Raw genomic sequence first — 63762 nt, 5'->3', positions numbered from 1 at the left:
AGCTTTTCTTCTAAGGTGGCTGAGGGGATGATATGTGCTACTGAGCTTCCTGGGTTCATCAGTAATCTCTCTGGAGTCCAGGGAGATTACTGATGAACCCAGGAAGCTGAATAGCACATACCGCCTCCTCAGCTACCCCTGATCCTGCATGGGGCATAATTAGGGCCTGACCAAATTCACAGTCCATTTTAGTCAATTTCACAGTCGTAGGATTTTAAAAATAGTAAGTTTCATGATTCCAGCTATTTAAATTACACATTGTTGTAATTGTAGGGGTCCTGACCCAAAAAGGAGTTGTGGGGGGTTGCAAGGTTATTGTAGGGGGTGGTTGTGGTACTGCTATCCTTACTTCTACACTGCTGCTGGCAGCGGCGCTGCCTTCAGAGCTGGGTGGCCAGAGAGCAGCGGCTGCTGGCCAGGAGCCCCGCTCTAAAGGCAGAGCTACCACCATCAGCAGCGCAGAAGAAAGGATGGCATGGTATGGTATTGTCACCCTTACTTTTGCACTGCTGCCTTCAGAGCTGGGCTCTCAGTCAGCAGCTGCCACTCTCTGGCTGCCCAGCTCTGAAGGCAGCAGCGCAGAAGTAAGGGTGGCATGGTATGGTATTGCCACCTTTACTACTGTGCTGCTGCTAGTGGGGTGCTGCCTTCAGAGCTGGGCGCCCAGCCAACAGCCACCACTGTCCGCCCACCCAGTTCTGAAGGCAGCACAGAAGTAAGGGTGATAATACCACGAATCAACCTAAAAGAACCTTGCGACCCCCCTGCAGCTCCCTTTTGGGTCATGACCCCCAATTTGAGAAACTCTGGTCTCCCCTGTGAAATTTGTATAGTGTAGGGTAAAAGCACACATAAGACTAGATTTCACAGGGAGAGATCAGATTTCACGGTCCATGATGCATTTTTCATGGCCGTCAATTTGGTAGGGCCCTAGACATAATAAAGCAAAAACTTGCCCCCCAAACCCCACAACCGGGGGTCTGGTGGCAGCACCAGGGGAGGCTGAGCTGCCCCTGATCTGTTATACCCGCCACCCATGGCAAATTGTATAAAAGTCCCTCCGCTGTGGGTTCATTTCAGCAAAGTCTGGCAGCAAAGTGCTTTCTCCTTTAATTTAAAGAGATTTCCTATCTCCTGTGTGTTTGTAGAATTGTTTGGTTGGACAATATGCCTCTTGAAATCTACGTTAAATAACCATATGTAAGGCTAGGAGACAAATCCTCAGCTACACCAAGCTTACGCCACTTAAGCCAACTTTCTATTTCCCAATCCTGGGGTTGCTCGGGGCCACAGGAAATGCTCTACTGTCCAAGGATCAGCCAGAGTTCTCTGCCCTCTGTCTGGCTCCATCCTCTTCCACCTCTAACATGCCTCCTCCCCGCCTCCTAGCCCAGAGAATCCACAGCAGCCCATTTGGGATTGGTTTATGGTTCCTTTGCACTACTCGGGTGGTGCACAAGGGCCGAGGATCTACCACTAGATGTTTGCAGTAGTTAGTCTGGAGAACAGAAGGATTTCAGGGCAGCCAGATGTATTGTGAGTCTAATGAAATAATTGGCCTGTTTGAATAGCAAATACATTGGCAGCTCTAAAATGTTTTTTCTGGAATTTCTCTACAAGTTCCCTGAAATCTTGGCCCCGGCTTTCCGAATTGCTCCAATCACTCCAGACTTTGCTTGTCATTTGCAGACACTGGCCTGTTGATTTTTAAGACTTATTTCATAGATCCAAATCCTGGTCCCATGTAAGTAAGCACCATGTTTACAGGAGGCTGCCCAGCAACAGCCATCCGGTTCCCTTTGTTTGACCCTTTGACTTCACTCCTGTCCCTGTTATCTCATTAGTTGTCCCCTGGAATTATTTGGTTTCCAGGCCCTGTGGATCCTCCCCTTAGGCTGGGGGAGTGGGGGGAGTCCTTTAGCAGTGGGCGGGCCAATAGGAACAGCTGGGGGCAGCCACAGGATAGGGGACAAGACTCCATGACATCCCCATGGACCCGGACTCCAGTGGGAGAACCACACACACACACCTCAGAGGCATAAGACCTCAGCAGACTCCTCCCTAGAGCCATGGGGCAGAGGGAGGAAGTGCAGCATTCCTGAAGGTAGAGTCAGCCCCCAGAGCATAGGACTGCCCAACATAGCTGGGAGCAGTAGTAGTTTTTTTTCCTATGGCATGTGCTATGGGGTAAGTACATACTATTTTTGACTGTACCTATTGAGGGGTACTTGGGACTTATGTATAGCTAGCACAATTGTTCCCAGGCAGTGTTGCCTGGAGGCTTGCAAGGAGTAGGCAATCGAGTCTTGGAAGAACACCAACAAGAAACCAGATTAGATGCTTTTAAAGTAGCTCTGCAACAAGTAATATCCACCTCATCCTTCCCTAGCATCCCCCTGGACCAGGGGTGGGCAAACCTTTTGGCCTGAGGGCCACATCTGGGTATAGAAATTGTATGGCGGGCCATGAATGCTCACAAAATTGGGGTTGGGGTGCCGGCTCTGGGGTGGGGCCAAAAATGAGGAGTTCAGGGTGTGGGAGGGGGCTCCAGGCTGGGGCAGAGTACCGGGGGGGGGGGGGGAAATCAGGGCTCTGGCTTGGGGTCCAGGCTCTGGGGTGGGGCTGGGCCTGAGGGGTTTGGGGTGTAGGAAGGTGCTACGGGCTGGGACCGAGGGATTTGGAGGGCAGGAGGGGGATTAGGGCTGGGGCAGGGGATTGTGGCATGGGGGGGGTGAGGGCTCTGTATGGGGGTGCAGATTCTGGGGTGGGGCTGTGGATGAGGGGCTCAGAGGGCAGGAGGGGGCTCTAGGCTAGGACCGAGAGGTTCGGAGGGCAGGAGGGGAGCAGGGGGTTGGGGCGTGGGGGGGAGGTGGCTCAGGGGTGCAGGCTCCGGGTGGCGCTTACCTCATGGGGCAGGAGAGGTTCGGAGGGCAGTTCAGAGGGCAGGGGGTTGGGGTGTGGGGGGGAGGTGGCTCAGGAGTGCAGGCTCCAGGTGGCACTTACCTCAAGCAGCTCCTGGATGCAGTGGCATGTCCCCCCTCTGGCTCCTACATGGAGGAGGCTCTGCTGTGTGCTGCCCCGTCTGTAGGCGCCGCCCCTGCAGCTCCCATTGGCCATGGTTCCCAGCCAATGGGAGCTGCGAGGGTGGCACTTGGGCCGGGGGTAGCGTGTGGCGCTCCCTGGCTACCCTTAGGCGTGGGAGCTGGAGGGGAGACATGCCGCTGCATCTGGTTGCTGTGCGGACGGCCCCCGACCCTGGTCCCCGGCTGGAGCCCTGGAGCAGGGCAAGCCCAAGACCCCACTCCCCAGTGGGAGCTTGAGAGCTGAATTAAAATGGCTGGTGGGCCAGATGCAGCCCGTGGGCCATAGTTTGCCCACCCCTGCCTTAGATAGTAAAATGCCATTCTCAGTACAGTAAAGTACAGTGGTGACATTTACATATCTGACTGACTATTTGGGTCAAAATATCACAGCCCCACTAAAAATCCAAATTCTTATTATTATCTATTATTTGTATTAACATAGCACCAAGGAGCTCCAGTCAAAGATCAGGGTCCCGCTGTGCTAGGCACAGTACAGACAGAACAAAAACAAACAAACAAACAAACAAACAAAAGTCCCTGCTCTAAAGGGCTTACAAGCTAAGTAAGAGTCATCAGACCACTGGTGGATACAACAGGCAGATAGGGGGAGCACAAGAAAGCAATGAGACAATACAGGTCTAGCTATTAGCTAGGTTTTTTTGTAAACATCATGTTAAAGAGAGTTTTTAAGGAGGGATTTGAACAAGGTGGCCTTGCAGATGTTTATGGGGAGTGTCTCCCATGCTGGAGGGGCAGAATGGGAGAAAGCACAAAGGTGTATGGTTGAAAATGTAACAAGTAAGTGATGAAGGCTGGCACTATTGGCAGAACAGAGATGGGCATGAACAACTCAATAGTGCATGAGATGATAGCTAGGGTGGGGACAGCCATGAAAGGCCTTGCAAGTGAGAACAAGTTAACCTGTACAAAATACTAGTTTTACACATAGCCCTGCTCAATAGAATTGTATTCCAAGGGTTCTGATGATATAACAATAATCTATGGCACCATGACACTCTCTACACTTTCCCTATTCTCCCCCTGTCCTCCCTCCCCACATATTTAATTTTACTGAAGCCTGGTCTACACTTAGGTCAACATAAGCCACATTAAGTTGATCTAATAATGTATGTGCCTACACTACGCCCTGGTCTACACTACGAATTTAGCTGCGTTAGATTGATTTAACCCTGCACCCGTTCACACGACGAAGCCATTTTTGTCGACTTAAAGGACTCTTAAATCGATTTCTGTACTCCTCCCCGACGAGGGGATTAGCGCTGAAATCCACCTTGCTGGGTCGAATTTGGGGTAGTGTGGACACAATTCAAAAGTATTGGCCTCCGGGAGTTATCCCAGAGTGCTCCATTGTGACCGCTCTGGACAGCACTCTCAACTCCGATGCAGGGGCCAGGTAGACAGGAAAAGCCCCGCAAACTTTTGAATTTCATTTCCTGTTTGGACAGTGTAGTGAGCTGATCAGCACAGGTGACCATGCAGTCCTTGAATCGCAAAAGAGCTCCAGCATGGACCAAACGGGAGTTACTGGATCTGATCGCTGTTTGGGGAGACGAATCCGTGCTATCAGAACTCCGTTCCAAAAGATGAAATGCCCAAATATTCGAAAAAATCTCCAAGGGCGTGAAGAACAGAGGCTATAACAGGGACCCACAGCAGTGCCACGTGAAACTTAAGGAGCTCAGGCAAGCCTACTAAAGAACCAGAGAGGTAAATGGCCACTCCGGGTCAGAGCCCTGACCCCCAGACATGCCGCTTCTATGATGAGCTGCATGCCATTCTAGGGGGTGCCCCTAAAACCATGTAATGTTAACAGCTTGGTTCACCATGAAAGACTCTACCCATTGGTCTCTAAAATGTGTCTTTTTAAATACTACACTCCCTTTTTTCCTCCCGCAGCTGCAAATGTTTCAACGTTCCCCATATCATCTGCATCCCAGAGGCTAGCGAAGATTAGAAGGCAAAAAAAATGCACTCGCAATGAAATGTTCTCTGAGCTCATGCAGTCCTCCCACACTGAAAGAGCCCAGCAGAATGCATGGAGGCAGACACTGTCAGAGTGCAGGAAAGCACTAAATGAATGAGAGGACATGTGGCGTGATCAAGATGATAGGTGGCATCAGCATGATGAGAGGAGGCAGGATGCAATGCTGAGGCGACTAGAAGATCAAACTGATATTCTCCGGCGTATTGTTGAGGTGCAGGAAAGGCAGCAGGAGCACAGACTGTCGCTGCAGCCCCTGTGTAACGAACCGCTCTCCTCCCCAAGTTCCATAGCTTCCTCACCCAGACGCCTAAGAACGCGGTGTGGGAGCCTCCAGGCACCCAACCAGTCTACCCCAAAGGACTGCCCAAGCAACAAAAGTCTGGCATTCAGTAAGTTTTGAAGTGCAGTGTGGCCTTGTCCTTCCTTCCTCTACCACCCCACCTGGTTCTTCCCTTCTCCCCCACCCCTCCTGGTTCTTCCCTTCTCCCCCACCCCTACTGGGCTACCTTGGCAGTTATCCCCCACATTTGTGTGATGAAGTAATAAAGAATGCATGAATTTGAAACAACAATGACTTTATTGCCTCTGCAAGCGGTGATCAAAGAGGGGGGGGAGGGCGTTTGGCTTACAGGGAAGTAGAGTGCACCAAGGGGGCGGGTTTTCATCAAGGATAAACAAACAGAACTTTCACACCGTAGCCTGGCCAGTCATAAAACTGGTTTTCAAAGCTTCTCTGATGTGCAGCGCGCCCTGCTGCGCTATTCTAACCGCCCTGGTGTCTCGCTGTGCATAATCAGCGGCCAGGCGATTTGCCTCGACCTCCCACCCCGCCATAAACATCTCCCCCTTACTCTCACAGAGATTGTGGAGCACACAGCAAGCAGTAATAACAATGGGCACATTGGTTTTGCTGAGGTTTAACCAAGTCAGTAAACTGCACCAGCGTGCTTTTAAACGTCCAAAGGCACATTCTACCAACATTCTGCACTTGCTCAGCCTATAATTGAACAGCTCCTGACTACTGTCCAGGGTGCCTGTGTATGGCTTCATGAGCCATGGCATTAAGGGGTAGACTGGGTCCCCAAGGATAACTATTGGCATTTCAACATCCCCAACGGTTATTTTCTGGTCTGGAAAGTAAGTCCCTTGCTGCAGCCGTTCACACAGACCAGAGTTCCTAAAGATGCGAGCGTCATGTACCTTTCCCGGCCATCCCACATTGATGTTGGTGAAACGTCCCTTGTGATCCACCAATGCTTGCAGCACCATTGAAAAGTATCCCTTGTGGTTTATGTACTGGCTGCCTTGGTGGTCCAGTCCCAAGATAGGGATATGCGTTCCGTCTATCGCCCCACCACAGTTAGGGAATCCCATTGCAGCAAAGTCATCCACTATGACCTGCACATTTCCCAGAGTCACTACCCTTGATAGCAGCAGCTCAGTGATCGCGTTGGCTACTTGGATCACAGCAGCCCCCACAGTAAATTTGCCCACTCCAAATTGATTCCCGACTGACCGGTAGCTGTCAGGGATTGCAAGCTTCCAGAGGACTATCGCCACTCGCTTGTGAACTGTGAGGGCTGCTCTCATCTTGGTATTCTTGTGCTTCAAGGCAGGGGAAAGCAAGTCAAAGTTCCATGAAAGTGCCCTTACGCATGCGAAAGTTTCTCAGCCACTGGGAATCATCCCAGACCTGCAACACTATGCAGTCCCACCAGTATGTGCTTGTTTCCTGGGCCCAGAATTGGCGTTCCACGGCATGAACCTGCCCCATTACCACCAGGATGTCCAAATTGCCAGGGCCTGTGCTTTGAGAGAAGTCTGTGTCCATATCCTCATCACTCTCATCACCGCGCTGCCGTCGCCTCCTCGCCTGCTTTTGCAGGTTCTGGTGCTGCATACACTGCAGGATAATGCGCGTGGTGTTTACAGTGCTCATAACTGCCACGGCGATCTGAGCGGGCTCCATGCTTACCGTGGCATGGCATCTGCGCAGAAAAAAGACGCAAAACGATTCTGAGCCGTTGCTCTCACTGAGGAGGGAGGCCTGACGACATGTACCCAGAACCACCCACAACAATGTTTTTGCCCCATCAGGCATTGGGAGCTCAACCCAGAATTCCAATGGGCGGCAGAGACTGCGGGAACTGTGGGATAGCTACCCACAGTGCACCGCTCCGTAATTCAACGCTAGCCTCGGTAGTGTGGATGCACTCCACCGACTTAATGCGCTTAGTGGGGACACACACAATCGACTGTATCAAATGGATTTCTAAAAAAATTGACTTCTATTAAATCAACCTAATTTCGTAGTGTAGACATACCCTACTACCATGTCCCTTCTGGCAACCTAAGTGGCCTGTAAATTTGACTTCTGTACTCCACCTCTGCAAGAGGCATAGTGCTTGATTCGACAACCAGGGGTTGACATGGGGATCGTGTAGACACTGAGTTGTTTAATTCGAATGAATTGGCCTCCTAAAGGTGTCCCACAGTGCTCTGCTGTAACCGCTCTGGAGAGCACTTTCAACTCCACTGCACGTCAGCCAGGTACACAGGAAACAGCTACTTCCTTGTTAAAGCTCTGGGAACTTTTGAATTTTCATTTCCTGTTTGAACAGTGTGGAGAGTTCGCCAGCCCACCTGATCATAGAAACTCAAGGTGGCAAATGCACTCCAGCATGGAGTACACAGGAGGTGGTGGATCTTATTGCTGTGTGGGGAGAAGAGTCTGTGCAGGCAAAGCTCCGATCCAACAGAAGAAACACTGACATCTATGCCAAGATCACACAGGGCATGGGGGAGAAGGGCTACACCATGACACACAGCAGTGCTGCATGAAAATAAAGGAGTTTCCACAAGTGTACCAGAAGACAAGGGAGGCGAACAATCTTTCTGGTTCTGCCCCACAGACAAGCTGCATGCGATTCTCAGCGGCAAACCCACGACTACCCCAAAACACTCTGTGGATACCTCCCAGTAGCCCCGGGCTACCTCGAGCAACAATGAGGAGGAGGAGAAGAATATGAGGCAGGCAAGTGGAGATCCATTCTCCCCAACAGCCAAGAACTGCTTTTAACCCTGGAGCCCATCCCTTCACAGGACCAGCTGTCAGCGGAGCATGATGACGAGGAAGACCCCTCTGGTAAGTGCACATTTCCAATCAAACTGTAGGGGTTACATGCTATTATTTTTTATGTTTAATCTGAACAAAAGAGTAGGTGGCCAATTCAGCTAAGCAGAGATGCTCTCCAAAAAAGACTGTTTATGTGCACGGGGATGGCCTGGGAATCCTCCATGGAGATCTCTAGGAAGCTTTCATGGAGGTACTCTGCAATCCTTTGCAGAAGGTTTCTGGCAAGGGATGACTTATTTCATCCACCAGGGTAGGACACTTTCCCATGCCCTCCAGTGTTAACTCTGCTGGCATCATTGCAGCACACAGCATTGCAGCATAAGGACCAGGTCTGTACCCAGACACTTGCAGCATCTGCTCCCTTGCCGCCTCTGTTACCCTCAGGAGAGTGATTTGCATAGGGTCACCAATGGAAAATGAGGGAAGTTTTCAATGCTAGCCCTTAAACCACAAACAATTCAACAAGTAATCCACCCCTGTTTGGTGAAATCTGGGTCACACAACCACACTTTCCCAAACATGCTGTGGTTGTGGTTGGAAGGGATCACTGTGTATTGCAAGCAGCATTGAAAAAAAAAGGTGGAGGGTGGCTGCTTCTTGTTTGACTCCCTTCCCTCCCCCCAACCCGGTGCCACTTTTGTAAAAAACAAACCATTGCGGGGCTTTACACTGGTGCCTGTCCTCACAGGCTGCTAGGGGAAAGAGGGCTTTACTCAAGTTCCTACCTGTGATCCCAAGGATGTCTTCATAAAAGCAGCAGCACAAGACCTCTCTCCCATGCCTTGTGGCCTTACTCACCATGGTTGGAGCAGCAAACCAACTCTTGCAATAGCTAATGGATGTGATTACGTTGTGACTTGCAGTGAAGTGTATTGAGGGGGTGTTTTTTTAAATGAAAAAAGTTAATCTTGCACCAGAAACAATGTATGCACTGTCAATACTACCCTTGTGATTTGCATTCCTTGCAGCTGAAACCTTGTCTGTCAGCGCATCCTCCACACCGGGACAGAGACTTTCCCAGATTAGAAGATGGAAAAAGAAGCCTCAGAAGGACATGTTCAATGAGTTAATGCACACCTCCAAGAGTGACAAAATGGAGCTCAGAGCATGGAGAATTACACTGTCCGAGAACTTGGACATGGACAGGGAGGACAGGAGAGCATGCAGGGAACAAGAGCATGCTATGCAGGAAGAGATACTGCAGATTATGAAGGAGCAATCAGACATGTTGAGGCATCTGGTTGAGGTTGGAAAAGGCTGCTAAACGTTAGAGTCCCTCTGCAGCCTATGCTGAGCCTTCTGCCATCATCGCCCAGTTCTATATCCTCTTCCCCCAAACGTCCTATGAGGTGGTGGGGGGAGAGGAGAAGGGGAGAGGGAAAGTTCGGTATCCCTTGCACTCAAAACCAGGGGAGGGTACAAGGACCAGAAGGCACTCATTCCCACACCTTTGATTGTTATTGCAGTGCATCTATAAGCAAGCTTTCCTTGTTTCTCCCCCCAAAGTGTTATCAGCCCTTTTGTCTCAAGTTATCTTACTTTTCTTTGCTGTTTCTGTGGGTTTGTGTGCATAATAAAACTTAGCGGATTGAGGGGGAAACGTTCTTTATTTATTCAACACACGGTGGTTGGTGGGGGTGGAGTTTACAGGGAAGAAAATACAATGGAGGGGACAGTTTGATAAGGAACACCACAGATACGTGTCACATTACTCTGGCTTATTGCTGAAACTGGTTTTCAAAACCTCATGGAGACGCAGAGCCCCTCAATGTTCTCTTCTTATTGCCCTGGGGTCTGGCTGCTCAAAATTGGCTGCCAGGCAATCTACCTCAACCCCTCACTCCAGCAGAAACTTTTCTCCCTTTGTTTCACAGATATTATGGAGCACCCAGCAGGCAGCAATAGCAGTCGGGATATTGCTTTTACTGAAGTCTAACCTAGTAAGCAAACTACACCAGCGACCTTTTAAAACGTCCAAAGGCACATTTAATCACCATTTTGCACTTGCTCAGCCTATGGGTGAACTGCTCCTTACTGCTGTCCAGGCTGCCAGTGTACAGCTCCATGAGCTATGCGAGCAAGGGGTAGGCTGGATCTCCCAGGATCACGATTGGCATTTCAACATCAACAATGGTTATTTTGCAGTCTGCAAAGGAAGTCCCTGCTTGCAGCTTTCTGAACAGACCTGTGCTCCTAAAGGTGCATACGTCATGCACCTTTCACTGACATCAATGTGGGATGGTAGGGAAACGGCCCCTGTGATTCACCAGTGCTTGCAACACCATTGAGAAGTATCCCTTTCAGTTTATGTGCTCTTTGGCAAGGTGGTCTGGTGCCAAGATAGATAGAACTCATATCCCTATCACCCACTGCAGTTAGGGACCCTTGTCATGGCAAAACCATTCACTACGTCCTGCACATTGCTCAGAGTCACTACCCTTCTTAGCAGAAGTCTGTTAATGGCCCTGTGTCACATTCTGTACCTTGTGGGAACAGTCTACACCCCCGTGTTCATCTTTATAAAATGATTGTGTGGTATCCAATGCAAAGTTTGTCATGTTGGATGTCTTCAGAAGGCTCATGATGCCCTGAGCATGGTTGTAGGTTGTATAGTAATGTTATAGGTTATAATTTCATGTATATAGTTCTGAGGCTGAAAATGTGTCTTCATGGCTTAAAATAAGTCCAGGCAAAAACTCTCCAAGAGCAGAGGGGCAGTTCACACCTCATCAGGGCATGTATGGGACAAACCCAGCCCAGCCTCACAGGAACAAAGGACACTGGCCTAGGCAGCAACAAAAGGATCTGTTGGACACTCCCGTGAGTCACCCCCCTTTCTTTGGTCAGTTTGGGACTGCAATGAGGTAATGCTCACCTGACTCTGAAGGGGGAGTGGGGAAAGCCAAGAGGGAAGAAAGAACATGATAAAAGGGAGAGATGTTTGCCATGCTCTTCCTATTCTTCCACCTTCATCTACAAACATCACCACCAAGCGACTAAAGCGCTGATCGAAGGGGAGAGCCTGGCTGAAGGGCAACCAGCCAGCCTGTGGCGAGAAGCATCTAAGTTTGTAAGGGCACTGAAAGTGTTAAGATCAGCTTAGAATGTGTTTTGCTTTTATTTCATTTGACCAAATCTGACTTAGGTTTTGACTTATAATCACTTAAAACCCATCTGTTTGTTTATTCTACCTGAAGCAGTGCATTTGGTTTGAAGCATGTCAGAGACTCCATTTAGGATAATAAGCCTGTTACATATCAATTTCTTTGTTAAACTGATGAACTCGTATAAGCTTGCAGCATCCAGTGGGTGTAACAGGACACTGCAAGATAGATATCCCTAGGGTTGTCTCTGGGACCAGAGATATTGGCTAGTGTCATTCGGTTGCACAATCCAAGCAACTTACATGCCAGAGGCTGTGTGTGAACAGCCCAAGAGTGGGAGTTCTCACAGCAGAGCAGGGTAAGCCTGGCTCCCAGAGTCAAGGATTGGAGTGACCTAGCCGATCACCAGTCCAGATAACACCAGAGGGGAACGTCACACCCTGCAAACTTGGATCACAACAGATCCCATGGTAGATTTACCCACTCCACATTGATGCCCCACTGACCGGTAGCAGTCTGGCATTGCAAGCTTCCACAGAACTGTCGTCACTTGCTTCTCCACAGTCAGAGCAGCTCTCATTTTAATATTGCTGCACTTCAGGGCTGGGGAAAGCTCTTCACACAGTTCCTGGAAAGTGGCCTTATGCATTTGAAAGTTCTGCAGCCACTGCTTGTCATTCCATAGCTGCATAACGATGCGGTCCCACCAATCAGTGCTTGTGTCACGGACCCAGAAATGGTGCTCAACTGTGTCAAGTTGATGCATGACTGTCGCCAGTGATATAGAATTATTCTACTTAACGGCCAGGGGGCAAATTTGTCACGTTCACATGGGAAACATGTAGTGTCAGCTATAGGTTGTCTTAACTCAGGAAGTTCCTTCGAGAGGAAATGTAGCCAAACTCCAAACCTATAGACAATGGAACTCCCTGTGCCTGTATCCTATAGATAACTAACTACTTAGTTTGCAAAATAACAAGGGTGGGGGGCAAGTAAATGAACAATAAGAGGTCATAAGAGGGGCAGATACATGTAGCTTGCTAATTATGTATGGTAATGATGGCAAATTTTGGCCAATCATAGAGCGATAGATTATCATAAGCAACTGCATATAATGCTTTGGTGTAAGTGTTTTCTTGGTTCTTGCTGACTTATGAGCTCGAACCCAATTGCAATTGAAATAAACAGATCGCCTCTCCCGGGGCTCCTTGCTTGGCTAGCTGTGTCCGTCTCTCCTTATTCCTCAGCTGGAACGGACAGAAATTTCTATGACACCAGCAACTGTGAATTGCTCCGCTCCATGGCTTCCAGTAGGGCTTCTTGCATGGCATCACATTGTTCTGCATGGAAGCTCCTGTAATGGCTGTGTAAATACTGCAGGATAAGGTGTGAGGTGTTTGTAATGCTCACAACGGTGTATAGCTGAGCGGGGTCCAGGCTTATTGTGCTATGGCATCTGTGCGGGTAACCCAGGCTTACAAAAAAAGGCGTGAGAAAGGCTTGGTTTGTTTGTTATTTATTTCAGGAGGGAGGTAAGTGCATCATGGGAGGCTAATGTCATGTTTCCATAACCACCCGTGCCAATGTTTTGGTCCCATAAGGCATTGCAAGCCCAACCCAAAATTCCACTTGACTACGTGCACAGTGGGATAGCTACCCACATTGCAGTGCTCCGTGTGTTGCTGCTAGTGAGGATGCACTCTGCCGACGCAATAAGCGTAGTGTGGACACGCAAGATTGACTTGCTTAAATCAGAGGCTTGATGTCTATTTACATAAAGGTGACTTAACTTTGTAGTGTAGATACGGCCTTAGTCTGTGCAAACAGAGGCCTCAGGAGCACTTTTGCAAACAGCCCTGCCTGGGGGTTTCACCAGAACCTGACAAGACTGAGATTCTACAGGGAAGAGGAAACCTGGAGCCTTTTCTCTTAATCCATTTAGCTCTATAGTCCACAGCCTTTGCATTCAAGAGAAGCACTTTACAGAGAGAACATTAAATAGATAATGACATGCAGGAGACTACATTCTGACAGGTTTGACTGCAGGCTAGTACCATGGAAATGAAAACAGCCTCCTGGCCTTGGTCTGAGCATTTTCTGCTTTGTGGCATAAATCTACCAAGGTAGTGGGGATAGTTTAATATTTTCCCTTGCAATTGAACTAAGAGCAGAGAGCTGCAGATTAGTATCATTCATAATGGTAGCGCAGTTAGTAGAATACTCTGTTTCAGTATTTCACTTCAATTATAAGAGCTCATGTTGCCTTGGGAGAAAATTGTAAAAAAAAAAAAAAAATCACATAATAACAGGTTATTGTGCAATGTACTGTAAAGCCATCAGACAAGGGCGTTCCCTTCTCAGTAAAAACCAACTCAGTAATATGCCTGGAGTCAAAAACCTATTACTCCACTGCAGGTATGTGGACTGTAATTGAATGCTTCACATTTTCTAAAACATAGAGTTTAACTGTGATTATAAGTCCACTTAAAGACTGTTTTGTTATGTACACTGTATCTATGCCACAGTCTTACAGTTTCAGTGTATCAAAAGATAAATTAAATATATTCAAATCAATTCTGAAGAAAAGAAACTTCAGATATAAGTTATAATTTCTTGAATATTGATGACAAATATGTGAAAAGGAACTGTTAATTTAATCCTCCTTTCCCCACATTGTTTTGCAAATAACAAGATTGTCAACCTAGAATTAATAGCAACATTTTCATTATTATTCTTTACTGCAATGGAAACAGATTTTGTTTAAACGTATAGTGCGGGATAGTCTGAAAAGTAGCCATGTAAAAATGACACCTTCTTACCCAGCCAGCCTGCTCTCTGTGTGTATCCAGAATATTTGCTGATTTCCTTGCTGACAACCAGTTCTGCATACTTAATAGTCATGTGTGTACTGCAGAGACAATACAGCTCTGGGAGAGTTAGCTGGATTCCATTCTAGCATGTGCATCTTCAACAGAAATTATTAGAGACAGTCAACTTCAAAATCAGAGATCTGGCTGGGATTTTTGAATCTACTGTAGTTACAATTACTGTAATGGAAAAGTTAGGGGGGAAATATTTTCCCCATTTTTAAATTTTCTTTGACAATGCTTTAGCCCAGATCCTCCAAGATTCAATGCTTAAGTACCTCTGAGGATCTGGGCCTCTGTGTAATATCTGTTTTACTGTGGCCCTTGTGTAGTTAGGCAGACTGCAATCCTGCACACTTATACACATGCTTATCTTTACAGAGGGCTTGTCTTCCCACAACAATTGTATTATTTTAATATACCAGTATATTTAAAGTGGTACCACCCCTTTGATCTGGACTGAGTTATACTGGTATAAATGTGCTCATTTAGCTACATCTATCTCCATAAAGGAAGGAGAATAAACTGTACCAGTATAAGGCATCTTTATACCAGTACAACTACTTCCATGCTAGGAGTTGTGCTAGCATAGGTATAACTATTTTGTTTAAAATTAAAATTAGTTATACCAGTATGAAAACTGTGTGCAGACCAGACCTCAGTGTAAAGCTAAACATGTGTATAAGTGTTTGAACAATCAGGATCTAATTCAGCAAAAAGAGTAGTCACTAGTGTACATTTGAGCTAAATGGCCTGATTTTGAAACTCCGTTTTTTGCAAATATATTTTTTGGGTACACAACTGAAAAAAGCACTTAGCCCAGATGAGTCACACTACTTTTTGCAAACCAAAGTTTTTTTTGATGTGCACCTTTTGGAGAGATGGGGGGGGGGGGGGGAGAAAAAAAGAGAGAGAGAGAAAGAGTTACTTGTATTCTGGTAACCAGCACTAACAATTTTAAACAGGATGAATGATTTGTTCCCAGATCAAAGACTTCTAACTGGGCGGTTTCATGAATAGAATTCTCTTTAGCAGTAAGGGGAGGTCCTGAGAGTGCAACAAATGTTTTCTCTGCGTGATTGGTATTTATTTAAAACTTTAAACAAATGCTAAACATTTATACTCATCATTACATGTAAATCAGAGTGGAGAATTCAGGCTCTATAAATCAACTGTTCCTAAAATGATTATTAAAGATTTAATCCTTTTAGGAATGTTGGGAGATTAGTTGCAAAGATCAAAGAGGAAGTATCCAGTTCTTTCCTTTATTAAAATTGCAATGCTTATGGGAAGGGCTAGATTGAGAGTTCAGGAGACTTGCAGTCCCCTATTTAACAACAAAAACAGATACTGTATAAATAGGGGCATCACAAGCCCTCCCCCACTGCCCTCAAAATGTGCCTCGCTCATGGTCTAGAGAGACCACCTTTGAAGGCAAAAGGAAGATTTGTCATCATACTCATTTCATCCTTGGCCTCTCTTCCGCTACTGTGCATTGACAAGGGTGCTTGTTAGTGCCAGGTACAATGTACTGAGACCACAAGCACAAGTGACCATTCTAAAATTCTGCTAATCATGTAAAGAAAACCCAGAGGCAACAGAAATAATTGGCTTTGTCACTCTTTTAGTCTGAATGCAGGGCACTCCAAAAGGCAAGCCATTTAAAGAGACATAGCTCTTAAAAACAGATATTCAGTGCAGTGTTCTGTAATACACAGCCCCAATCATAGTTTGGTCACCTATGACCATTTCTCATATGTAACAATATTATTACTGTAAAAAGTAACAGAGGGTCCTGTGGCACTTTTAAGACTAACAGAAGTATTGGGAGCATAAGCTTTCGTGGGTAAGAACCTCACTTCTTCAGATGCAAGAAGTGAGGTTCTTACCCACGAAAGCTTATGCTCCCAATACTTCTGTTAGTCTTAAAGGTGCCACAGGACCCTCTGTTACTTTTTACAGATTCAGACTAACACAGCTACCCCTCTGAATATTATTACTATAATAATTATCTGGTTATTACTGTTACGGTATCCCTTTATCCTCCTACACTATGATTTAAAAACTCTTCCATTTAAGGTAGGGTTACCATACGTCCGGATTTTCCCGGACATGTCCGGCTTTTTGGGCTCCAAATCCCCGTCCGGGGGGAAATCCCAAAAAGCCGGACATGTCCGGGAAAATCGGGACATGCGGGGCCGGCGGTGCTGGGCTGGGGGCCAGGCCGGCGGTCGGCGGTGCCGAGCCGGGGGCTCGGGGGCTGGCGGTGCGGTGCCAAGCAGGGGGCTCGGGGGCCGGGCCGGCGGCGCGGTGCTGAGCCGGGGGCTCGGGGGCCGGGCCAGCGGTGCGGTGCCGGGGAGCCGGGCCGGGGACCGGCAGTGCTGGGCGGGCCGGGGGTGCTCGGCCGGGGGCCCGGGGGCCAGGGACCGGCAGTGCTGGGTGGGCCGGGGGTGCTCGGCCGGGGGCCGGGCCCGGGGCCGGCACCCCAGGGCCCGAGCCGACCCAGGCTGGAGACGCTGGGGGGCCAGACTGGGCCGTGCCTCCTCCCCCCACACCCCCCCTTACCTGCTTCAGGCTTCCCGCAAATCAAATGTTTGCGGGAAGCAGGGGAGGGGCCAGAATTGGGGCGGGGACGTTGGGGAAGGGGCGGAGTTGGGGCGGGGCTGGGGCCCATGGAGTGTCCTCCTTTTGGAGGCTCAAAATATGGTAACCCTAATTTAAGGTACCATTAGGGCTATACTACTTTACAGGACTCAAACATATTTTATTTATTTATTTATATATTCAAGATTTTGAAATACCTCTTTAGGCTCCACCCAGTACTGTGGGTGCTTATCCCATATCTTGAAAATCACAACATAAACATGGGCAAAGGATCACCCATAAATATATCCACCTGAACTCAGACCCTCCTCGGCAGCCTTGACAAAGAAGGGGAAAAGTTAGGCTGTGTGGCATGCCCAGATTAACACATCTAGGCTCTGGCAAACCAAGGGAGGGAGGGAGTTCCAAAGTAAGGACCGCTCATAGAGAACACCCAGCTAGCAGCTTCCTCTTGTCTATATTAAAGGAGCTCCAGCTTCAGTGCCTCTGTTCACCTTAGTTGTGGCAGCATGTCACAGAAAGAGAGGTGATTTCTCAGAGGGCCATGTCCCAAATCATTTAGGATTTGATGGGTTAAAACCAACACTTGGAGTTCCACCTGGAAGCCAATGCAGCTCTTGGAGTGTTTGCTTATTGTGCTCCCAGGGTGCTGCATTCTGTACTACCTTCAGCTTCAGCTTCCAAAGGGTCCTGCGTAGCCCTATGTAGAGAACATTACAGTGCTCTAATACTGAGGTGGCAAAGGCACGGATAATTGTGGCAGGGTTCTCTGTGGAGAGAAAAGGTGGCACTTGACTTCCCAGGCACAGCTGGAGAAAAGTTCCACTTGAGCATCCAAGAGCAGCCCAGGATTTAACCAAAACCCCAAGTTGAACTCCTGTTTTGTGCGTGGCAGTTGCACTCGCTCTCTGAATTCTGCCAACTCATCTGGCCGCTTCCCACAGTGCCAGCATTATCTCAGTCTTGACTAGATCAAGCTGCAGCCAGCTAGCTCTCATCCAAGGCTCCAACTCATCTAGACACTGGGTAATTTGTTCCTAGCCTGGTATCTTCCTTCTCCCCATGATGTCCCGGAACAATAGTATTTGGCTACCTTATGAACCTCCTAGTCACTCCAGACTAGGGTGTTGGTGAGGGGGAGGGAGAAGGAGGGGAGGAAATTAGCGAATGGTTTTCACCCTCATCTTTTCTTAAAAAAAAAAAAAAATCTTGTTTTGATGGAAATTTCCTAAGTGACTCCACTCCTAACCGGATTTGCTTCCTTGTGTTGCATGCAGTCAACAGGCCCTTATTTCACTGTGAGCCTCATTTCCAACTGATCTGAATGTAATGCTTTAAAATAGCATTATTTGCCACAACTAACTAGAAATCTATTGTTCTGTTTCAGCAGCTACAGTTTGAATAAAGTTTTACAATTTGCAGCTTATGTCTTGTGTGACTAATTTTGTGAAGAGAAGGAGTCAGGACACCAATCCAGAAAGCAATCTGTAGTCAAATCACAGCTTTTAATAGCTTTTTTGGGAACATAGCAGAAGGTCTACTATTGTGCAATTGCACAGAAAAGGTAATAACATGAATTTACCATGGAATTAATTACAGACTATAGTAACGCCAATTTGTGCTTCATAGAATAGCAAAATTAGAGGTTCACTATTAGTATTGTAGAACTGAGGCAACAGCTGAGAAGATTTTCTAGAGCTACTATAGTTATAGCACATTTGGATTTTGTAAATGAGAAATTACAAATCATTCCTGTGGGAGTTCAGTCCTTTAACAAAATTGGGTGTTATTGTATCTAATTGCTAACATGAAAGGCTTTTCTTTCTTTGTTGCAACATGTTTTCTGAAGCTTGCTGTAACATTTGTAATGCAAGTTCCTATGCAAAAATATTGAGTTATAAATAAATGTAAAATACGTACGTACGGCTACCTTGTGAAGTCACAAGTGAAAACCACAGTGTTTTCATAGATGACAGAATATTCTAATTTTATGGATGGTTATAATAACAATAATTCTTATTATTAATAACTAACTCACATGTGGTACTGACTATAGGCCCTATTGCAGGCACACCTATGATGGGAGAGAACAAAAGATGCAAATCCTACAATGCATTATGTATAGCTGGACTCTGGCACCTGGGAGGAGCCCCTTTGATTTCAGTGGGATCTGTTCATATAAAACCCATTGCACAATTTAGGCTAAGGCCTTGGCTACACTTACCCGCTAGTTCGGCGGCTGGCAATCGAACTTCTGGGTTCGACTTATCGCGTCTAGTCTGGACGTGATAAGTCGAACCCGGAAGTGCTCGCCGTCGACTGCGGTACTCCAGCTCGGCGAGAGGAGTACCGCGGAGTCGACGGGGGAGCCTGCCTGCCGAGTGTGGACCAAGGTAAGTTCGAACTAAGGTACTTCGACTTCAGCTACGTTATTCACGTAGCTGAAGTTGCGTACCTTAGTTCGAATTAGGGGGGTAGTGTAGACCAAGCCTAAGAAATCAGGTGCTCTAAGTGGCTGCTTCACTTGAGAACTACATCACCTTATGTCAGTTACTATTTTATCTGGTATTTTCCCCCTATAGCTCACAACTTTTTTTATTTTATTATTAATGTGGCTCCTCTTCAGTCCAAATTTACACTTGATGGTTAGCCCAGTGCTGATGAACTACATTGATTTCTCCCTTTCATTTGGTCCTTTATTACACCTGATCTTTTGAAAATCTTTCTTTGTTACTATTATGTCATTTTACTTTTTGATTTACTTATTTTTTTCTGCACTCTAGTGGTAAAATTCCCTTTGGACTGCATGGAACCACAAGCATTCTCTGCCTTGCCGTTAACAAAAATATAGCTATAGCTAACCTGCCTGGACAGTAAAGCTTTCCCATAAATAGTAAGCCCATTTGGTAAGCTCTTTGGTTTTGTTAGGTGGGATAAAGGGAGAGACATTTCAAGACAGTTTTGAATCAGTTGATATTTAGGCTCAGAAATAGCTTTATTCACTTTGGGAATGCACTTCCTGTTTTGACTTGTACTCTAAATATATATAATTTTTAAATTACAGGTTTACGTCAGGAGAACAATTTAGTCAAGTATTACTTTCTTCACATCCCTGTTGCACATAAATTATGGAATGTGCAGGCATAGGGAATGTATGGATCTATTAATCAAATAACTTTTGAACAGTTTTACAGGTTTGCTGCAGAAGACAGCTCTGCTGAAAATGACAGCACTGTTAGGCCTTGGCTACACTTACCCGCTAGTTCGGCGGCTGGCAATCGAACTTCTGGGTTCGACTTATCGCGTCTAGTCTGGACGCGATAAGTCGAACCCGGAAGTGCTCGCCGTCGACTGCGGTACTCCAGCTCGGCGAGAGGAGTACCGCAGAGTCGACGGGGGAGCCTGCCTGCCGAGTGTGGACCAAGGTAAGTTCGAACTAAGGTACTTCGACTTCAGCTACGTTATTCACGTAGCTGAAGTTGCGTACCTTAGTTCGAATTAGGGGGGTAGTGTAGACCAAGCCTTAGGAAGCTCCTGAAAGAGGGAGACAAAGGAAGAATGAGATAAATTGCTGTGAATTAATTGTCTCAGGGGATACAGCAAGGTGGGAGGAAAGGGTAGAGTTTTGGAGAAGCCACTCTTTGCAGCATGTTCTCCTCAACTACAGGAAGATTTCTGTATTGGTCATAGGTGTGTCCATCATTGTAATATCTAGGGGAGAAGGTAAATGAGGTCTGAAGAGAAGTCTCCTTAGAGATTCTCAGGTTCAAGGAAACAAATATTTGGCCTTATTGGGAGCTATGAAGTTGGTCAGAGTTTGGCTTAGTCAAATATCCTCCAAGAGCTAGGAATTGAGATTTGGCCTCTGTCCACTGCTACAAGGTAATTCATTATACACCTGGGGCCGTCTCCATGCCATGTCATGGTGTAAAGCCTGATTGTGAAGAGTCAAAGATGTCAGTGGATGTCCCATGTTGTTGGTGGCTGGCTGTCCCTACTCTCTTTGGGCCGCTAGATTATGCATTTAGGCATGGCCCTGAGCAAGCTGTAGTGCATCAAATGCACCACTCTGGAGTAGTCCGAGAAGCATTGTGCCTCAGAGAGACTCCTCTGTTGTACAGTTCCCTCCCTGATCCCCCGCTTGCTTCAGGAGACCAAAGGGTACCAATTTGCTGCAGGTCTTATTCCCATCTAGGACAGAACAAAGTAGAGATGGCCCCAAGTCACAAAGTTCAGGGATGTTGTGATCTGTAATTTTTGTTGGGCACATTATCATGAGAAAAGCCTATCACAAAGGTAGGCTCTGCATGCAGATTTAGAACTGAACGTTTTGCAAATTCAAAGTGCGGAGGGGAGGTTGGGATCCAGGGTTGGGGAGGGGTTCTGAACTTTTTCACAGCTGTGGGGTACTGGGATATAAAGTTTTGGCTCGTCTCTAGTGGGAAGAGGTACAACAGGTCATCTTTTGTAAAGTTCCCCCAGCTCTAATATTTGATCACACCAGGGGACATTCCCACCAAAGTCTATGGGAATTTTACACATGCATTTTAGGAGATTTTGCTGCCTGAGGTTTATAATAAATCAGCTCAGTATGATTCAGTAATGTGATACTATCACGTAGGCAAAAGCTGTATTTGATTACATTTAATTAGTATGTGTAAAACAATGTCATTAGTAGTTATTACACCCTTCTCAGCACTGATTAGGGCATATTTGCATGCAGCTTGAAACACCATGCTTTAAAAAGGCATCTCTCTGAACTCTCCAATTTAGAATACCCCAAAATATGCAAGTTTGGAAAGTCAACCCCATTAAGAATGTTGGGAGAACTAGACATGTTTATTCTGGAAAACAAAAAATTCTATGGGAAGCGTAGTGCAGCATTGTCCACATCTGAGAGGGAGCCCTGACTGGCTCTCTGTGTCAGAACAAATCCATTTTACAAAGATTATTATCTGGATGAAATTGTTCTTGTGTAGAAACTCCAGCTTCCAATCCAGCTGCTGCAAGACTATTCCCTATACTCATGGAGCAGATCAGTACATTTTACTTCCTCGTCTCTCCCCACCTCCAAAAAGGCTCCTACAGTACTTGTAAATACACCCATCTGTACATGCAAAGCCATGTATTTCAAATTGCATCTCATGTCACTGCACATTCTCTATCCAATTTTACATTCCTAATGACCAGGGCCGGCTCTAGGATTTTTGCCGCCCAAAGCAAAACGCCCCCCCCCACCCCGTATTTAATTACCTCACCCCCAGCCCCGCCTCAACTCCGCCCCTTGCCCAAATCCCCAGCCCTGCCTCCTCCCCCCAGGCTCTCAAGCCTAGGAGGGAGGGGGAGAAGCGGCGCCGTGCCGCGGCCACTCGGAGTCTCCCCCTCCCTCCCAGGTTTGAGAGCCTGGGAGGGAGGGGGAGACCCCAAGCTGCCGCGGCGCGTGAAACAGCTGATTCGCGCGCCGCTGCTCCCCCTCCCTCCCAGGTTTGAGAGCCTGGGAGGGAGGGGGAGCAGCGGCGCGCGAATCAGCTGTTTCGCGCGCCGTGGCAGCGGCAGCAGAGGTGAGCTAGGGCGGCCAGGGCACATTTTTAGGGGCGGCATTCTGGCGCCGGCCATGCCGCCCCTAAAAATGTGCCACCCCAAGCACCAGCTTGTTTTGCTGGTTCCTAGAGCTGGCCCTGCTAATGACTCATTTTCAAGGTGCAATTGCAGACACTTCAGAGTTTGCATAAAAAATTTCTCTTCACAGGTGCTGTAATGCATTCTGCTGTGCACTGGTTGTCCACCTGCTTTCTGCCTTTCACTCCAGAGGTGACAACATTTTCAGCAGTGTTGTATTGACTGTATCATACATACTATATTTCTAAGATGATTTAGGCTCCTTTAGGATGTATTGTACATGTACAAGCTTATTATAATAAACATGTTTGCTTGAATCCAAGCTTACAAAAAAGCGTATTTCTTTTGTAGTCTAAGGGCATAGTGTGACACAGAAAAAGGGAACAGAAGTGAAATAGGGCTTGCAAAATTTTCTTTTGAATTGTGCAAATTTCTGTACAAACGTCTGCAGCTGCTCTTCTGAGCTGAATTTAGCATAAGCCTGGAAAAATGATAGACAGATACACACACACACACACACTGCATTTACTTGTTTTCCTTTGGAAAACATTTTCTGGGCTAAAAAGCAGAAAGAACTGTCTCATGGATATACTTTTGCTTTAATGTTGATACAGATGTGCTTTAATGTCACACATTGGCAGATATCCTGCATTTTATGTTTTGATCAAACACACATAACCAATCTGTCAAACAGCTTCTACAGCAGATTCCCCTCACCCCTCATCTCTTTACTATTTTTGGAGAACAGTCTTCACGTCGTACACAAACCTGCTCCAAAGGATATTTGGCTCCCAGTATAGAGGATAATAACATCTGTTTATGACCGCTGTGGTAAAAGGAGATTGCCATAAGAGCTTGGCAATGAGTTTTGGGTTTCTCCATGAAGCTGATTCAGCTAAGGCAAAATGAACTAGCCTGGCAGATCATGCCAAAGGGAGCCATTTGTTATGCAGAGAGCTCAAAGTGTCGTCTTGTTTATTTTTTCCCAATATTTCAACCCAAGACTTTCAAGGCCCATCTTAAACAATGCCTCATTATATTTAGCCACATCACACAATTATGAGTTGCTGGCCATGGCTCAGCCTAGCACTGAACACACACCCACACCGTCTTGCTCCACAACGTTGTGAAAGCTCTCACCCAGGGTCAGAGGATTACTGGTGGGACAGGATGTGCAGAGACCCTTGCTGTGCCCACCCACACTGCAATAGTCTTGTGGCTAGAAGATCTCCAGCTTCCTCCACTTAATCTTTTTCATATTATATATCCCCTTCAGACCCAAGCTCCAAAAACAGTGCCCATCCTTTTCCTTTTCATGTTGGTGACCTTCTTTTGTTTAACACGCACACAAAACGTTTCCAGCTGTTACAAACGATACCATATAAAATATTTTTAAAAAGTGAATAGGAGCCCTGAACACAACCCAGCAATGGAGGGGAGTAAATGTTTCTCATTAATGATTAGATCTATCACATGCTGACTTGCATACCTTATACATCTGAAATTTGCAAACATTAGGAAAGCCTGGAAAGAAGGTTTAGATCCTGATCCTGCAATGGTCCCTCTATACAGGGGGGGATTTCACCCAGTCATTTCAGCCTGCATTAGAACCTATCAAATGCAGGAATCATTAACGATGTAGGGTGGAATTCACGCCTGTGAAGCACTGATGTCCCATTTAAGATGTCAAAATAAGGCATAAATGAAGACTACACCTTTTGCTGGCCTTCTTCACAGTGGTAAATATCACATAAGAGCTCAAGCCAATAGTCACAGGACCTGATTCAGCATTGCATTGCCTTTAATTAAAGTATTTTATCCATGGGACAAACAGTGTTTCACTTCCAGAGAAATGTCAATCAAAGAACAAGTAAAAGAAGCATTATTCGCCATGTACTTAAAAGGACCAGAAAAAAAAATACAAAAACTTCTAGAGAAAATAAATTTTCGTTTTCATTTTTTTAGTCCACAGGTGAAGGCAAGTTTTCCAATACTATTGATCTGTTTGAAATGTGTTCTTGATTTATACTTATAATAAGCAGTTTGAGTGTTGCGTGCCAAGTGGGAGAGCAACAGACCTGATACAGACCTACCATGTGGAAAAATATGTCATTCACAAAAAATGAAATCTATGCCTAATGACAGTTGTTTGCATTTCCTTACGCTATTGGTCTTCTGCTGTCAGACGTGTGTTTTGTTCAATGAAACATATCATCTTACAAACCATGCTATAGTTATGCTCAATGAACCTAATGAAGAGTGATTAATAAAGCCAAGTGTTATAAATATATTACAACTGTTGCCAACTGAGCAAAGACATAACTACTAAAATGAATGAGTGTATCCTTTTACCAGAAAACATTCTCTGCCCTGGAATTAGAATTCAAGATGCTCATGTTTAAATCTATAGATAATGGGGCCCAATCTTAATTGAATTTATACTGGTAACTGAGATCAGAACTTGGCTTCTTGTCAGCCTGTGCAAATATCTCAGTGCTATTAATAATAACTACACTAAACTCTACTTTGCGTCAGTACTACTTGATAGTGTCTCCTAGGAAGTCAAACATTTTCTCTAAATGCTTGCATAAAAAGGTATAGACTGAATTAACCCACAGCCAGAACGAATTTAACAGACATCACAGCTGAATTTAAAAATATTCCATTGGCTTGAACTTTTCTTTGCAAGAAACATTGCACTCTCTGTAAGTAATTTCTGTCTCAGCCACAAAGAATACATTGGTGTACAGAAAAAAATGCATTCACATTTCTTTCAGGAATGGATAATTAACCTAGCAATTTAGAACTGCTCTGAGTACAGAGTGTGGGAACAGTAAATAACCTTGGTTTCTGTTTTTCTAAATCTGTTATAGAAAAACTCTATGACCCATTAACTCTTTAATCTTTACAGAGGTTATTCTGGACATGGTGCTGAGGGGCTCACATTAATCTTTGAGGGGACCCATTCAGAGCCTAGGGACTATGGTGACTGGCACTCACCAAGTAATTTATTACATTGGGCCCAATCCTGCTTGCATTGAAGTCGGTGGAAATTTTGCTGGAGTAAGAGGTGTTGAGTAAAGCTCTGACCAAGCAAATACACTGAGATCAGGGAAAACAGCATAACACTAAAGCTGAAGGCCAGATACACCCACTGAAGTGAAGACATTTTCAAGTCTTATGTAGGCTATGAACAGCATAATTTGGGATTATGTTCATTTCATGCATCTTTCACCCTCTTCCCTGTTTTTAGCTCAAACAGCAACTCCCAGCAATATCATGGAATGATTATAGTGGGGATACAGGGATATAAATGAGGGCATAATTTAGTCATACTATATATATATATATATATATATATATATATATATATATATATATACATATACATACACACATATACACACTATATATATGTGTGTGTGTGTGTATGTATGTATGTATGGGGAGGAGGTGTTTGTGTAGGCACATGCATGTATGTCATTAGTTTATTAATGACCCAAAAGAAGATCACATCACACAATACCCTAATGTAGGTTTTACTGCCAATCTCCCAACGACCTGCTAAACAGAATTGACTTCACTTAATTTAGGAGATTTGAGAGGATCACTGCAAGGGAAAAGCCTTTCAGATGACATAGTATAAGTTGACTCAACCCCCGTTGCACCTCCCGACTGGTTGCTTGACCTTGCCTTGAGAGAAAAGCCAGGCAGCCTTCAGTGTATGCTCATATATACACTCCCACCATACCCTGTAACACTTTAGTTCCATTTCTTATCTCTTTTCACCCCATCTGTTCGTAGGCAGATGTAAACCACAGTGTCTTTGTCCTTTGTTTCCACATATTAGTATAAGATATAAGAGTATCAAAAAGTCAAACCCAAAATTCTATCTCAGGCTGACAAACAGGCTTATATGCTAACTAAGGTCTTGGTCCCTATCTTCAAGATGCTTCAATGGCCTAAATGCCTGCCTGAAGCTCTGGGATGTAGATCATGTCAACAACTCAGCTCTTCTGACACGATGGAACTTTCTACCTTAAGAGTAAAGCTCAATGGTGCAGGAGACAGAGCTTTCACGGAGGCTAGTTTAAGACTGTGGAACAAACTCCCCCAGGAACTAAGGACTATCCCAAACCTCACCAACTTCCAGTGTTTGTGCAAGGCACACAACTTCAACCTGCCTTCTCCAACATAAACACCTAGCAGTGTGTAAACAAAAAACCCAACCAAAACAAAACACTCCACACACAATTCTCCTCCTGAGGGCAGGATAAGGGAGAATGACTTACATGTGGTAAATGTTAGTCACGTCACTTAATGAATGACTGGAAGGTGCTCTAATATTACTGTTGTAAGGGCAGTATAAGAACCTTTGTAAAACTGGTAAGTTAGTACTGTACAGTACTTCTCTATTTCTATAAGTTCTTTTCACTGGTGACTGCAGCATCAGGAGGCATTGATTTTCCTACAGGTAGATTTCAAGGGAACTGAAGTAATGGTTCTGTGTAATAAGTTCATTTTGAATTTTAATAGGATCCAAATCATGGCTTTTGGCTTTTTCTCCTACACTGAAAAAGTTGCTGCTGTTAATAATGCTGTTTGCAAGCACATTATCTATTATATAAGTCTGGATTCATGGCTAAATCCCTCCTTAATACACACGGTGCAGGTAGAGCACATTTGGTCTCCAGGTCAGGAACTAAAGACCTAAAAGATTTCTATTGACTTCATTTGGCTTTAGGTCAGGTCTCAATGATTGTCGTCATTCCAAGAGCTGCTTCTGCCTACTCTTTCCACAAGTACACAGTGGTGCAGAGGGTGCAAGGGAAAAATATTAAAACATCTCCCAGGTACGACATGCGTTTCACAAATCTACAAAAATACATAAATAAGAAAAACACGACCGTTCAGTAGTTCATTATTTCTGGCCCAGATTAGAGAAATATAACATTTTGAACAGCATCAGCAGGTAATCCAGTCTTTATAACAACCACCCAGTTGCTCAACCCTTGTTCATACAAGGGACACTTACTAACTCATTGATTTATACTTCCTGTGCAAGGTGAGGGGAAGCTTGTTAAGCATGGAGGTAGGGAGAAGAGATGGCCAGAGTGCCAGCCGTGGTAGATTTGAGCTGGAGTGTTATGGATTCACTTAAGGAGTGTGGCAAGAAGCAGGGAAGAGGAGACAATACTAATAGGAGGAGATGACAAAGGCATGGAGAAAGGTTTAATACCAAAATAAATAACAAGGAATCCTGTCCTGATTCTCTTATTCATTTGCACATTTAATCCAATAAAAATCTCCCTTTTAGAAAGGCATTTAGAACTTGCAGTTTGCTGCATTGTAGTGGCACAGAATCCAGATCCTACGTGGATGTAGTTAGGTCAAATTACACAGGACCTTGCCAATATCATTCCCATAACTTGGATATATAATACATTATAAAATCGATGTGACAAATCATTGATGTCCAACATCAGCACCTTGAATTTTCTATTTTAGTTAGAGTTCCAACATCAGATTCTGTCACTCTGGGGGGGAAAAAAAGTTAGGCTTCTACATAAATGTATGACCTGGAGGCACCAGCAAACACCACCATTAAGTTCATTATGATCTAGTTCAGTAGACATATTACATTTAGCATGTCTGTACATATATTGTCTGGCTTGCTGGTTTTCCCCCCTCTGGGATTATCATTCCAGGCAGTCGACGAGAAACAGGAAGAAAGGTGAAATTTTTTTTTTAATTAAATGGTGCTTCATTCAATCAAGACTTCCTTAGACTCTCTCCCACACACATAGTAAAATGCAAAGCAATTCAGTAAAATGATGGGGCAGAGACAGAGGGAAAGAAATACATTATGGACCAAATGACACCAATATAACCCAGAGCAGCAATCCAGCATAACTCAGTGCCAAATGAGTTACCTTAGATTAACCTGCATCTAAAGGAGAACAGAATCTGGATCGGTAGCCCCAATTTCGACAACTAGAACAATGAAAAGTACAGTACAGGTAAGGAATGAAAGATGGGGTGGTGTACTAAGCAGTTACATCCCTGATTCGCAGTAATAGTTTTCTGTTCCCTTTTGAAGATAGGAAGTTGGCCAGAAAACAGGAAGTGGACATAATGAAAAATATTCAAGAGTGACTTTTAAATGGATGCACAATTATAGTAATTGTTTGTTAAACGATTTGATGAAAACCTTCCTTCACAGATTGAAAGTATCTGTAAGGCTACATACACTTGGCCAACATTCAAAGGTGGCACACTTGACAACGTGAATGGCATGTCAATAAATGGATCAATGTGGGTGCGCTGGAGCTAAAGCTGGTGTGACTTACATATTGAGAGGTTGGAAGAAGTAAGTTAGATTGGGAAAGGGGCTTACTTCAGTTTCACCTTCTTACACTTTCCTTCCAGCTGCTTTCCCTGCTACACTTGTCTATGCTCTTTTCTTCTGGTCCTTTAGCTTGTGAACTATATCAATTTATAGTCGCTTGAACCCACTTAGCCAATTTACACTGAATTTCACTGTGTAGCTATAACAATGACTGCACCAAATTCTGCTCTCGGTTACTTCATTATACTCATGGGCTTGCACCACACTGCATGTGTGACGAAATCCTCTATAGCGAGAGATCTGCTGAGAAAAAGCTATACGAATGTGTAGCATGTATTCACTGTGCATGGAGATTAAACAGGCCATATTCTGATATCCCTACTCATATGGAGTAGTAGTTTACTCTGCAAATACTCCCACTGAAATCAATGGGACAAGGTTGTGGAGTCAGGTGCTATCCCATAAGGGTAACATATGGCCCAATCCCCAAACATTACATTTATTGTTTCACATTAATTTGCAAAGTATTCTCTTTACAGGTTAAACTGTAATTATGAAACTAATAGCAACTGCTACAAACCAGTGTATCTTACACATATTGTTTTATTCCTTTAATAAAGGTGAAAGAGCAGGAGCTGCTAAACTGCTCCTCCTGCAGGCAGACTCTCTTGGGCACTACTCAATGACTACCTTTCAGGACGCTACTAAATGAATACCTATAAATCACATCTCTGATCTCGCCGATACCACAGACCATAGCGGTGATTAGCATTTTGTGATGTCAAAAAATGGGATTTCTCTGGCAAACCAACATAATAAAAGCTGGTTAAAAAACACATTACTGTGTTGAATTTTCCCCTCTAGCCCACCTGGCCAAAGCAGCCTGGTTAACAGGAGCATTCAGCATCCACATCCGTGCATAACTATATTTTCATTTTAGCTTTTTCATTCACCATTAAGCCATCACAAAGTAGGATATGTGCTTCAGATATCTGTGTTGCGCTCAACTTGGACCACATGAATGTGGAGGTTTAATGTTTATAAGTTTGGACCAACAAATCGTTACATTCAATTTTCCTTCTTTGTGGGTCCTTTTTTCTTTTGGTAAGTGATAATAAAACACTGGAGACTTTGGGTCTTCAACTTTTTTTTTTTTAAATAATGTAAGACAGCCAATTCTGTGGGCAATAAAGAAGAGGTCAGGAGCAACTATAACCTTCAGGATAAATAAAAAATAAAATAAATTAATGGAGATATCCTATCTCCTAGAACAGGAAGGGACCTTGAAAGGTCATTGAGTCCAGCCCCCTGCCTTCACTAGCAGGACCAAGTACTGATTTTACCCCAGATCCCTAAGTGGCCCCCTCAAGGATTGAACTCACAACCCTGGGTTTAGCAGGCCAATGCTCAAACCACCGAGCTATCCCTCCCTACAATGTTCACAGCAGGATCACAGCAGGAAGTCAATAAGATATAGCACAATACTACTGGTGAGGACAGAAACTTAACTAGGGGTCAGAGTCACATGGAGTCGTAGTTTACTCTGTAAATACTCCCATTGAAATCATCAGCCACGAGAAATGCTGCAGTCAATGTTTGCATCTCTCAGCAAGCACGAAGTTCACCCTTGTGCAGACAGCCAGTACAAGATCAAGGCCCTGGACCCATTTGTATAAGATAAATTTCATCTAGGGACAGAACGAGTGAGGTCGTATACTTCTGTTTCAGCTGTGTAATCTAGCTGGATAGTCCGTAACTCTATTATTACAGCTAGATGTGAGAGATCAGTCATCAGCATTCTAGCCAATACACACAGACACACTATTGCCACAGCAACCATGCAAAATTCCACTGCCACAAACACAAACCGCCTCTTTCTTCAGTGGCAGCTTGTAAGAGGATGAAATCCTGCCTATAGGCTTTGTGAACCATCCAATAGATTTCTATAGTGTGGTGATAATTCTCTAGTGCCATCTACAGGGTGGTTCAAATGATCTCTAGAAAATTACAGATGTCTATAGATTTTTCCATAAAGGAATCCCCACAAAGGGGTTTGTGCACCCTTTCTAGATTGGAGATTTTGGGCCTCTTCACATGAATATTTGCTTCATATGTCCATTTTGATATTCAGCTTAAATTCTCTTTGGTTCTATTTCATCCCATTACTGTTACAGCCTACTGTCGGCTACTTGAAACAATTTTTCTCCTTAACTGCTTTTATTCCTTTTCTCATTATTTTCCCTCTTGTTAATAAAACTTTTCTACATCTGTAAGGCCTATTTACTTTACATTTTTCAACCATAGTTTTTGTTGTTCCTGGGTTTTTTTTATAAATCTTGCTGCACTTTCTTGTATTTCTTCACTTTTGCCATTTCTCTGTTCTGTTCTGTTCCCTCCTTTTACTATTACATGCTCTGTTGCTGATTATAGAGCACATGAACGTAAGTCTGGGCAACAGAAGTAGTTAGGTCACAGATAGGATGATCCAAGTACAGGTACACAATGGGTGAACAAAATCTGTTCCCCACATGCTTATTGCAACAAAATGGATTAACGGTTGTATATTTCAGGAGTTCCACACTGAAAACATCATCGCCTACACCAAGGGTAGTTAATAGGTAGATCATAGGCCAAATCTCGACAGCCAGACACTTTTGAACGGATCCCAAAATCTTTTTACATACTTATTTTATTATTATTTTCTCTAGAGTCTGGACCTTGACTATACTTTGACCAAGAAATCTGGACCTTTACAAAAAATAATTGACTATCCCTGGCCGACACCTAGCCCGATCCTATAAAATGGATATAATACGATCAGGCTGACTGCATCTCTGAAACAGTAGGACCCCACAAAACACTATCGTTTGACTCAAGGAGGGTAGAATCTGAGGGTGAATCTGCATTTGTAGTACAGTAGCATCTAGAAACCCCAACAAAGATTAGGGTCTTATTTTGCTGGGTACTGTTCAGACACATAAGAAAAGCCAGTCCCTGCCGAGAAGCATTTAAAGTCTAAATAAACAAGCCAGAGAAAAACGGGGGGGGGGGGGCGGGAGAAAGGAAGTATTATTGTTCCTATTTTACTGATGGGGAACTAAGGCACACAGAGATTAAAGCCTCAATCCAGTATCCATTGAAAGCACTCCCATTGAGCTTCACGGGAGTTAGATCAGGGCCTGACAGAGTTTTCCTGTATGCCTAGTGAAGCCTGACAGAGCCTTGAACTCAGCTCTCTGAGTCTCAATCACATGCCTTAAGCATGTGAGCGTATTTCCCCCTCCAGAAGGTAAGTTATTCCAGCCCTGAGTGACTGCTTTGTATAAAGTAATGTAGGGCAGCAGAAAAAAAGGAAGCTGTGTGGGCAGATCTGTTTGTATTTGTCAGCTACAGCAGAGCTATTTAAATGCAGAAGTAAGAGGAATTGTGTAGATTTGCAGCACTTACTGCAAGAGTTTATGTCCAGATTTTCCAAAATCCTCCGCCCTCAGCAGCTCCATAGAAAGCAACACCTCACAGTGAAGTGAAGAGTATAACATGCGCTAGTTGTGCCATTTCTTTCACGTCACCGATATCTGTCCTACATGCCAAACTCCTTATTGCTTTTCTTTGGAACCTAACCTCTTGGCAATAGTACACACCAGAGAAGTCACAGAGGTGTTTGTGTGAGAAGCTGACCAACAGGTAGTTGAAACTAAGGTGACCAGATAGCAAGTGTGAAAAATTGGGACAGAGGTTGGGGGGTAATAAGAGCCTATATAAGAAAAAGCCCCAAATATTGGGACTGTCCCTATAAAATTGGGACATCTGGTCACCCTAGTTGAAACTGATATTGTTGATGGAGCAGAGGAGATGGGGTGGGGCAAAATGATAAGCATGGAGGAGTCGTGAATGTCAAAGTTGTGGTGGGCCTTGAAGGCATAGAAGCTTGAACTGAACTTGGTGATACATGGGGAGTCAGAGGATGGATTCAAAATAGGGGGCTGACATAGAGCAACAGGCAAGGAGGATGATCTTGGCAGCAGCGTTTTCTATAGACCAGAGAGGGGGAGATGTATGTGTGCAGGAGCCCTGAGAGGAGGGAGTTACTGTAATCAAAACAGGAGCTATAACAATTTAAGTCTAATATGCAGCATAGGACATGGGGCCTGGGCTAAGAGAATGCTAACGTCAGATGTCTGAACACCAGAGTAAGCATGGGATTCCTCTAGAAGCCTTGGGATTAACTGATTGCACATTCTGTGTTGCGCTAACATAGTTCACATTTTTCACAAGACTTTAAATACCTTAATAGTTGGGATAAAAGTAAGATGACAGAATAATTTGAAACCCATAAATCTTTGGCATTTGAAAAGCCCTCCCTACAGTTAATTAAATAAAGTTGTTGAATTTGGGAAATATTCCCCCATGCATTCTCTTCTCGTTAGAGTTTCTGCTCTCTGTTTGAAGAATTCTGAAAGCTTTTACACAAGCTTTTATTTCTTGAACTTTCCTACATTTTATGCTGTTTTAGGGGAAACATAGGATTTGCCACATTGGATCAAACCACCAAACCCAGCATATTGCCTTTTGCCCGGGGCCTCATGGGAAGATGCATTTTCTTTCCCACCCTTACAAGGTAGCTGATCAACTAGGCTAGGCCTTACATGACTCGAAAACTTCCTTCCTGACCCTTGCAACCTGAAGCTACCCTGATCGTATCAATCAGAACCATAAATGATGGTCCAGCTGCTACCCATCTCTAAGGATCTTAGAATTCTGTGAGATTCTGGCTGCAGAGTTTCTTCTCAGCTCTTCCTTATAAGGATTGGGTTTTGTCTCACCCCAACAAAAACAGTAAGTTAGAGATGGTCAGAAAATCTTTGATGGAACGATTTTCCATCAGAGAATGCAGTTCTGTTGAAATCAATATGCTTTGCTGAATTCTGTTGATTTTGCTGAAGTTTCATTTTGGACAAAAAAGGGAGAAAAGAATTCTGACAACACCAAAACATCCCATTTTGACATGTTCAGCATGACACACTGATTTTTCCTTTTGAAAGGACTGTTTTGAATTTTTTTGGATTTTGTATTATACATTATAAAATAATACAAAATTAACCAATGACTTTTTTACTCTATGGATTAACCATGCACAGTTCGCTCCAAGTATTAGTCATTATTCAAAACTGGAGCTGTATTAGTTAGCTGTGATTGGTCACAAAAATCAGTGTTGTTTCTCTTTGCTCACACCCAGAATGCCAGCTTGGGGAAGTTAGTGGGACTGTAAAAGTCTAGGGAAGAGGCCATAGTTTAGGGAGAGGTCACTCATGACAGGGACTGGATTTTTTTAGCAAATGTTAAAGCTTTTCCTTTCTTGCACAGACATTGCCTGACACATCATTTCTAGGGAAATCACGGTTTATTGGCAAACAGGGAGGAGTTGCTTGTCTGAATGGCTATCAAACTGTCACTTAGCCTGAAAAGTTGTAGACTGACCTTCATGGTGACATTCAGATCAGTAAGGTCAAGCTCAGGAGACCGGGCCATGCTATGAAAATGCTGCACCCTATGAAATACACACGCAGAGCTGCTCAGTGTGTATTCCCTGGACTTTCACCCTTCTTTGGTGTATTTAGCTCACAGGGTAGAGCCTGTGTCTGTAAAAGGATCGAAAAGGACAGTTCACATAGTCACCCAGACAGCTGCCTTTCAAAGGGCAGGTTATCCATTGGCTAAAACACAAGAGTTATGTTGCAAGATTAAATTCTGAATGACACCACCATTGTACAAGCCAGAAAGGTTTTAATAATTCATGTTCAGTAACATAGTGCCCATCTATAAAAAGGGAAATAAAAGCAACCCAGGAAACTACAGACCAGTTAGTTTAACTTCTGTGCCAGGGAAGATAATGGAGCAAGTAATTAAGGAAATCATCTGCAAACACTTGGAAAGTGGTAAGGTGATAGGGAACAGCCAGCATGGATTTGTGAAGAACAAATCATGTCAAACCAATCTGATAGCTTTCTTTGATAGGATAACGAGCCTTGTGGATAAGGGTGAAGCTGTGGATGTGGTATACCTAGACTTTAGTAAGGCATTTGATACGGTCTCTCATGATATTCTTATCGATAAACTAGGCAAATACAATTTAGATGGGGCTACTATAAGGTGGGTGCATAACTGGCTGGATAACCGTACTCAGAGAGTTGTTATTAATGGTTCCCAATCCTGCTGGAAAGGCATAACGAGTGGGGTACCGCAGGGGTCTGTTTTGGGACCGGCGCTGTTCAATATCTTCATCAACGACTTAGATATTGGCATAGAAAGTACGCTTATTAAGTTTGTGGATGATACCAAACTGGGAGGGATTGCAACTGCTTTGGAGGACAGGGTCATAATTCAAAATGATCTGGACAAATTGGAGAAATGGGCTGAGGTAAACAGGATGAAGTTTAACAAAGACAAATGCAAAGTGCTCCACTTATGAAGGAAAAATCAGTTTCACACATACAGAATGGGAAGAGACTGTCTAGGAAGGAGTACGGCAGAAAGGGATCTAGGGGTTATAGTGGACCACAAGCTAAATATGAGTCAACAGTGTGATGCAGTTGCAAAAAAAGCAAACATGATTCTGGGATGTATTAACAGGTGTGTTGTGAGCAAGACACGAGAAGTCATTCTTCCGCTCTACTCTGCTCTGGTTAGGCCTCAGCTGGAGTATTGTGTCCAGTTCTGGGCACCGCATTTTAAAAAAGATGTGGAGAAATTGGAAAGGGTCCAGAGAAGAGCAACAAGAATGATTAAAGGTCTTGAGAACATGACCTATGAAGGAAGGCTGAAAGAATTGGGTTTGTTTAGTTTGGAAAAGAGAAGACTGAGAGGGGACATGATAGCAGTTTTCAGGTATTTAAAAGGGTGTCATAAGGAGGAGGGAGAAAACTTGTTCACCTTAGCCTCTAAGGATAGAACCAGAAGCAATGGGTTTAAACTGCAGCAAGGGAGGTCTAGGTTGGACATTAGGAAAAAGTTCCTAACTGTCAGGGTGGTTAAACACTGGAATAAATTGCCTAGGGAGGTTGTGGAATCTCCATCTCTGGAGATATTTAAGAGTAGGTTAGATAAATGTCTATCAGGGATGGTCTAGACGGTATTTGGTCCTGCCATGCGGGCAGGGGACTGGACTCGATGACCTCTCGAGGTCCCTTCCAGTCCTAGAATCTATGAATCTATGAATCCCCAGCAGTTGCTCTCACCATTCTTCAGAAACATTGAATGCAGCCTGAAGTCAGAAGTTCAGCTTTTTTTAAAATTTCTTCTTTCCCTTTTCAAGTCCACGGCGTGGTAGGCAAACCTTTCAGTGAGGGCACTGGTGGAAAGGTGCCGTCTTGGCAGTACAAGGATGACTCTCTGACATGAACATCTTGAATGTGTACCAGTGTTATTAAAAACTGGCATCTGATGCTCATTACCCTATTCTATATCATATCGACTCACTATTTTACTGCTGTCGCCTTGTGTTTCCCCTACCTATTTCTTGTCTTACACTCAGATTGTAAGCTCTTTAGGGACAGGAAATGTGTTTCCATTTTGGGTTTGTATGGCACAATGGGGCTTTGGTCTACGACTGGCGCTTTTGGATGACATTGCAATACAAAAAAATACTACCCCTCTGTTAAACCAGCCCTCTAAAAATCAGGTTATTAAAGGCTCGCCAATGATCTAACAGAAGATGCTCAGGATCTTGTCCCACAAGCAGGCTACAGAATTAGAGAATGTAGAGAGTTCAATACCTTGTCAGGACCCTTGGGTGTGTGGCAAGGACACTCATGCTGAGGACAGAGCCAGGCTTTAGAGATTTTTATCAAAATAAAGGAAAAAGTTATCAAAGCTCCACACCACAGAATCAGGAAGAAATAATACAATTCTGGGGTATCCATGGCAACATTCCTTACAAAAACTACTTAGATTAGCCTACTCACAGCCTTCCTTGGGGACCTGGTGATAAGAGACAAAGGATCAGCCTTGTCTCAGGCATGCCAAATGAGTCTGATGATCCAGGTTTCTCAATGCCGAGATGGAGATAAGGGTTCAGTGCTGAATAGCTAAGTTATATGTAAAAGCTAAGCTAGCGGCAATAGGAATTAAAGAACTGAAAGCTAAAGGAAATCAAAGCTGAAAGAATTAACTCCACATGGTGGTTTGCCCTCTAATAGGGTCTTGGCACTATCCTGAATATTCATGTCAGTGCCCAACCTTCCATGCCCAAGTCTCATTTCCTAACCCACATCAATCTAGGGTATGCATACTCTATAGGCTAGCATATTCATACATATTAATAACATATCCCTACATATTAATGACAATTATCTCATGCCCAAAATCCGCTACCTTTGGCCTGAGCCATTACTTCCACGTACTGGGATGTCCCAGAACTCTGGTAAACACATTCAGTTCCCCAAAGTCTAAAAGGGTAACCTGTAGGCCATTTATCTATGTCAAAGGTTATAAGCACTCATGTGAACTTGCTTTAGCTAAATCATACAGGACACAGGCCTGTAGGTTCCTTGTGTTACAGCCAGACATAATGAAGTAATGTCTATTGAAATTATTCAGTACAAACATCAAAGCCAAGATCATATAATCAAACCAATAAAGAAAAACAGGATATATAATATAGCAAGTTAGCAGGTTAGCCCTCTGGCCTACATCTCCTATCCACTTTCACAGAGCCATTAGCTCAAGAAACTGAAATCAGCCAGTAAGGCTGCTGCTAATTTGCAGTACCCAAGAGTTTGCCTCTCAATACAGGTAAGAAGAAGTGAACTGTGCCATGAAGAGCACAGAAACTAAGAGGTGCATAACAAAACAGTAAAGGAGAGATTGGGGAGGAGGGTGGGCCAACATCACTAGCACTGTGTAGTTATTCTGTAAAAGCTAGGGGATGGCATGGAGGAGTAAGGAAGGGGCGTGCGTGTGTCTGTGTTTGAAATAAGCACACATAGGAATCTTAACTGTCTGATTTTTGTGGGATTCAGTGGTTGCTCAGGAAGTAGGTGAATGAAAAGAGGGTGGAGGGCTGTTATGCAGCTCCAGAAGGATGTTCCATATCTAGGGCCCAAATGGAAGGAAGCACAGAAATGGTGGTGGGAGGAACTGATAACAGGGGTCCAGGCTCTCATCTTTGGCAGAGATGCAATACTAAACAAGGCCAGACAGACAGAGGAGTGGAGTTATGCAGGAACTTGAGGGTGAGGATAAGATGTTTGAACTTGCGGTAGCAGAGAAGAGGGAGTAAGAGGAGGGATTAAAGGTCTGGGCCTGGGGGAGGAAGGACATGGTCAGATTGACAGGCAGTCAAACATCTCCCATCTTGATTATACAGTAGAACTTCAGAGTTACAAACACCTATGTAGCTAAACCACAGCTACCCAGCCCCTCTCCTTCCTAGAGGGCCAGGCTCAGCCCCACCCAGCAGAGTTGCTGGGGTTGGGGGGTTGACATCAGTAGGGATCTATGGAGATTGTTCATAATTCTGAAATGTTTGTAACTCTGAACAAAATGTTATGGTTCTTTCAAAAGTTTACAACTGAACATTGACTTAATACAGCTTTGAAACTTTACTATGCAGAAGAAAAATGCTGTTTTTAACCATCTTAATTTAAATCAAGCGCAGAAACAGTTTCCTTACTTGTCAAATCTTTATTAATCTTTCCCTTTATTGTTTTAGTAGTTTACGTTTAACACAGTACTATACTGTATTTGGGTTTTTTGAGGGGGCGGAGGGGTCTCTGCTGCTGCCTGATTGCATACTTCTGGTTCCAAATGAGAAGTGTGGTTGACTGGTCAGTTTGTAACTCTGGTGTTCATAACTCTGAGGTTCTACTGTAACTGGAGAGGAAGGTAGGGGAAGAGTCACTTTTCTGAGGGGAGACCAGAGCTTGCTTATAATGTTGAGGGAATAGGGTGACCATATAGCAAGTGTGAAAAATCAGGACGGGGTGGGAGGTAATAGGAGCCTATATAAGAAAAAGCCCCAAATATCAGGACTATTCCTATAAAATCAGGACATCTGGTCACCCTATAAGGGAATAAGCCAGAAGAGCGAAAGAATGAAGGAAGGTTGGGCGGTTGGAGAGAAGGTCAAGATCACAGTAATCAGAGATGGAGAGCAAGCAAAACACGTCTGTGTCTGTAACAGTAAAAGGAGAACAAGATGGTACTGAAGGAGGGAGAAAGAATGACAAGATCTGATGTAGACTCTTTGAAAAAGTTCACAAGATCTTGCCCAGAGAGAGAGGAGCACACAGAAGGGAGGAGGACATTGTAGTGGGGTCCAGTCAGGGCCGGCTCCAGGCACCAGGCAACCAAGCACATGCTTGGGGCGGCACCTGGTAAGGGGCGGTGGGGGGGAGCGCAGTGCGGCGCGGCATTCCGCGGGCGGGGGGTGCTCCGGCGGCGTGGCGCTTGGCGGGGGGGCGGGTTCCGGCGGCGCGGCGCTCGGCAGGGAGGGGGACGTGTTGGGGGGGGGGGGGTTCCGGCGGCGCTCGGTGGGGGGGCGGGGGCGGGCTCCAGCGGCGCGGCGCTCGGCGGGGGGGCGGCGCAGGGCTCGGCGCTCGGGGGGGTCCGGCGGTGCTTGGTGGGGGGGGCGGCACGGCGCTCGGGTGGGGGTTTTCCGGCGGCGCTCGGCAGGGGGGCGTGAGATTTGCTGATGACATTTTGATTGCTGAGCACCAGAAAACCCTCTCTACAATGATCCATGAAATGGAATAACTCAACAACATTTTGGGCCAAAAATCAGCAATTCAGTCTCAAAGAGGGGGAGACATCTGATCCAGAAAGGCTGTAGCTATAAGCAAGCCAAAGAGACAATCGCATATCTACAACAGGAGTAACTTAACCTCGCCTTTAGAGGACTTATATGAGAAGAATTTTCCATCACTTAAAAAATATTTCAATTTCAGATATACATTTTTCTATTCCATGTTTGTGTGAATATGCTCTGTAAAAATTAATATTGCCCAAGTCTAGGTTACCTTTCTTAGATGTTACCCTTAAACACCTCAGGAACACTGAGGCATAGAGGAGAATCCATGATGGAAGCTACTACGGAAATCTCAGTGACTGAATACGCTACTCAGATATAGGGATAGACACATAAGAAATACTGAGGGAGGCAGAAAATCCCAAGTAGCTGCCAAGCCAGGATTTATTCTTTTTATGGCATTTATAAACCATGCTTGTTCAATGCAGGGATAATGGTGGCTTAGCTTTCTCCAGGCTTCTAGATAATTATTGAGTGGTCTAAATAAAAGCAATAGTAGATTGGGCCCAGGGAAATAGACACGCCACTGACACATGAATAGAAGCAATTAGTCCGGCTCTACATCTCAAATGATCAGGCAATTAGAGAAAAGAGAATGTATCATATTAAAAGTCCAAGTCAATAAAACATGAAATTAAGATGAGTTTACAAGAATGACTAAAATAGTAAGAGAAGCTGCATGTGTGGATCTAAGGTTGAAGTAAAAATTCAGATGAGAGAATTCACATATGTGACCCTGTATCTAGAGTCTGTGCATACCAGGGGGCAGAGGTTAGGCTGTGTGTTCTTCCTAACTGGCACTTTCCGACTAGAATGTTTAATGGTGCAACCTTAATGCTGTCTTAACACAGGGCCAAAACCTTGCCAAGGGCTCAGCAGGGCTCCCACTCACAATGCAGCACTAGCCCTTGTGGGCAATAGCTGTCCTATGTAGCTAAACCACAGCTACCCGGTCCCTCTCCTTCCCCTAGAGGGCCAGGCTCAGCCCCACCCAGCAGAGTTGCTGGGGTGGGGTGGGAAGGGTGGGTCTATGTCCCTTTGACGTCCCTATTTGATCTGCCATAGTGACAGCCAGGGAAACTGGGAAGGGCTCATTATTCCTTCCTCCTTCCAGCACCAATCCTCTGGCCCTCATCTTTTCAGACTATGGTGTCTCCAAGTGCAGCTCCTACCACTGGGCCCCCTCTCTGTTCCTTGGGGGCCACTCTGTGGGGGCCACTGCTGCCCCCAAGCAGCAGTAGTTCCTACAATAGGGAGGAGTGTCAGGATTCACAGAGGCAATGAGCTCCCCACCCCCTCCTGGACCCTCTGGGGATCCTGGACCTGCTGTGCTGGCATGCAAGCTCCCTCCATGAGCTCAGGCTTTAGTCTTTGGTGTTTTGCATTACATTTGAGCTATAGTTTCAGCTGATCTCCCCCGGGAAGCCTTTATTCTCAGCGTGCTGCTTAAGGAGCAATTCAGACTCAGGAGGGTAAACTGATCTCTCCGTTCCTGGTGCCCCACGATGCACAATCAACCTGCCCTCCCCCCCACCACCACAAAGAGCCACCTGACGTCAAGATTTGGATGATAAGAATATGGAACACATTAGTCATGGAAGAGCTGACGTACAGAAAGAAACAACAAGTGGATTACCTTGGTACTTGGCCGTCCTTCTTAGACCATCCAGACAAGGAAAACCCTTAATAACCATAAACCAAAGAGACTTAATTCCTTTTGCTCCTATAATATGAGTCCTGCTCTTTGGTATATGAGAATGCCGCGCTTTTCAGGAACCTTGTAAGATGAAAGCATAAAAGAGCTGTTGTAAAACAATATATAGAACATTGCTCCAATTAGCGAGTCGCCACCTCCTTAACATTTTTGCTTTCAGTGTTCAGGTTAATTGTATAGCTATTGCTTATAAAATTAATATGAAAAACCCCACTTGTTATGCACATTACAAGGCATATGAGATGTGCTATCTTTTGGGGGAGGAGGTGGGAAGGAGGAAATCAAACAGATTGCTAATAAAGGCCCTGAAGCAACAAGATACTGAGAAGCATGCCTAAATTTAAATATTTGAAATAGCCCATTTAAATAGTTGGAATACTCACATGCTTAAAGTTAAGCACATGTTTAAGAACGTTACTGAACTGGGGCAAAAATCAGCATTGGGGTGGTCTGGTGGTTGGTTGGTGTTCAGCTGCCCCCTGCAGGGGAGGAGATCTAGCTTTGATTTCCCATCTCTCCCCAGTCTGGAATGGGAAAAATAAAATCAGCGTGGTGGTTTTTGGAAATACAATTCTGTTTACTTATTAGTTTACGTCATACTGTACAAGACTTCCTCTTTCTTGGATCTTTATCTCTGCTTGCCTATAGTCAAATGCCAATGCAAATCACAGAAGGGTCTGGTTATCCCTTACCAAGTTTAAAGTTCAAAATATTAACATTATGTTGTAACATGATGTGGACAAATACAGTTGTGCTACTGAAAGGGTCCAGTTGTAGAAGTTCCCAGCCCAGGTAGATATATGTGCACTAGCAGGGCTTGAGCTAGCACACTCAAAATAGCAGTTTGAACATCATGGCTTGGGCTGTGTTTGGGTTCTCAAGCCTAGGGGATGAAGTGGGTTTGAGAGATCTGAGCTGTAGCCCAAGCCTCACATCCATGCTCTATTGTTAGCTTGCTAGTTTGAGCCCTGCTAGCACAAGTCTGTCTACTTGGGCTGGAAGGCTGGCTCCCAGCTGCAGTATAAACATATGCTTAGGGCTCCATTCTGCAAAGTCCTGAGCACTTCTGTGAGGTGTTGAGCATCCTCAAGTCCCACTGACTTCAGTGAAAGTTGAGGGTACTCAGCACCTTAAAGACTGGAGCTTGCTCTCTGCCTCAGTTTCTTCACCTGTAGAATGGGGACAATAACCTTTTCTACCTCATGGGTTGTTAAGAGGCTAAATTAGTATGGATGCTTGTAAAGCACTTTGAGATCCTTAGACAAAAGAGACTGTAGAAATGCAAAAAGTCTTCAACAGGTTTCATATTTAAAAATCACATCTAGTCCAGAAATCTGAATTATTCCTTAAAATGGAACAAACAACTGTCTCAAGTTCAGGTAATAACATTCTGAGATCAACTTCTGTTCTCAGTTACACGTGTGCAATGACATTAGATTCAGAACTTTGGTGCCTTCTCAACTGAAGAACCATCAAACACTGCCCATTCTGAAAACCTGGGTTTCTTTTTTTTTTTTACAAAATAATAATAATAAATAACACTCTAACAGTAATAATACTGTGCCTTCAGCCTAGGATAGCAAAGCATTTTATGAACATTAAGGATCAGATTCTGATCCCCTTACGTATTTTTACTAGGACTTTATTTCTGAGTCCCACTGAAATCAGAGACTGCTCAAGGAGTAAGGCATTACTCAGTGTGAGTAAGGGCATTGGAATCTGGCCCCAATTAAATGTTTTATATGGAGAGCAGATTAACAATAATGAGAGAAATACCATTTGTGTTGTGAAATCCCAAAAACAAATGCATTAATATCCATGTCATTACCCATGTCAAGAACGTGGCCTCTCTTCACTGATCATTAGCCTTGGGGCATATTGGGAGGTGTTCTGAGCGAGGTTAGATATGCAGCGAAAGGCTGGTTCAAGAGTTCAAGGCAACAACTCCAGGGAGAGTGAGGTAAAGATTAGGCGAATGAGGGATGTATGGGAATATGTAATGAAACCAATTTGACAAAATCTTCTTAGCCCAAGAGTAGGTGTCCTGACCTTAGACAAGGTGATCTGATACATATCCTTTCCTTTCCCCTCAGGGCTTACAGTAAAGGTGAGTGCAGGGACTGGAGCGGGGGAATTTTCCAATAGAAATCTGATAGATAGGGAGGAAGTGCTCTCAGTTAGTAACCACATTGCAAGGGAGGCTGGAATTGCCCCTCCTCCCCCAATACATTTTGTCAGAATGGTTCAACTGATTTTCATTTTATTCTGACAGGTTTCAGAGTTTTTTTTCTCCTGCTGACAATAGCTCATCTTAATTAATTAGCCTCTTAGAGTTGGTAGGACAACTCCCACCTTTTCATGTTCCCTGTATGTGTATATATATCTCCTCACTAGATATTCCATTCTATGCATCCGATGAAGTGGACTGTAGCCCACGAAAACTTCTGCTCAAATAAATTTGTTAGTCTCTAAGGTGCCACAAGTATTCCTGTTTGTTTTATTCTGAGATACCCTGTGCAAATGCCTGCTTCACTCTGTCCTGTATGAGTGAAGAATACTTCATCCAGGGCCGGCTCTAGGATTTTTGCCGCCCCAAGCGAAAACAATTTTGGCCGCCCCCCCCCCCCACCGTTTTTTTCTTATCCCATCCCCGGCCCCGCCTCAACTCTGCCCCTTCCCCAAATCCCCAGCCCTGCCTCCTCCCCCCAGGCTCTCAAGCCTAAGAGGGAGGGAGGGAGGGAGAGGGAGAAGCAGCGCGTGCGCCGCGGCCACTCGGAGTCTCACCCTCTCTCCCAGGCTCTCAAACCCGGGAAGGAGGGGGAGATCCCGAGCGGCCGCGGCGCGCAAATCAGCTGTTTCGCGCGCCGCAGCCGCTCGGGATCTCCCCCTCCCTCCCGGGTTTGAGAGTCTGGGAGGGAGGGCGAGCAGCGGCGCGCGAGCGGCAGCAGCGGAGGTGAGTTAGGGCGGCTGGGGCACATTTTTAGGGGCAGCATGGCCCGCGCCAGAATGCAGCCCCTAAAAATGTGCCGCCCCAAGCACCAGCTTGTTTTGCTGGTTCCTAGAGCCGGCCCTGACTTCATCAGTTCTACATGTCATTCCTATACATGTTTACAAGGATGTGCACCCCAGGCTGGTGGCAAACAAATGTCTCCAACAAACACACCTCAGGGCCATAGAAGGTGTGTTCTAGGGTCTCACTACTTAGAAGCCAGCCTGAGTTTCATGGCAGTGGTTCTCAACCAGGGGTATGCACACCCCTGGGGATACACAGAGATCTTGCAGCGGATACATTAACTCATCTAGATATTTGCCTAGTTTTACAACAGGCTACATAAAAAGCACTAGCAAAATCAGTACAAACTGAAATTTCATACACTGACTTGTTTATACTGCTCTATATACTATACACTGAAATGTAAGTACAATATTTATATTCCAATTGAGTTATTTATAATTATATGGTAAAAATAAGAAAGTCAGCAATTTTGCAGTAATAGTGCGCTGTGACACTTTTGTATTTTTATGTCTGATTTTGTAAGCAAGTAGTTTAAGTGAGCTGAAACCTGGGGTACACAAGACAAATCAGACTCCTGAAAGGGGTACAGTAGTATGGAAAGGTTGAGAGTCACTGCTCTGTGGCATTCAGAATGTTGTGTATCTGTTAATTAAAGCATCAGGGGGAAATTCACTCAGGCACTTCAGTGTAATTACTCTACTTACCGTGGGGTTGGTGAAAGTGGAACTGGTCATCCACTTCCCAGTATATCCTTGGCTGCAGATTCCCAGACATGAAGAAAACCTTTTCTTTATTTCTATTCAGTAGAGCTGGTTAAAACGTGTCTGCATTTTGATTTTTTGAGTTCTCTTTGAAATGTCAAGTTTAAAACAGAAATGATTTTTTTGCTAATCTTTTCATGAAAAAGAAATGTTTTTTGACCACCTTTATAGCTAATTGAAAAATGTCAGAGAAATTTTGACTCACTTCTACACCAAAAACAATAATAAAAAAGAATGGGATGAATTGTTCAAGATACTTTTTGTAAAACAAGTTTCCCATTTTTTGACAAGCTCTAATGTTAAATAAAATTATTGCTAAATATTTACTTATATGGGACATTTCTAAACCAGGGAGGAACCCTGGCATTAGAGCCTCAAAGGTAGGTCTCATTACCTTTGTGCAGTGTTGCCAATTCTTGATATTTGGTACTCTTCTTAAACCTTTAGATTCTAGATTTGTGTGATTAGGTGAGAATCTCATCTTTCATTTAAAAAAAGTTTCTAGCCCTCATGATTCTGGAGGGGAAAAAAACGCTGAAAATATGACCTCTAAAGACTATGAAGACCAACCCCCCCCCCCCCCCAAAGAAACAACCCCCTCCCCAAGCTATTCATTTTTAAAATCTCATGATTTTGGGGGCCTCATGATTTCTGAATGCTGGAGTTGGCAATACTACCTATCACTGTCAGTGCCATCACAGTTTCTGAATTGAGGCGTGCCTCTGCACCGTTACATAGCTGTGAGTGCTCAGCTTTGATGCACAGCCCCCTCGGAAATAATTCACGGCATTCCAGATTTGTGCTCTAAGGAACATGGTCAATCCACAGTTGCCTTCTGTGCTGTCTGAATGCCTCAGTCAGGAAAGGAAGGGCTGCCCAATGGTGAGGGCACTAGTGTGGAACTCAGGAGACCCGCATTCAATTCTTTGCTGTGCCATAGACTGTGTGTGTGAACTTGGGCAAGTCTATTCATCTCATCTGTAAAATGGGGATAATTGTACTTGTCTACTTCACAAGGGTGCCGGGAGGACAAATATAGACTGTGAGGTGCACAGATGTGACAGTGATGGTAGGGATCATATAAGTAACTAAAATATATAGGCTGAAACAACACACAGATAGGCATCAACCATGCTAGCCCATAGAGACCCCCATGCAGCCAGTGATCCAGTCCTTGAGGGCACAGTCCATCCTTTTAAGTGTCTCCCCATAACCAGCCCTGGCGTCCATTCTAGCAGCATGCCTTTAAATCTGAAGGTCAGTTTTCAAAGAAAGATAAAGGTTGGGGCAGCTCTGAGTTAGTGTCACACAACCCGCTTACTCAGTGGGACCAAATTTCCCCCCAGGCTATCTCATTTTGTCTTGATTGGCATCTACAGCCCACATACAATTAACTAGACGTACAGCCAGCGTTAAACCTGACTTTCTGTCCTCTCCATTACACAAGATCGCCAGGATAATGCACAGATCATTTTATCCCACTCAAAAGAAAAGAAAAACCAAACATACAAGCACTGTTGCTTGTTAAAGAGCCTTTTTTATCCAAAGAGTGTCATACTTCAAAGAAGACAGGAGCCCAAACTGAAACTTTTGATCCGCCTCCCCTCTGTGGGCCCCTTTTGGGTACTTACATGGAATGAGCCACCTAATCTTCTGAGCTTTGCCCACTACAAGTTATTACAGCATTTGACATTACTGGGATTTTTCCTTCATTATAATAACTAGCATTTGTACAGCTTCTCAGGGACTCAAATGCTGCCCAGCTGCCTCTAGCCCCTTCATGCAAATCCTGAATAAACAGGCTTTGTACTTTGGATTTGGGAGGAGTAAGCCTCTCCCCCACAGCCATACAGTAGCTTGGGGCAGAGAAGCTGCACAGCCATTCTGTTGCCACTACAGCTACAACCCATGGTGTGCTGTAGCTGGAAGTCCCGTTGGACGTGTGTGTTAGTCCTGTAGAGCTCCAGGATACCAGCCATTCCCCCATCCCATTCTTTGGGCTACCTCTGCCAAGTCCCCTTCTCCTGCCATGCCACCACCAGAAGAGACACCATAGAATCCCCCTGTTGTACAGGCTTCCCATGGCCTGTGCTCCAGCTGCTGCACAGTGACACCATAGTTGTACCATAGCATTTAGGGCATCCATGCCTTGGGGTGAGGGGCAGGATAAGTAACCTTTAGCCCTATGTGGCTAGAGTAAAATGTACAGTATATTGAGCAAAGGTTACATTAAACTGATGCTGCATTTTGTTTCAGAAAGCAGTGTCTTGTTACTTGTAACCCCTCACCTTCTGGCCCTGTGCAATACCATAATTACTCTCTTAAATTTCTCTTTATTTAACATCATTCAGCCTGTCTTCTTTTGTTACCATTTAGTTAACAAAACAGACAAAGCCCAGTACTGAAAGCAGGCAAAGAGCCAGCATGTTGAAACCTGCTTTTAATTTAGGGTTCTGGGGCTAGTTTCCTAGGCATTGCCACATTTTGGAGAAAATTAATTTTCTTTCTCTGTGTCAAGTGACAGTTGATTTAGATCTAATTAGGGTCAGTTTCATCTAATGATGAGTCATTTCTACTCCAACTCTATAGCTTCCAAATTAACAGTTGAGTCTAAAATCCAAACTTTAGCAATCATATGCATACCATTGCTGCTTGGGATTGAAGATTAAATCAGTGAATTCTCATCCACAAAAATCTTTGATAGCAGAAAGACAGCTAAGACAGACTGAGAGCTAGATGGCCAGATAAGATACAAATAAGACAATTTAAAATAGGATTAAGATAAAATATAGGATAATGCTGTTTCGAAGGTGACCTACCAAGGGGAAAAAGGTGATATTCTAGAATGAATAAAGAAGATATGAATATTCAATCTTGTGCCATGTCCTTCCTCCACCAAAAACAGTTAAAATAAAATAAAACCTCGTCTCTTTATAAACTCTTGTCTCTGTAGTTTTTGCTAGAGAACGGTATGAATGACTACAGAGCTACTGGAATTACAAAATAAAAAAGGGTGAAATCTGAGCAACTGAGAGCAGAAGAGCTTTGGTCTGGGTTTATTAGCAAATTTTAAACTCAAATTTCTAGCAAAGACTTGGGAGTAAGGTGCTCTTTGTTAAGCATTCCTATATCCCTCTCCCCTACAGAGACAGCCCATACCTGCTGATAGTGAATGGGCAGAGTGAGGGCAGCTAGCTTCAGCAGTGTTACTGAGCATGCTCAGTCTGTGTGCTCAGGGCCGGCGCTTCCATTTGGGTGACCTAGGCGGTTGCCTAGGGCGCCAGGATTTGGGCGGGCAGCAATTTGGCGGCGGGGGGGTCCTTCCGTGCTCCGGGTCTTCGGTGGCAATTCTGCGGTGGGTCCTTGCCTCGCTCCGGGACCCGCCACTGAAGTGCCCCGAAGACCGGAAGCGCGGAAGGACCCCCCCGCCGCAGAATTGCCGCCGACGACTGGGAGTGCAGAAGGACCCCCGCCTAGGGCGCCAAAAACCCTGGCACCGCTCCTGTGTGTGCTCATGCTCAGTACAAGACAAGTAGCAAATCTTGGGGGGGGGGGGGGCACATGACCAGGGCCGGCTTTGGAAATGCGGGGCCCAATTCGAACATTTTTGGCGGGGCCCCGGCAGGGATGACTGAAAAAAAACAAAACAAAAAAACATGTAAAAAAAAAGCCTTTCATTTCTTAGCAACCGGTTCCCTATAAAAAGTTCTGATTTAAGGGATGTGACACAGTATGTATTTTTTGTACCAATAGGGTTACCATATGTCCGTATTTTCCCAGGAGGCGATTTAAGAACCAAAAAGCCTGACATGTCTGGGAAAATATGGATGTATGTTAACCCTACCTAAAGTTCTTTTTTAAAAAGATGGGCCTGAACTAGAAATGAGCTCCGTTTCACATGTGTGGGTCCCCACCACTCCCTGGGGGTGTGCTAGAGAGACCAGATGTCCCGATTTTATAGGGACGGTCCCGATTTTGGGGTCTTTTTCTTAGATAGGATCCTATTACCCCCCACCCCCTGTCCCGATTTTTCACACTTGCAGTCTGGTCACCCTAGGGTGTGCACATGTGTGGGTCCCAGCTGCTCCCTGCCTCCCTCATTGAAGCAGGTGTGCAGGGTTTCTGCCCTGGGAACTGCAGGGCACCACTGGACATGGGGCTGGCTGCAGGCAAGGCAAGGGGTGCGGGGCTGGCTGGAAACAGGGGTGTGTGAGATGGGCTGGCTGGCTTCAGGCAGGGCCGCAGGGGGGTGCGGCTTGGGTTGGCAGGGCTGGAGACAGAGGAGTGTGGGACTGGCTGGCTTCAGGCAGGGGGGTGCGGCAGGGGTTGGCTGGAAACAGGGCACGGGGTGCGGGGTTGGCTACCGGCAGGGCAGGGGGTGCAGGGCTGGTGTGGGCAGGGCAGAGGGTGTAGGGCTGGCTGGCTTTGGGCAGGGCCGCAGGGGGGTGCGGCAGGGGATGGCTGGAGACAGGGCATGGGGTGCGGCAGGGGCTGGCTATGGGCAGGGGGTGCGGGGCTGGCTGCGGGCAGGGCAGGGGGTGCGGGGCTGGCTGGAGACAGGGGCTGGTGCGGGCAGGGCAGAGGGTGCGGGGCTGGAGGCAGGGCAGGGGTGTGGGGCTGGCTGGAGACAGGGGCTTGCTGCGGGCAGGGTAGAAGGTGCTGGGCTGGTGCAGGCAGGGGGTGCGGGTACAGCCCACCCTATAGGGTAAGTGCCCCCTCCTCTTCCCTCCCCCACCAGGGTAGCAGCAGTAGCCCAGCGCTCGGGGGCTATTTAAAGGGCCCGGGGCTCCCCTGCTTCCACCGCCCCGGCCCTGTAAATAGCCGAGGGAGTCCTGGGGAAGCAGCAGGGCTTTGGTGGCTACTTAAAGGACCGGGGCGGCAAAGGCAGCTGGAGTCCCGGCCCTTTAAATAGTCCCCAGAGCCCCCCGCAACCCCAGGGCTCTGGGGGCTATTTAAAGGGCCCGGGACTCCCCTGCTTCTACTGCCCCGGCCCTTTAAATAGCCGCAGGAGCCCTGGGGAAGCAGTGGGTCTCCAGTGGCTATTTAAAGGGCCAGGGCGGTAGAAGCAACGGGAGCCCCGGACTTTTTAAATTGCCCCCAGATCCCCGCAGCCCTACCCCAGGGCTCCAGCAGTGGGGCTCTGGTGGCAATTTAAAGGGCCTGGGGCTGCAAACCCTGCTGGGAGCCCCAGGCCCTTTAAATTGTCCCCTGGGGAAGCCGGGCCACCCCGGTACCAGGGCTTGGGCATGGGGCCCTCTTAGGGCGCGGGGCCCTCTTAGGGGCGGGACCCGATTCAGGGGAATTGATTGAATTGGCCTAAAGCCAACCCTGCACATGACCCTGTATGCCCCCCCTCCCTCTTGTTGCCTCTGCCCCTTCCTTTGAGTGCAGCAAAAGCTCTCTCACTGCACTTAAGTCCTCCAGCAACAACAGGGAAGAGAAGACTTGATATTGCTGACTTCTCACAGTGCCACATACCCTGGAGCCCTATGAAGGCAGGGATTGGTGCACCATTGTTTTGGCTACTTCCCCTCCCAGATCTGCTCTATATTTGGGAGGGGACAATGTAATGAGAGTCCATCAACTCAGGAGCCCCCTTCTGCCTGAATGGGAGGATTGGCCTCTAATCTGGGTTATTTCCAAGGCACCCAAACAGTAGGCTAAATAGAGATGTATGTAATGTAGGATGACTATTGCTGGGAAAGGATTAGGTCACTGGCATAGACTGTCAGAATTAAATTCCATGCATTTTCTTATGAACGCCAATTACAAGCTAATTTAACATTGATGTTTTGTGCTTTGAGTGATTTTGTCAACAGGAACTATTGTTCTGACAGTGTTAGCTGCATTGGAAATGCCATCAGAAAGACAGATGGCTGCTTAGTTCTTGATTGTAATCGCACAGCAGGAGTGTGATTGATAATGGATCACTACCGTTCAGTGGGAGTTACCAAAATAACTTTCTAGCCATAAAGCTTTATTTAGCCTCTAAACTTCCTGTCAGACTCCTGGCCATAGGTTACCTTTGAAAAAATATTTGTATTGATTACACTATACCATCCCTTAGGATGGAATATGCTACTGTCTTCTCAACCCTTTATTTGTTGATATAGTTGCAACATTATGCTGAGTTAGGAACATCTCCATGACATGAGTCACTATAAGCCAGGAGCAGTTTTCTTATCAACTAGCTAAAAGGGATCAAGATCACTAATACCTGTTTGAGTATGGAATAGCATAAGCACCGCAAGTAATGCAAATCTAGGAGATGTACTGGAAAATTATGTGTTGTTTTAGTAAAGAAATAAAAGCAAAAGCAAGCAGCATTTCTTGTTTAATTTTTAGTCATTTTTCCCCTCAGGATCTGTAATCCTTAGTTAGTTGTAGGATTCACAGTAGTGTCTTCAGAAATTTTCTAAAGGAAAAATAATGAATTTTGGATTGTTTCTCTGAAATGATCCTCAGTACATTCCGAGATCCATCCATCACCACACATGGGCCCTAACCCAGCAGTGCACCTAAGCCTGTACTTAACTTCCATCATAAGACTAGAGTCCCAGTGATGTCAATTCTGAATTGTGTGTCAGTGGAACTACTCACATGCTTCAAGGCTTTGGCTGGATCAGGGCCCTGGAGAGTAAATCCAAGCAGACATGGATCCAAGCCAAAGTTCTGAATCCCAAGAACAGTGATGAATTTCAGCTCTTGCATTTCATCTTCTCTGCTGAACCAAAACCCCAAACTGTGGGAAATTCAGATCCTGATCCAAACTTTTTTGGCTCAGGCCCAGCTCTGAAAACCAGAGGCAGGTGTCTGAGTGTCTCTCTCCCCCCTACCCCTCTCTCACACAGACACACACAAACAGTAAGACAAAAGGGCCATGTGGACTAACAGTGCAGAACTCTGATGGAGCACCACCAGTTATTTAGGGTTACCATATTTCAACACTGAAAAAACAGGACACTCCACGGGGGCCTGGCCCTGCCCCAACTCCGCCCCTTCCCCACCCCGACCCCGCCCCAACCCCACCCCGGCCCCACCCTAACCCCGCCCCTTCCCCAACTCTGGCCCCTCCTCTGAGCACCCTGAATTCCCCCTCCTCCCTCCCTGATCTTGGTTGGTGGTTGTTAAGTGCTTCCCTGCTCCCCACTCGCCCTGCAGCCCCTCCGCCCCTGCAGCCTCTGTGAGCCCTGCTCCCCACTCGCCCTACAGCCCCTGCCCCTGTGCCCCCCTGCCCCTGCAGCCTCTGTGACCCCTGCTCCCCACTCACCCTGCAGCCCCTGCACCCCCCGCCCCTGCAGCCTCTGCGCCTCCCGCCTGCCCTGCCCCTGCACCCCCCTGCCCCTGCAGCCTCTGTGACCCCTGCTCCCCACTCGCCCTATAGCCCCTGCACCCCCCCGCCTGCCCTGCCCCTGCACCCCCCGCCCCTGCAGCCCCTGTGACCCCTGCTCCCCACTCGCCCTGCAGCCTCTATGCCCCCACCTGCCCTGCCCCTGCTCCCCTGCTCACCCGGCAGCCTCTGCCTGCTGAGGGCTTCAGATGCTCGGCAGCGCAGGTCCCTGCAGCCCCGGCCGCAGCTTCCTTCCTGCCGCCGAGCTCGTTCCCCGGCCTGTCTGTCCCCGCCGGAAACAGCTCCTGAGGCGCCGGGTTCCGAGCTGCGCGGGGCAACGGGGCCACAGGAAGGGTCCCCCAGTGGCCGGGGGGGTCTCCGCCCGCGAGGGAAGCCTGAGCCCCCCCCCCATTCCCCACCTGAGCATTGTAGCTGGGGCGGCTGGGCTGCGCTGCGGACCTGGCGGATCGTGCTGGGCGGACCCTGGCTTATGCCTCCCTATTTCCCCGGACACGTCCGGCTCTTTGGAAATTCCCCCTGGACGGGGATTTGAGCACCAAAAAGCCGGACATGTCCGGGGAAATCCGGACGTATGGTAACCCTAAGTTATTTCCAGAAATAACCAGCAGTATCTAACTTGAGCCTTCTGAAAGCAAATGGCTGCAGTAGTTTAGTTCTGGATGTCAGCAGAATGCCATTGATTAAAGTAAGAAAACTAGTCATTCACAGTCCAATCTGGCCTTTTAAAAACTTACTTTGCTTGTAGTTTAACTTTCAGTGCATGACTGCTGCATAGATACTAGGTTAATTTGAGTCAGCTATAATACAGTAGCAAAATACATCACAACACATTAAAAAACAAAAACACCCACCCCCAACTGGGCCAAATTCATACCTGGAACACTACTAAACTTAATGGAGTTACACTGGACATGAATTTGTCCCCAGTGGCTTAAGTTTGTAGGATGAAATTGAGTATAAAATCTGTTATCCCACTTAACACGCGTGAAAACTTCTCTCTCTGATAGCACTAGGTACTTGTTTTGTCTTTGTTTTGTTAGCTTTGATAAGTAAAAGAGTGACTCGGTGGCTGGCTTGGCACAGCAGGCACTCCTCCTCTGTCTCCCCCTGCTAACAGCCACTCCAGCCCTGGGACTCAGCTCTCCAGCCAGGTCACATTTAGTCCCACCCATTCTGGAGTAAGACAGAATCCCAGAAAGCAACACTCCAACATCCTTACGCCAGGTCTTTGGCCTGACCAGGAATCAATCCTCCTCACACTCCTTACACCAGGGGATTTCACAGCCACCTTCCTTGTTGACCAATAGGGAACCCAGGCCCCCCCTTCTCCTCTGGGATTCAGTCCAGAGGCCCTGCAGTAAGCAGCTAAGGTCTGCTTCCTCAGATGCCTTGTTGTCTCCTTGGACCACTTCCTAGCTCAGCCTGTCTCTAGACCCTTTTTCCCCAGCCCCTCCCTGGACTCGCTCCTCTGCAGAATTTTCTCCCCTTTCCAAGCTCTGAAGACTTCTTCCCAACTCTTGTGCCAGGACTTTCCTCCCTGGAGACCCAGCTCCTGTCCGTCTCCCATAAGGCCTTCTGCATCTGCCTGTTTGTGTCTCTTTCTGTCAGAAACTCAGCCTCTAGGCTGCCTCCTTGGGGTCCTGCCCTTCACAGGCTTGTCAACGTTGTATTTCAAAAATAAGGGACTGTTTTCTTAGCACCCTGCCCTACCCCTCGTCCCAATATTATTATCATAATCAATAATAATACTACTAATAAGCAGTACTCACCTACATTTGCCAGAGGTATTTCTTGCTGTTCTTTGCTGCGCTCAGCAACTCCCAATCTTGTAGAGAGATGAAGAATTAAGGGACATCCCTTCTAATAAGGGACTATTGGCACTTATCAACACTACGTGACCACAGATGCTCGCTCCATTCCAGTGGCTTCCCAGTGTCTCTCTTGAGTTTCCCTGGGCCTCCTATTTCCCTACTACTGCCCCGGACTCCTTCCTTTATTAGTCACTCTCTTCCTCCCCAGCTGGGCCTAATCCTAAATTGGGCCTGGCCTTCCCTCCAGGTGCAACCAGGTGATTTATCGCTCTCTGGCTCCAGTTAACTCTTTCTCTGCCAGTCTGGGATATACACCACATCACATATATTATTCAATACTGTTGCCTGACATTTCATAGTGACTTGGACATATCTTTTTTTTTTTTTTTTAGTTTGGATTACTGATACACACAAACAACCCTGATTGGACACTACTAGCTTTGTACGGCTAATATTCATGACCATACCTAAATAGGGTTGAGGTGGAACTGTTTTCCCATTCTGCAAGAATTTTCAAGATTTCAAAAATTTTTCCTATAATGAATCACGTCAAAAAAATCAAAATGTTTGAGAACTGAAAATCTGAACATTTTTTGATTCAGTCCATCAAAACATTTCATTTTCACCATTTAAAAACATTTCATTTCTATTTCAACCTTTTCCCTCTTGTTTCCCCTCCTCTCTCTTTTTTAATGTAAATTTACTAAAATGTTGACTCCCCCCTCCCAAAAAAAAAGTCTTATTGGTTTTTGAGTCAAAATCTTTCCAGTTTGGCAATCTCAAAACTTTTTTTAACTAAAATTTTTTGAGTCAAGAGTTTTGTCAATACTGACACTATTTCCCAAACAGTTTTGATTTAGATGAATTAGCATTTTCCGACAAAAAACGTATTGTCGGAAAATTCCTAACTTGTTCTACTCCTAAATGTATTTTCACATTTTCCATCACTTTTCAGACCTGAGGAACTGATTATCAAATATATGTATCAAGCATACAATTGTCAGGCCATATATTTAAACATGTAGAAAGTTTAATTGTAATAAAAAATATATAGACATCATTACAGCTTTTGATTTAAAGGTAAATGTTGAATAACTCTCAGACAAATAAGTTTACTCAACGTGTGTGTCACAGACACATAGCTTCATGACTGAAAAAATGTGTCCTGTCTTCAAAGGATATGCCTAGCATGATATACGTGATGAGAATCCAGAAAATTGTTTACGCAAATAAGTACAGACAGTTAGATTATCACCCAGATATTTCCTGCATGTCAGGTCTTTATGGGCATCTTCAAATATTTCTAGCAGGCATTCTACTCACATTTCCTCAGAGCTTGTAGTAATGCTCTCTATGTATGGAAGCCATAAGCAAAAGAGGCAGTGAGGTCCAATGGATTAAGCAGAGAGCCAGGAATTCCTGAATCAAATCCTAGCTCTGCCACTGATTCATTGTGAGGCCTGAGGCAAGTGCCTTAGCCTCATTGTTTCAGATAATAACCACCTACCTCAGAGGGGTGTTGTGAGGATTAGTTAGTTAATGTTGGTGCAGTGCTTTGAAGTTGAATTGTGCTTATAAGGTATTATTGCAGCTTTATTTATAGTAAACTATAAACCTTCTTAGCACAATTTTGTACTTTGAAAGGTAAACAATCCTATGTATGAAAAACCAGTCCTTGTGTATGTATGGTCAATTGAAAAATGCTTGGGTCAAAACCAAAATATATGGTGTATGTCACTTTTAAACACATGCCTCCAGCCTGTGTCTGCCTTCAAATACCTTCTCTATATTACACACCCCAAAACCAAAGTTTACCATAATGCAACCACTGGTGCATAATCAGTTATGGGATAATTACTCATTGACACAAAGCTTGGTATATGGACTCACATCATCGCTATCTTCTTAAGGAAAGCAATGATTGCCGTAACCTGACACATTCAGCTTTGTGTGACTGACCTAATTATTTGAACGAGTTTGCACTGCAGTGCCTACACTCTGACATACAGTAGGACATATTAGTCCAGTTGTAAATCATAAGGGCACATTATAGTGTATGGTGACTGGTTCTCTTTGGAATCGTGGGCCAAATTCTGCCCTGACTCATGCCCTGCAAATGGCCATTGAAGTTAGCGGAGGTTACATAGTGTGTAAACCAGGATGCCGTTAGGCCCAGTATCTCAAAGCTCATTCTGTGTTCACTCAGCCTTTTGCCTGGCAGGTTTTATCCATAATGTGCGGTATTTCCAATTCACATGAAGTATGGCATCTGCAAGTTTGGCCTCTCCAAAAGGTCAGTCCTGGAAGATGCTAAGCAACCTCAATTTCTGTAGAAGTCAATGGGAGCTGAGAGCACTCAGCCCCTCAAGGGAGCAAACAGAACTTTACAAGGCTGAGCTCTCAGCCACTTCCCAATCCTTACTAAATTTCCGCAGAGTAAAGTCACTCGTGTGTATAAGTGTTTGCAGGATCAGGGCCTAAGAACTCAATAATCTTGTACCTGTATGTGTGTTTTCTCCTCTGCAAGGTCTGAAAAGGACTAGCTATAATACTCCAATGGGTCGATTTACAACCAGTGGTACCTGGCTCCTGAACGAGTTTTCTTTTTGCTAATCCAGCCGCCTACATGTATACTAGCAATTAACATAGGCCAGTCAAGTAACCCCAGATATACTGGTTACTTGCTATACAAGCAAATTTTTCTGAGGTTTCAGAGTTGCCTGACAGGACTAGCTCACACCAATTTTCTTTGAAGATTTAATTTGCAGGCCTAGATACTTAGCACCACCCAGGTCCATAGTCAGGATATGCAAGGCCTGCAAAAAGATTACAGAAGTGGAGGTACTATACTCTCCTTCCCACACCCTACCCTGAAGCGCTCCTGGCTATAGCTTGCAAGGAGTGAACATGAATTTGATCAGTACTTAATATATCTAAATTATGGAAGCGCCATTTGTGGCTCCATATTAAGGCTGAACTGAGTTGGCAGTTAAATCAAAATGAGTCCAAGAAGAAGCCTCCAGTGAGTTCTTACTAACAAGGGCAATTGTTTAAAGTGACATATGTAATAGCCTGATCCCCCTTTGCTGTCTTTTTCACCCTAGCTGTTTTCTCCATATATTGCCGGATCAAATGATCCACAGTTGGCTGTGGCAAGCAGGTGAAGAGAGTAAGGAGCAAAGGAAGCAACGGTGTTGTCCTGTCTGCTGATGAACAACATAGCCTAGGATTTATCATCAGCAGCAGCTGGTTCAGAGCCTCCTCTCACCCCTTTCCCATGTTGCCCCTTGGATGTGCTACTTAATGGCTGTGGCTGTATGTCTATCACAACCATGACTTCTGTGACACACAGAACTTTGTTACAATGACTAACTCTGGTCTTTGTTACCCTGGCCAGCTCCCCACTGAGCAACACTCCTTGGGCTGTTAGACATTTTAGTTCTAGATTAGTCTAGTGCAGCTGGGAGAGGGATCTGGGATTTTTTTCTTAATAGGGTTGACCATTTTCATTGCAAAATAAAACCTATTTTGCTGGAAAATAATATGAGCCTTGGGCCTTTTAGGTTCTTTTCTATAAAATTTGTGACTGCTGCCTTTCTGCCATGACGACAAGTCTTGGTGATGATGCTTCCTGATGACATAATTATAAAGTGCCATGTTGTAGCAATTCCAAGCCATGCTGTGTTATCCCTACTGCTTCTTCCTCATGTATAAACAAACTGCCAGCGGCTGCACCAAAAATGCTGCAAAGGGCCACTTACGGCTGGTGCTCCTTCCCAGTCGCTCTGCTAAGTCAGTCCCTGACAGTATCAGTGTAAATCTCCTACTGACGGTAGCTGTGGCTCCACCCACCTTCCCGTGATTTGAATGAGGTGCTGAACTAATGCAATGTTGCACACTTAGGATAAAATCTTGGAACAATGGAAGTCTCTGGATGTGTTTTGGGGGGGTTCTATGGCCTGTGTTATACAGAAGGTCAGACTAGATGATCACAATGATTCCTGCTGGCCTTGGAGTCTATGAATCTATGAAAAACACCCGTTGACTTCAGTCGGGTCAGCATTTCGCTCATTAGGCCTGATACAGTGCCCAAAGAGTTCAGTGAACTTTATCTCAATCCCTTAACTTTTTACTTTCTGCTTCAACATGTCTTTCACAGGTCAATCTTCTGCAAGAGTTTGTACATTCAGCTGTGCACCTAAGTCTTGATGGCAAGAGGCATCTGAGGTTTGGAGTATCTAGCCCATAATGCAAAGCTGTAAATATTAACTTGGAAAGTTGTCTCATCAGCATCCTCTTGTAAACAGGGATTAAACTGGTCGTTAAAAAACTATTTCATACATTCCGCTAGAAAAAAGGGGAAGAGGGAAGAATCAAAGAGCTAAAATCATGCAATGAAGTGTTCTGGGCTATAGAGAAATCTTTGAGTGATTAGGCATAATTTGCAGATAAGGCAGTTCCTCAGCAGGGCTACAAGAGGACCCTTTGTTCTCTTGTGAGAACTATTGTTGATATAATTATTTTCCAAAAGAGAAGAATCACGGGTGGGTCTTTGAAGACTGAAGGCTTCCAACTAGTGAAGGAGATGTGTTTCATAAACAGCTGTTATATATGTTATGTTACGTAGCTGTTATGTCCTGATGTTATTGACCAGTAATAAATAATGGCCAGTAGTGCTTTGGTATAGCTGGAAAGACAGATTTCCCAGTTCCATGGCAGAAAGCAAGAAATAAACCTCCAAGGCAGATTTCCATTGGCAAGTGAGCAGGATTCAGCATATATGTAAATAAATAAATAGCTGTACAAAATATGCTGGGATGAGCTCTGTGGCTTGGCATGCAGAACATCCTCGTTCGGAGGAGCCAGTGCTTATTAAAAAGAAGGCACAAGGGAAGGGGATGCTACTAACACAAACAGTTATTATTCTAACAATAGCGGGTGGCTATGATGGTGGTATTGTCCAAAGGGAATAAAACAGTCCATTAAGATTTCCAAAAGCTTAAAGAAAAGAAAGGAGCCCAACCTGCAAGATTTAGATCTGGATCTAGGTTTCAAACACACTGAAGTTCAGGGTTGTCTGGACCTACGGTTTGATTCAGCCCATTTGGAAAACAGGGACTTTCTGCAAATCTTGGATTGACTGAAATCTGGGTTTGGGTTTAGAAACCTAGTTCCCCAAATTAGGGAGAGTTTTGATCCAGATCTTTGGCCTGGGCCATCTTAAAAAGTGAAGCCACCCAGTGCCTGCTGAAATATAGGAATGGGTTTATGGCAATATCCATATTGACCCACGTGTACCTGCTGGTGAGGTACCCAGTACCACCTGATGTGCAAGGCCTAGGACAGTGGTTCTCAAACTTTTGTATTGGTGACCCCTTTCACAGCAATCCTCTGAGTGCAACCCCCCTTATAAATTAAAAACACATTTTTTTATATTTAACTTTATTTATAAATGCTGGAGGCAGAGCAGGGTTTCGGGGTAGAGGCTGACAACTTGCGACCCCCACGTAATAACCTCATGACCCTCTGAGGGGAGTCAACCCCCAGTTTGAGAACCCCAGCCTAGGAGAAGATCTGCTTACTGGCATAAGACACCAGTTAAAGGGCTATTTATTATTTCACAAGGAAAAAGGGACACAGAGCAAAGGGCAAGAAAGCTGAAGATGTTAATATCCCCTCAGACAGAAATTCTATTGGCAGAACCAGGGTAATTTATAAGATTAAATGGCAACCATAGCAACTACGTGACCCAGAACTCCCAGAAAATCAGCCTTTCCCTACAAGACCTTTCTGACTAGCTCCCCCGCCCGCCATCCACCTTGAACTTCTGACCCCAACCTCATTTCTTCCCAGTCCAGTCTCCTCTGCCTATGGATTCCTTGACTTTTCTCTCTCACCTGCTCATCCCACTCCTAAGGGAGATTGGTGGAGCCAAATTCTGCTCTTGTTTACACCATGTGTGCCTCCAGTGACTCCTTCCTCCTTCATCTTTTTCCATGGTTTGTACAATATCTCCCTATCCAGCGAAAGATAAACTGAATTGGATACTAAAATAAGGCAGCCCCACTACCACCAACTCATGCACTTCCAGACTCCAGCCAAGACCAGAAACAGAAGGGCCAAAAGATCACAAGACAATTTAGAAATAATGTGAGAACAGCCTCACATGCAGCAGGAGGTACCACATCTCCTTCACTTCATTGTATCTACTCACTTTCACTTTTGAGACAGAGCCTAATATCCATGACATTTCCAGCCCAATTTTACAGACCTTAGAGGTTTGGAAAAACATAGGAATTGTCCAGTACTAAATACTTCAGAGGAAGGTGTATGAGCCCTACAGTGGAAAGATGTGGGATAATCTCTCCACCACCACTTTAGATCAGCTTAAACTCTGAAGCACAAGGTTTACTATCTTTTCCAGTATTTCTGCTCTGGCTAATTATAATAATTCTGGAAGAGCATCTAGCTATTGAGATCTTTAGCTGAACTGAACCCAGATCCGCCCCACACTTCTTGAGGCCCCTGCTTTCCAGTTCCTCAAGCCTGGGAATAGCCACTCCTGTTTCCTGTTTCTAGCACCTCATAAGCCTTCTGTTTAATCAGACAAGCGGCAAACTGATGCAACTCCAACTTTACTTCAAAAGTTCAAGCATGGTTAGTCATTTCAAAATGAAAGCAAGAATGCTGTGCACTGCCCTACAAAGTGCCAGCTGCCAGCACAACGTGGCATCCATTCTGAACTAGGGTTGCCAACTTTCTAATGGCACAAAACCTAAGACCCTAGGCCCGCCCCTTCCCTGAGGCACCGCCCCTACCCCGCCCCTTCCCCTAGGCCCCACTCCCCACTCCCTCGGTGGCTCACTCTCCCTCACCTTCACTCACTTTCACTGGGATGGGGAGGGGGGGTTGGGGTGTGGGAGGGGGTGAGAGCTCTAACTGGGGGTGTGGGCTTCAGGGTGGGGCCAGAAATGAGGGGTTCAGGGTGCGGGAAGGGGCTCTGGGCTGAGGCAGAGAGTTGGGGTGCAGGAGGGGGTGAGGGCTCTTGGGTGGGGCTGGGGATGAAGAGTTTGGGGTGCAGGAGGGGGCTCCAGGCTAGGGGGTGGGGCAGAAGGATTCAGATTGCGGGGGGGGGCTGCAGGTTGAGGCAGGTGGTTGGGGTGCAGGAGGGGGTATGGGCTCTGGGCTAGGGGTGCGAGCTCTGGAGTGGGGCCAGGGATGAGGGGTTCAGGTTGTGGGAGGGGGCTCTTGGCTTTGGAAGGAGTTTAGGGTGCAGGAGGGCTCCAGCTGGGGATGCAGGCTCAGGGTGGCCCGGGGATGAGGGGTTTGGGATGCAGGAGGGGGCTCTGGGTTTGAGGGGGGCTCAGGACTAGGGCTGGGGGTTGGGGCTCAGGGTTGGGGTGCGGGCTTATGTCGAGTGGCTCCCGGTCAGTGGCGCAGCAGGGCTAAGGCAGGCTAGTCCCTACCTGTCCTGGCACTGTGCTGTGCCCCAGAAGTGGCCAGCAGGTCCAGCTTCTAGGAGGTGGAGCCAGGAGGCTCCGTGCGCTGCTCTCGCCACAGGCACTGCCCCTGCAGCTCTCATTGGCTGCAATTCCCGGCCAATGGGAGTGCGGAGCTGGTGCTTGGGGCGGGGACAGTGCTCGGAGCCCCATGGCCCACCCCGCCTAGGAGCCAGACCTGCCAGCCGTTTCTGGAGTGCAGCACGGTGTCAGGACAGGTAGGGACTAGCCTACCTTAGCCCTGCAGCACCACCAACCGGACTTTTAATGGACCGGTTGATGATGCTGACTGGAGCCATCAGGGTCCCTTTCCGACCGGGCGTTCCAGTCGAAAACCGGACACCTGGCATCCCTATTCCGAACAGGCTGGAAGGGAGGTACACCTTCACTACCAACTGAGGAACTACACTCAAGATTGCCACCTAATGGAGCTGAAAAGAAGAGAACAAAGGAAACGCACATGAGCTGGATGTCTGCAGTGGTATCAAGTAAACGACGACTTGCAGTTTCCGCTGATATAGGATTTTTCTTCGCTTAATGGACTACATTGTCATGCTGTTTTGCTGAAGGCTATTAAAAGGGTAATGTCAGGCAGTGACACTGTCTGGGTTTACACAACCTAATAGTCAGAGGAACAAGTATAGTAATAACAGAAATATTTCAGGGAAAACTTTTTTTTTAGTCTGTAAACAATTCCTGTAGGTATCGGAGGCTCATCCTTGCAGCATCAAGCTATTGCCTGAGAACCAGAAAGTGGAATTGGTGAGCCGGCTCAGCCTAGCTTCAAAGTCCAAGGGCAAAACATCAACATGCTGAATAAATGATAAAAAAATACATGAGATTTTCAGCATTCTTTCAGTGTTAATAATCTAGGTGCTAATAGTAACAAAACTGGGGCCTGAGCCAAAGCCCACTGAAGTTAATGGGAATCTTTGCATTGATTCCAATAGTCTCTGGATCAGGCCAACATGTTTAAACAAGAATTTTAACATGTGATTTTAAGTTGACAGAGACTATTTAAACAACTGCTGCATCCCAGCCTTGAGGTGATCACAATTCAGTAGTGATTACTTTAATTCCTGGGTGTGATGGGATTCCTGGCCATTGCGGCTCCCTACAAAAGGCTCTGCGGCAGTCCTACACCTCGCCCCAGGAAGCAGTAGTGTAGGAGGAATGGAGCAGTCCTCCAGGCTTGCCTTGAGAGGCCTCCCTGGAGCAGTCATTTTGGCAACCACAGAGACATGGTCCTCCGAGGGTTAGAGAGGCTAGCAGCAGCTGATAAGGGTCCTGCTGACCCAGATAAAAGTAGCTGCCTGGCCTTAGTTCTTCAGTTATTGGTTGGAAGCAGAAAAGTAAAGAAGGGGGTTCTGTTATTTGACCACAGGAGCCCAACAAGTAGCACTTACTCAGCTAGGACTGCAGAGAGAAGGCCCCTGAGGACATTGGCCCTGAGATAGGGCTGGAGATAAAAGGGCCTGGTGGGAAGAGGTCCAGGGAAGGAGCAGAAAGGAATGAGTTGAGCAGTACATGGCTGGTGTTTTAGGCTCCATGAGTTGGAACCCTGAGTAGTGGGTGGGCCTGGGTTCCCCTACTGGCTGCAGGTAAAGTGTTGTAAACCCCAACAGGGGACAGGACTTATTTGGGAGCGTAAACAAAAGGCTGAATTTAAAGGGCCCAGAGCTGGGGCTGAAGACCCTACCAAAGATAGAAAGACTATTTATTTATTGGACTCTTTAATACCCCAGAAGGGGTTCATTTGGACTTTCTGACTTGGCTAGAAGGCCAGGCCACAGAAGACCAATCAAAGTGGGCCTGCAGGGGATGCCAGGGGTGAAAGATGGATTGTGATACCACACCTAGATGTTTGGAGGCACTCAGTGTGCCTTTCCAATGTGCCTGAACTAGAGCAGGGTGAAACATTTCAAATTATGAAAAGCTTTTGATGAAAAAAGGGACATTTTTTTTGTGAAAAAGTTTCCATTTTGAGTAGCTCTAACTTGAACATTTCTGTTCTTCCCAGTCTTATGGGGGTAGAAGCC

At 45.6% G+C, this 63762-nt stretch overlaps 1 protein-coding gene across 2 annotated transcripts; it reads right to left on the bottom strand.

Moving 5' to 3' along the window:
- Positions 1–3205: 3205 nt before the first annotated feature.
- Positions 3206–46840, bottom strand: LOC135981276 (uncharacterized). 2 transcript variants are annotated; one of them, XR_010598221.1, is made up of 3 exons: positions 46694–46840; positions 41669–41809; positions 36072–41348 (listed from the first exon to the last, which is right to left on the bottom strand). XR_010598221.1 is itself a non-coding variant. In XM_065582911.1 (2 exons), the coding sequence occupies exon 2, from the start codon at positions 6676–6678 to the stop codon at positions 5776–5778; it is 903 nt and encodes a 300-aa protein (XP_065438983.1). In that variant the 5' UTR covers positions 6679–7076; positions 46694–46840; the 3' UTR covers positions 3206–5775. The 2 variants fall into 2 exon arrangements, 1 of the variants encoding a protein (XP_065438983.1); XM_065582911.1 differs by lacking the exons at positions 36072–41348; positions 41669–41809 and adding an exon at positions 3206–7076.
- Between the last annotated feature and the right edge of the window lie 16922 nt (positions 46841–63762).

Source organism: Chrysemys picta, chromosome 2 (genome assembly GCF_011386835.1).
Source record: "Chrysemys picta bellii isolate R12L10 chromosome 2, ASM1138683v2, whole genome shotgun sequence".
NCBI classification, from domain to species: Eukaryota; Metazoa; Chordata; order Testudines; family Emydidae; genus Chrysemys; species Chrysemys picta.
Note: the sequence above shows the minus strand (reverse complement) of the source record. Positions and strands in the feature narration are given on the sequence as shown.

What these genes read in the sequence shown, in the direction of transcription:
- LOC135981276 (XM_065582911.1), bottom strand. Translation starts at nt 6,678, where the DNA reads ATGAGAGCAGCCCTCACAGTTCACAAGCGAGTGGCGATAGTCCTCTGG.